At 43.2% G+C, this 52,784-nt stretch overlaps 1 protein-coding gene across 4 annotated transcripts; it reads left to right on the top strand.

Moving 5' to 3' along the window:
• Nucleotides 1-4,292: 4,292 nt before the first annotated feature.
• On the top strand, nt 4,293-52,198 carry AFAP1 (actin filament associated protein 1). 4 transcript variants are annotated; one of them, XM_081872677.1, is made up of 18 exons: nt 4,293-4,314; nt 14,961-15,089; nt 16,312-16,409; nt 19,959-20,067; nt 21,689-21,900; nt 22,344-22,523; nt 30,684-30,776; nt 33,024-33,108; nt 33,459-33,608; nt 35,542-35,753; nt 38,124-38,269; nt 40,033-40,150; nt 41,320-41,577; nt 43,476-43,590; nt 46,942-47,106; nt 47,558-47,748; nt 48,860-49,021; nt 51,407-52,198. In XM_081872677.1, the coding sequence occupies exons 2-18, from the start codon at nt 14,963-14,965 to the stop codon at nt 51,431-51,433; spliced, it is 2,448 nt and encodes an 815-aa protein (XP_081728803.1). In that variant the 5' UTR covers nt 4,293-4,314; nt 14,961-14,962; the 3' UTR covers nt 51,434-52,198. The 4 variants fall into 4 exon arrangements, with proteins under 4 accessions (XP_081728803.1, XP_081728802.1, XP_081728805.1 ...); XM_081872676.1 differs by having other exon boundaries at nt 40,033-40,168; XM_081872679.1 differs by lacking the exon at nt 41,320-41,577.
• The last annotated feature ends 586 nt before the right edge of the window (nt 52,199-52,784 follow it).

Here is a 52,784-nt window from a genome sequence, read left to right as displayed (position 1 = left end):
ATGCTGATTAAGCTTCAGGTTAAAATAAAAGTTAATATTTCGGGGCTTTCCTTCTAAGCAACTACATACCAACAATAATATTCACAGGGGTTTCCTTCAACCACGGGTGGCGAATCCCTTGGGGCCATGGATCTATGGTCAACTTTCTGGGGGCCTCATGTCCAAAAGGGTGTTGCCAAAATGGGCTTTTTAACAAGTTTAAAAGACAAACCGGGCACAAAACTAACAATAGAATCTCAGAAGGAGACTTGCAGAAGTGGTTAGTGTGTGTATCATACCCTCCAACATTCTTCAGATAAAAACAGGGACATTTCTTCCTCCCTCCCTTCCTCCCTGACCCTCCTCAGCCTCCCTGCAGAACATTTCCTACCAGAGGAAGGGTGAGTGCCACCACTTTTACACCAACGGCACACAGCACATGCCCTCCACTGTCCTGAGAAAACCCCTAATCTCGATTTTATTTTATTCTTCAGTAGATTTACGAAAAGAAAAGCACACACCAATAAATTTTAGACAGGGGCAAGATTAGACACACACACAAAACAGTTTTTAAATCAAGGCTCCTTGTGTCTTTCTGCTCTGCCTTTCTTCCCACCAATGGCGGCCCAGCCCCTCTGCCTGCCCCTCAGAGCCAGTGTGTCCCATAGGGCTGGGCCACGGCGGCAGCAGACATGCCCCCCCCCCCCCCCCGCTCTCCAGCAACCGCTACAAGCTGCCCAAGGGAGGAGGCCAGCAGCTGTGTCCATGGGTCTCACATCTGCCTGGAGTATTGTGCTCGACAAAAGAAGTGTTGGCTTGTTCTGCAAATTGAAGAACATGCAGTGTTTCCCAGCTGGAGAAGCCAAGCTACTCCTTGCTGGTTTTAAGGCAGAACTGGGTAAATTTATGAAGGGTTTTCAACTGTGTTTATTCTGGCATGTCAATTGCTAGCCCATAAGTTAATGGAAGGCACCTTCATGTCCACATCCTCATGTGGGTCACCCCCTTTCTCTGAACATGGCAGCCACAATTAGAGACAGGCAGGACGTGTGGCAATGTGACACCGCACCCCAGTGAAATGATGTTTCTGAACAACTTGTTGAGTGGGTTTAGTTTCATAAGCCTGGTGCGTTAAACCAGGGGTCCTCAAACTACGGTCCGAGGACCAGATCCAGCCTGCCAGGGTCCTGAGCCCGGCCCACCCAGGGTTGGGAGAGGAAGATGAGTTCTCGTGTCTTTGGAGGAGGCAGTTAGGGAGGGAGGGGGTTGCGGAGGAGAGACGCGCCCCTGCAAGCGCACCGCCTGGGCCTCTCCCTGCCCGTCCGCCTGCCTCCCCACCCCGCCGTGGGCAAGGAGGGGCCCGGTGCGAGGGCCTTGCTGGTGCTGCAGCACACCGTGCCCTCATGCCACCTCCCGGGGTGCTCGCCTCGCCCCCGACTGTGCCGTTGGTTCTGATGCATCTGCAGGGCTGTGACGTGGAGTTTGTGATGTGCCAGGCGACAGTGATGATTGGGCGTAGGAAGACGCACGGGCAAGTTGGTGTGTGGGGATTTGGGGTTGGCAGACAGGCGTGCAAGCTGGGGGTGGTGGGTGGGGGTTAGGGAGACACGCGGGCAAGTTGGGTTGTGAGGATGGGGCTTAAGGAGACGCAGGTGTGGGCTGGGTCATGGGGATCTGGGTTAGGGAAGCACATGCATAGGCTGGGTCGTGGGGGTTAGGGAGCTGTGTATAAGCTGGGTTGTGGGGATGGGTGTGTGCAGGCAGACACGTGTATAGGCTGGGTTGTGGGGATGGGGGCATGGAAGGCCCACATGTAGACTGGGCCATGGGGGTGAGGGAGATCCATGTGCAGGCTGGGTTGTAGGGATGAGCATTAGCGATACTGACCATCTCATTAGCCGAAAGCAGGCCCATACTAGCCATTGAAATGCTTATAAATTTATGCTGATTAAAATAAAGTGGTACCTCAGGTTACACATGCTTCAGGTTACATACACTTCAGGTTACAGACTCCGCTAACCCAGAAATAGTACCCTGGGTTAAGAACTTTGCTTCAGGATGAGAACAGAAATCGTGCTCCGGCGGCGCGACAGCAGCAGGAGGCCCCATTAGCTAAAGTGGTGCTTCAGATTAAGAACAATTTCAGGTTAAGAACGGACCTCCGCAATGAATGAAGTACTTAACCCGAGGTACCACTATAGTTCATTTTAAATATTGTATTGTTTTTCCTGTTCTTTGTGCACTACAAATAAAATATGTGCAGTGTGCATAGGAATTTGTTCACATTTTTTTCAAAATATAGTCTGGCCCCCAACAGTGTCTGAGGGACAGTGAACCGGCCCCGTTTAAAAAGTTTGAGGACCCCTGAGTTAAACTATTTTATCTGAGAGGAAAGATGGGGTGCTTGGCATAGTCCTTACCACACAAAACAATAATGCCAATCACTTTGATCACAAGTCTCTGCCCACAGATCTCGCTGCCTCTGACAAAGAAGTGAGGAAGGACAATCCTGACACAGTTCCATCTTGGTTGATTTTAGTCTTTTTTAAAAAAAAAAAGCCCTCCAAGATTAATAGCAAAGAAGGGATAAGACATCTTACTCTTTCATACTGCTGCCTTGTTCATATGAGGTATAAACAGTGTCTTCAAAAATGAGTGAACCCTGTTTGTTCTCCAGCAAAGATATACCTCTCTTGGGGGAGACTAAGGGAGCTCCCCCCCCCCATCCTGACTTACACCATCAGCACCACACTATGGACATTTTTATTATATGTCATTTTTAGAAATCCCTGTCTCCTTTCACTTCATTTTCCTCTAGTGCGAAGCAGGGAGGTGCCACCATTTCTGGCACCTGGGAATGCAACTACACTTCCAGAGCCTCAAGTGTAGAGGGGAGTGACACAGAATACGCACTCGCACCACCTTAGGCCAGGTCATAACCCCCAGTTCCGCCAGCTTTTTTATAGTCAGCTGGCAGGGTGCTTCAATCTTCACAGGGTCCCTAGCCTCCATTTTAAAGAGCAGCTTCCAGGACGCACCACCAAGACAGACCCCACCTGAAAGTACTAAAAGCATGCACTTCTGTTGGGATAAAGACACTATGGCTGTCACAGGCCTTTCAAAATACTATTGCAGCAGCTACTGCAGGGTCATGGGGAGGAAATGCTGCCATTCCTCTGTTGATGGCAGTGAGTTTCCTGCCTGTGGTGGGGATTTCAGCATTCAGTCAAGGGTTCCTAGTCCAGGCCTGCTCCCTCTGGACCATGTTCCCATCGGAGATCCACCGATCCACCAACCTAAGGCAGGAGACTGGGAAGAGATATGATAGCCATCTTCAAATGTCTAAAGGGCATTTTGCATGGGAAATGGAGCAAGCTTGTATTCTTCCATTAGCGAAGGTAGGACTCGAACCAGTGGATTCACGTTACAATAAAGATTTTGACTAAACATCGGAAAGAACTTTCTGATGGTAAAGGGCTGTTCAACAGGGGAATGGTCTCCCTCGGGAGGTTGCGGTCTCTCCTTCTTGGAGGTTTTTCAGAGGTTGGATGGCTGTCTGCCATGGATGCTTCAGTGGTGATTCCTGCTTGCAGGGGTTGCGGAGTACTGGATCACCCTGGGGAATCCCTCTCTGATTCTATTAGGATCCCTTTTATAAAAGAGGGAACTTGAATGGCACGGCCCTTATTTAGTTCGGCTTCTCCCAACGGGGCCACCAAGGATCAGAAAAGCGGAAGAAGAGACCCCCGGACCCGCCGAGGAGGGGAATCCGCCCGCCTTTCCCTCCCGAGGCTCCGCTTCGCCTTTTGCGCCGGCCAAGTTGCGCCGGGGGGGGGGGCCTCTGCGCGGCTTCAGGCGGAGCCCCAGGAGCCGCTTCCCGGCCTGGAGGGCAGGCTGCGCGCCGGACCCCGCCGCTCTCGGGGCGCCAGCCAGACCCGGCCAGCAGAGGCAGGCCTCCGGCTTCGAACCCAGCGGAACTGGGGCGTCCCGGGCGCCGCCGCGCTCCCCGCTCCCCGCTCCCCGCTCCCCGCCCCGGGCGAGGCTGTCCGGCGCAGCCCCCCCCGCCCCCCTCTCCCGGGCGCCCCCTCCCTCCTTTGTTCTCTGGGGCCCCGCCTCCCCCTCTCCCCCAGCTCGCCTATTGGCTCGCGCCGCCGCCACTCGGGTGGGGGCCCGCTTTGGCCCCGCTCCCCGGCCCGGAGGGAGAGAGAGCGAGCGAGCGCGGGAGCGCGCGGGGCTGGGCTGGGCTGGGCTGGGCGGCCGAGCGGGCGCGTCTCCTTCCGTGCGCTGCTTCGGCCGCGTCTGCAGCCAGGCGCCGCGGGACCAGGCGGGCGACAGGTAAGGCGGGGGGGCGGGCAGGAGGGGGGGCTCGCCAGCCCCGGCGAGGCGAAGGAGGGAGCCCGGCGGCGCCCCGAGCGCGGAGACAAAAGGCGGCCTCGGGGAGCCCCGGCCGCTCCCTCCCTCCCTCGCGGGCTGCCAGGCCGGAGCGCGCCCGGGGGGGGGGGGCGAGGGCGCGGCGGGCGGGCGGGCGGAGGCCAGCCCTGCCCTGCCCGGACGCTGCCAGCCGCGCGGGAGGAGCCGTCTCTCCGCCGGGCAGCGCCTCGCTCCCTGCGCCCAGGATGGCGGGGGCGCCGGGGCTGCTGGGCTAGCGGCAGATGCTGCTGCGCTTTGGAGGATTCCTGTCACCGGGAGCGAGGCAGAAGCGGAGGGGCACGACGGGGCACGTTGCCCGGCGGAGCGGGGCCGCGGCTGCCCGGCCAGTTTCGTCCCACGATCCTGGAAAGGCTCTCGAGGAGCCCGCCTGCCCGCCCGCCCGCCTTTCGCTAATGGGAACTCCTCCAAACCCGGGCAAAGTTAGTTGTGCGTGGCAACACCCCTTGGAGGCCGGGGAAGGGGACTCTGGGTCCCGACGGAGCGAAGTCACGCCGAGTGAAGCTGGGCATATCTGCCTAGATGCAAGTCTGTGTATTCAGTTGGGCTTACTCCCAGGTAAATGTGCGTAGGATTGCCCATTGTGTGTGTCTGGCTCCTGATGACTTCTGGCAAGGAGACTGAAAAGTGCAACCCCCAGGCAGTTGCCGGTGTCTCACTCAAGGATCAAATGACTTTTGCATATCTAAATAGGGACTTGCCTGGTGCTGAGGGGAGTTGCTTCCAGGTGACCAGGGATACGTTTATTATTATTAGTTTGCATTTTCTTCTTCCTAAATTAGCCTGTCAGTATGCTACAAATTGCTAACATACATATTTGTAAGCAGGTTAGTAAAAATCTTTGAGGTAGCAACTTTTGTGGACTTTTGTAGCAGCGGGATGCCACCAAACACATTGTTACGAAAGCCTGATAAAAATCTGACCACCTGTCTAAAGGAATAGTTAAGCTACACTGCAGAATGTGTCAGGTTAGTTCCAATTAATAAATTTGTGAGGATTAAGGAAAGCATATAATTGAATAATCGATATGAAAATAATTGCCATCCTTAAAAATATATTAGAGTAAGAAATGCAGAGCAATTGTCATTCTTACAATTTATTTTTCATTCTTTGAGAAATTGTTTTAATTTCTACTCTCAAGTTTTCCATTTAAAAATACAAAATTATAGCTACAGAAAAATCTGTAGAAAAATATGCTTCAAACTGAGAGAAGGGACATGATGAAGTAGAATGTCCCGAGATACATTTCACCCATATTTTATATTTCTAAAAGTTCAAACACTGGTTCCACTTTCCACAGAATACGCCTGGTTTCTTTCTTCACTTTAAATATTGGCATGTAAGTGCCACTGTCAGCAGAGTATTCCATACTTAGATATTTTTCATATGCTTCCTTCTTAGATGCCATCTCCCTGTAATTAACAGATTAGTTAATGAGTTCCTTCATCATACAGTTAAAAATATATTCCAGCAAACTGTCATGAGGACATAATGATCTCTAGCTACATTTATTTTTTATTGCATACAGTATTTCCAGAAGAAGGAAAAGAAACATTTTTTTGTGGACGGCACCAAAAAAAATGCCATGCTTGAGCTTCATTTTTTATTTATTTGGCTCTGGGTTTCCTCCTTCACATTGGAAAATTAATTTTAGTTCTCCCATGTTAATTCAATAATTTTGTTCTCCATATAAGTATAAAAAATGACAGAAAAAGCATAACACATACTCTAATTCTGTTGAACCAGTTGTTAAGATTCAAAACTTTACATACTGTGACTCTGGTTCCCTAACTCCTTAATCCAACAACATATTTTAATTCTGATGATTTCCAGGAATGTGAGCCTGAGTACTGGGTAGCTCTAATGTTTGGCTTTAGCATCTTAAAAGGAAGTCAGTGTCTTAGCAGTCATACGGAACTGTAGAAAAATGGAGACTGATTTTCAGGTTCAGCTCTGGTCCAGTCCAGGCCAAGACATATTTAAAAACAATTATGCTAAATTTGGGACCCATAGACTCATAGGATTTGCAAGAAAGTTATTCTTCCATTGAAGTGAAGTCCACTTAAGGACTAATTTGCTGAGATATTTTAGTAGCGAACCAGAGTACCCAAATGGGATTGATATCCTGTTCACTCAACTCCCTGAGCTCTTGTAACCATAAGTGAAATCTGAAAGTTAATTGTAAGATTGTCCAGCAGAAAGATGCCAGAAGAAGACACATTGCCACACAAACTTAAAATGATGGCCATCAGTCCTTGTTATTAACAATACAGGTCAAGTCCTCAAAGGTTTGACCCGTATCTGCAAATGTGCTCGCTATTGGCAATCATACTTTTTGAATCTGGCAAGTGCTCCCAATCTGCTATGGAACCTAGAGGAGGGCAGGGTTCCTTCCCATCCTCTCACTGAACCCTAAAAACACTTGGAAAACAATGGGGCATCTTTGTGCTTTCCAAGCGTCTCTGAACTCAGCACAAGCTCAAAGAGAAACTGCACCCTTATTTGGGCTCCAAAGAAAGGCAGAGGCTCTCCCTGACTCCCAGTGGCCCTCTTTTCTTCTGCAGGGTCCTGCGCTAAAATGGAAAATATCATGGCCTGTAGGCCAAACAAGCCAATTGTGCAACATTTAGCAGAGTTAATTTCAGGTATAACTTGGCCTGGATTTAACCAGAGCAGAAAATCTGCTCAGAGCTGGGAAGAAGTTCCACTGGTTCTCAAAGGGTTTGGAATGCTCCCAAATGGGCTGTTACCGATTTATTAGACCACATGTGAGCAACTGTCAGTCCAGGGGCTGCATTCTTCCCCTGATCTCTTTTGATGCCTCCTGGTTGCCGTGTTCTTCCATCTCATCAGAGTCCCTTCCTACCAGTTCCCTGCTCCTTTTTCTGGTCTTTTAAAAATGTGTTTCCCTTCTTTCTGTGTGGTTGGAGATTAAAATATAATTTATGCTTGGTTTTATTTTGTTTATTTTTGGTTGTATGGTTTAGGGGAAAGCTGTGTTTTCCCCAGGTGACTGAGAACAAATTGGTAGCCTTCTGTGATTTGTGCATCTGTATAGAAATTACTTTCATGTACTTTGTTAGAACCATAGCTATATTTGTCTGCTATAAAATATATATTAAAAAATCCTCTGTATACTTAATTTGAGACCAATCCTATTATATTTGGCAGGGCTTGCTTTTGAGAAGAAATGAAAATTTTAATTTGAGGTAGTCTTTCTGAAAATTTTAGGGTGGTTTTTATACCAAATTAAATAATTCCATCATTAATCTGCTCTGCATCTCCTCCTGTATGATGCACTGCCTCAAGAATGACCAATTGTCATTTTTATTCCAGATTCAAGTTCAGTTCTCCACGTTCCCATATCAGTTTGCAACTTAAAAAATCATTGTGAAAGTTTTCCAACATTTTATTGCCAGTCTCCTAATATTTGCATGTAATTTTGTTTGATTTACACATTTTTGCAAATATCATGCATTTTGATATGCCATTTTAACTAATATATGTGTATCCTTATGCACATTTTTATATGCATCATTTGGATGGAGAACAGCATCACAAAATTTGGAGAAGTGCGGATTTAGAAGGCTAGCTGTCTTTGGGTTTACATATTAGGCAGGTTCGCATAAAGATCCGAACTGAATTTCTCAATAAGTTAGTTGGGTATGACCCATTATTATCTTTTCCTTTAGGCAAAGGATTGAATCATAGAATCCTAGAGTTGGAAGAGACCACAAGGGCCATCGAGTCCAACCCCCTGCCAAGCAGGAAACACCATCAGAGCACTCCTGACATATGGTTGTCAAGCCTCTGCTTAAAGACCTCCAAAGAAGGAGACTCCACCACACTCCTTGGCAGCAAATTCCACTGTCGAACAGCTCTTACTGTCAGGAAGTTCTTCCTAATGTTTAGGCGGAATCTTCTTTCTTGTAGTTTAGAACCATTGCTCCGTGTCCGCTTCTCTGGAGCAGCAGAAAACAACCTTTCTCCCTCCTCTAGGTGACATTGAGCAGAGGACCAGCAACTAAGAGCTGCAGAACAGGAGGATCAAAGAAGAAAAGCATTTTAGTTCAGCAATTTCCTCTAAATGGGAGATGACTAATATTCTTGGAGTGGGGGCCAGATTTGTCCTTGGCCAACTCTCCAGGGACCTTATGCTAGTGGTGGGGCTTTGCAAAAGTGGGTGTGGCCATAAGCTCACATATGCGCTTTAGGGTGTGCAAGCATGGGCAGACAAGCACAAAGGGCTCCCACCCACCTCTCTAATCGATCTCATGAGCAGAGCGGAGGCAATTTACATCCCTATCTGTGTGCTGGGCTCTATCTCTGCTCACCCCAATATCTATTTTAGTTCTTCATTTCTTTATTTTGCCTGTGCCACCAAAATCTGTAGGGTCTGAGGGGCAGGAAAGAAATATTGGGGAGTTCAGATCAGGACCCCAAACTGGGGTTACCCTCCCCTTCTCTAAATTATTTAATTCCCTAACCTGCAGGTAAAACTCGATAACTTCTCTGTTTGACTTTGATTTGACCTGGCTGTTTTGGTAAGCAAAATTTGACTTTGATGTAAACTGTAACTTGCTAATATCTGGAAAAGGCTGTAGTTATATATGACCATCGTATTGATAACATTGCTACCACCAGGGGAATTTAGGAATACAACCTTATCTGTCTATTCAAATTAATGTCATTAACTCTTATGTCCACAATATATTTTGAAGACGCATTTGGAAGCAACAAGATTCCAAGGTCTGAAAACAATAAACGGGTTAATGACAAATATGCTAAATATTGCTTAATCTAAGGGAAGTAATATATTTTCCTGCTTTTAAATAACTTTACATGGACTATTGCCTTTCAAAGGCGTTTTGGGACTGAAGTATGGAGCACAGTGGACCCAAAATTTGTTTTTTTGAGGTCTTCTACAGTTAGGTCTTCGTACATAGGAAGTGGTGTTGAGGACTGAAGTAGGCTTTTGGACAATGACCTCCTGAGTGTGTAGCACATTTGCTTCAATATTGGTTGTAGTTGCATTTCATAAGGTCGCGGTTGTTTGTTACCAAGTATTTCTCTTTGAAGCTACTTGCGAAACCCACAGGCAACAGTTGGATCTTAGAGATTTGAGGGTTGATGATGATAATAGAGCTAGGAAATGAATGAAGCACAGATTAAAAGGAGGATGTGGAATGAATTATAACCTGCACTTTTTTTTGCTGGTCTTGCCTTTTAAAATCAACTCTTATTTTAGAATCTTGAATGTATGATTTACATCTAGTTCCTTGACAGATGCTTGCACAGCCGTTAACTTCCAGACTATGTGAATCGCCCTGGGACCTCTGAGTATAGAGCAGAATAATAAGAATAAAAATATGTCAGTGACCTCTTTGGAAGGAATGCACAAGGTGGTACAGGTTGGCAATCATTCAAATTGTGATATGGTTGGCCGGTTTACTCACTGTGAAAGAATGGTCATGGCCTTGACAAAAAGAATCATAGAACAGTAGGGACCCTGAGGATCATCTAGTCCAACCCTCTGCAATGCAGCTGTTCCATATGGGGATAGAACCTGCAACTCTGGTATTATTACCACCATGCTCTAAACCAACTGAGCTATGCAATTTTCTTAGTGTCCCCTTTCTCTGGAATGGACAATTCATCTGCATGAATAGGGGCTTGGACCTGTGCACCACAAGGATGTGTGTGCGGATTTTGGGGGATGAATGGGTAGAAGAACATAAGAGCAGCCTGCTGGATCAGGGCAGTGGCCCACCTGGTCCAGCATCTTCTTCTCACAGTGGCCAGCCAGATGCCTCTGGGAAACCCGCAAGCAGGATTTGAGCACCAGAACACTCTCCCTTCCTGTGGTTTCCAGCAACTGGGGTTCAGAAGCAGGCAGAGAGAGACAGTTTAGTAGGGGTTAGCTGAACCTGAGTGCCACTTTAGAGCAGTGTTTCACAACCTTGGGTTTCTAGCTGGTTTTGGACTACAACTCCCATCATCCCTAGCCAGCAAGACCAGTGGTCAGGGATGATGGGAACTGTAGTCTGAAAACAGGTGGGGACCCAAGGTTGGGAAGCACTGCTTTAGAGCAGCCTGCCATAGCTGCTCTCTAGGAGTTGGATTGATTCTCTCTGCTTATAGGACCACTTTGCTTATACAGTATATTTGTAAATTAAAGAAATGTTGTAAGAATGCCCTAAATCCCCAGCATAGGTGCTGACTCCTAGGGGCCAAAGCAGTTTCGGCCCCCATAATATTTTTGGGGGGGAGTGGGCCCCTCAGTATTCAAAGGATGTGTCTGGCGCTTCTGATCATCTGGATGAACTGGTGTGCCTGGTCTTCAGTGCTTTCTCATTCAAAGGAATTTTAACCTTGTTGTGCTGTCTTGGAACACCTCACCACTTGGAAATATGTGTGCGATGTACTAATATGATGGCTGACAACAAGCAGGTGAGGATAATGGTGCACTATTTTGTTCATGGTGTGCTCTCTGTAGGGAAAGATTTGTCAGCGACTCTTGCCAGAATCATTCTTACCTTGAGAAGGTGTTACTTTGATAAGTTCGGAACAGGTAAAGAGGAATTGATTGCAATTGTTGCCCATAAAATCAGACTAAAATTTGCTGATGTGTTTCCTACCAAGGTGAGCCTTTGGTTGGTTGGTTTGGTCTGCCATGCTTTCCCCTGGATTCTGTGGTTATAAAAAAGGAAATGAAACTGGAGTCATGCCAAGGGGGAGCCTAGCAGGCTGGTGCTGAGTAACTGCATCTCCTTGAAAAAGCTGCCACCTTGGTCTGGGGACCAGTTCACACTTAAATGTAAGCAGTTGTGCCCTTCCCCAAACAGGCATGTTTTGGGAAACACTGGGATCTTCCCTCTTAAGGTGGTAGACCTGTCAATTGACTGGTGAAATGCTGACAGATGACTTTGTTATTTGGCTGTTGTCCACTGTGTACATGACAGCTTAACTTTTTATTTATTGTGAATAGCACTAGAAAGAACGATATTTGCACATTTTTGTTGTGGTGAAGATGGGGTGTGTATGCTCGTTTTGATCACTTCTGGCAAACTGATGCCTGATGTAATGTTTCTTTTAGAGACTTGTAGTCTCTCTAAGCTACGCCCCTCTGCATTTGGCATATAGCTGCTCAACTTTCTCCAATTAGGTGTGGTTCTCGTGTTTTGGAGTGTTAAGTCAAAGAAACTCCTGGCATCTGAACTTCATTTGTGGAGAAGTAGTGCAGAAAAGGAACAAAGAGGTATAATGGTATATGGCATTTCAAACAATTTGCAGAATTGTAAACATTTCGCCTGTGTTCTGCTGGATTACTTGGCTAACAAGATCCAACATACTGTCTTTTGAAAACTTGGAACGTTTTGCTATGGTATCGAAAGACACCTAAAAAAGTGATGTGAACAGAATTATGTTTTACTCTGGTTACTGTGTCAACTTCAAACTTACGTATGTTGTTTACAATTAAAAGATTGAAAGCATAAGATAAAAGAATACAACATGGAAGTTGAATCACAACAGAATAAAACCAGCAACAGTGTAATGTGAATTATCTCTGAGCATTGATATACCACACTGAAATTGATTTATGACATAGCTCTCTCTTGGAAGTTCAAATACCTAATCCATACCCTCCCTCGTGTTAATGGAGGATGGGGTGGGGAGAGGATTATGAAATACATTGTAATGTGATATCTGAAGCAAGACCTCTGTAAGATTTGCCTCTACCAGTCATTTGTGTGTGTCACAGCTGTTTTCTACAGACAGTTGGCAGCTGCACACTCAGACAGACAGGCCATGCCAAGTCCCATAGTGACCATTTTCAGCCATATGTTGATGAAGGCTTGATAACGTTGATGGTAATGGGGAGACTTAATGAAGGATTTTCCTTTTTCCTCCTTTGCCAAGAAACATGCCCCCCCCAGCAAAAAAAAAAAACCAAAACACCTTTCAGTTACACTTCTAAATATTTAAGAGGGAACTCAAATGTGTAATTCTTTGTGGAGGGCTAAGGATAAAATCAAATGAAAAGTGCTACCAGGAATTTCAGGTTGACAAAATGAAATGGCAAATAAAGTCTTCTGGCTCTTTATTCGCAAAGGGTTCTGTTGGTGCAGAAGTAATTGAAATCACATAAAAGTTAGAAATGTGTGTTTGTTTGCAGTGTTTAATAATTCAGTGTGGTGGTGTTTTAAGGAAGACAGATGGCAGCAATAGCTTCTTAATTCTGATATGAGCCTTATTAATTTTCAAGTGAGCAACAGAAGCAGCTGGCAAGATGAGAAAATCCATCCCCGTTGTAGTGTGGTTAGTGGTTGTCATTGCCTGAGCCAGAGGACTCAGCTGGGTGCAGCCCTGATGGCCAACTAATGAGAGTCTCAGTGTAGGACAAACATTCCTCCTGCCTTTGAGATGGTATGGGGATAGGCATATCAGCATATTTATCCATATTTTGTTTACACTTAACATTTAATATGCAGCAGATATGTAGAGCTGCTCATAATGTGTGTCTCATAATTGGAAATGCATGCTCCATCTTCTCTTAACGCAAGAATTGTCTTGGTGGAAGAGACCAGAGCTCTTCCTCACTTAGCGTTCTGCTTCCAAGACAGACAGACAGGAGGTTGTGGGAGCTCACAACCAGGGACTGGCTACTTCTCCATGAACATTGGGAGGGAGGTTATTGGTTTGTTTTGTTTATTCTGTATTTTTATGCTGTGAACCACCCTAAGATACTCAGATGATGGGCATAAAAAAATGAAATATAAACATTTCTAATTCCTTTAAAAGCAATCTAGGCTTGTGACCATGATTAATAGTTATCCAGGTGTTTGTACACTTACATCTAAGTGTTCATATACAAAATTTTGTTTCTGAGAACATCTGAACCAGCCAGCCGAATTAATCTTTACATTCATTTTTTTATAGTCTTGTTGAAAGTTAGGCTTGTTCATTATGGGAGGGCTGCCCCATTTGTGTCTCTGCCCTCATTGTGTCCTTTTTTTTTTACTTTTCATAGAAGAAATGTGCTGCCAGATCAAGGGTGAGGATGAATATATACCACCTGGGAATTGACCTTCCCCTGTGATCTCTCAGTTGTGCTGCTTTCCCCTAGGCAATATAACAACATCTTCAATAACTGTATCTAATTAAACCTTGCTTCTCAGAAAGTTACCTGGTTATCTTTATGGATAGCCTTAAATAAAGGGTGATGTAGTTTGATAAATAAATCTAGCAGTTGATTTTTCCATGGCATCAGAAATTTTATGGTCAATAAATCTGTTTTGCGTTCTCCTAGAGAACAGACAATATTAACTCTGTGCTATACTGTCAGTACATGAAAGATTTGTTCTAATCTATTAAGGCTCCCTGCATTCCATCGCCTGGATCATCTTAGCTGCTCTGCTTCTTTTTTTCTGTGCCTTTGCATATGAAGGGCAGGTTCAAATGTTACTAGAAAGCTCAAAGCTCTTTCTCATGGTTCCTCAGACATCTAAAAGCTGTTTACATCACACATTTACCCAAATATGTGCAGTGTCCTGTTTCACCATCATCATCATCTGGCAGTGTAGGGCACTTTATACCCATCCCACTCCTTGGCTTCCACATGTTAATGTTTGTAGATGAGCATCAATAAAGGGAAGAATGTGCTCTAGTCTAATGAAGGAGGCAGGTAATTCTTGAACTGGCTTTGCTGCAAACTGTTTATCCCTCTGTCCAAGAGATGAGCACTTTCTGAATCCTCAAAGATCACTCATTTTCCTGACAGTAGTCTAGAGGCCAGAAGTAAGGTAAAGGTAAAGGGACCCCTGACCATTAGGTCCAGTCATGACCGACTCTGGGGTTGTGGCGCTCATCTCGCTTTATTGGCCGAGGGAGCCGGTGTTTGTCCACAGACAGCTTCCGGGTCATGTGGCCAGCATGACTAAGCCACTTCTGGCGAACCAGAGCAGCGCACGGAAACACCGTTTACCTTCCCGCCGGAGCGGTACCTATTTATCTACTTGCACTTTGACGTGCTTTAGAACTGCTAGGTTGACAAGAGCAGGGACCGAGCAATGGGAGCTCACCCTGTCGCGGGGATTCGAACTGCCGACCTTCTGATTGGCAAGTCCTAGGCCCTGTGGTTTAACCCACAGCACCACCCGCGTCTCATAGAGGCCAGAAGTATGTTGTGCCAAATAAACAGACTGTCAGTGAAGGTGGACTATAAATGCAGAAATGTGAAAAATGGCATCAAGCGAAGGGTTAGATGAAATTGGTTTGGGTGGTGGATTTACCAGTTGGCCATCTTACCCCTATCCATAGAAGTGTGCTTTCCCTTCAGTTGCTTGTCACTGGATTGCCTTGGTATAAATACCATTCCTACCTAAGGGGGAACTGTGGTTCAAATGGTCTCAAACAACAATAGACAGGAAGCTGCTATGTACAATTTAAACCACTACCAGCAGCTTCCTTTTACAGTTCTGCTAGGCTGCCTGTTCTAAATGTCATTTTTATGCTTATTTTCATTATATGAAATTGTTTTTATTTTGTTTCAGCCATGGAAGAATTAATAGTTGAACTACAGCTGTTTCTTCAGCTTCTGGACCATGAATACTTAACAACCACAGTCAGGGAGAAAAAGGCAGCTTTGAGTAACATTCTTCTGAGGATACAATCATCAAAAGGTTAATGCCAGGTTTATGTTATTAGCATATGGTATGGGGTGAGGCAAGACTGTGTTTAACCCAGAGCACTAGGAAAACAAAACCTCACCCAGTTCCCCCCTCCTCATTTTGTTGCAGTCTGGCTTACATGTTCTGCACCCGAGTAGAACAGCATTTCCAAGTGGCCAATCTTGCAGGGGTGAACCTTCTGGTGGTTCCCTCGCTGCGAGAAGTGAGGTTACAGGGAACCAGGCAGAGGGCCTTCTCGGTAGTGGCGCCTGCCCTGTGGAATGCCCTCCCAGCAGATGTCAAGGCAATAAACAACTATCTTACTTTTAAAAGACATCTACAGGCGGCCCTGTTTAGGGAAGTTTTTAATGCTTGATGCTGTATTGTGTTTTTAATATTCGGATGGAAGCCGCCCAGAGTGGCTGGGAAACCCAGCCAGATGGGCAGGGTATAAATAATATTATAATATTATTATTATTATTATTATTATTATTATTATTATTATTTGTTTGTTTGTTTGTTTGTTTGTTTGTTTGTTTGTTTGTTAGTGCTGAGGGCAGGGATTATGGTCAAACTGGGCACAAACAGTTCATGCCTCTAACAGGGAATGGGTGTTTTATGGAGGAAGGAGGAGGGTTAACTCTTCTCTGCACAGCAATTAGGCTTGAAAGCAGCTTCTCATTCAGCCCAATGAAAGGCTGTTTTCAAGTCTCATTTCCCTGTGTGTGAGGGACTTCTTTTTTAAGGGGTGGTGGTGTCACAGGGCATGGAGAGTGGAGGGTTGACCACTTACTTTCTGACCCTTCTAAAACTGCCACCCCATGGCATTTTGTCTTGAAAACAGCCAATGGTTTCAGTTAAAGGCTGTTTCAAGGGAGGAGGGGGTCTTTGCACTGGATAGGCCACAACTCTCACTGGTGCCCCATTCCCAGAGGAAAGATTTGCATCATTCTCTTCATGCCTCAAGTGGGGGCAAGAGTGCCTTCCCATTCTTTTCTTTGCAGCTTCAAGGATGTTCCCTCATGATAAACTTTAGTGGCTTCTTAAAGTAAGGATTCTTAACTCCCCTCTTGTTTTTATTTTCATTTAGCAAGTCACTGCCCTTGTAATGTGTTATTCCTTCTCTCCCACCCCATGTCCTATGTGTAAGCTTTGAGTTGATGCCATGGTAAGCATCACCAACTCCGTTAATTAATATCAATTTTACATAGTCTTTTCCCCATCCTCACATTAGATTTTGAAATAAAAGAAAATGCACAGAAACAAGAGGTTACCAGTAACTTACCTGCTCCTCCACAGATGCCTCTGCCAGAGATTCCTCAGCAATGGCTGGTGAGTATATTCTAAGTGTTTGCTAATGAAGAGATCTTTCTCAATTTTTTTTAAATAGTACAGCTTTGGAATTCGTTTACCTATTTGTTTGTTTGAGTGTATATCCTGTTCCCTCATATCTATTTAAAGTGTGAAAGCAGCGTACCCAGTAGGATGATTTGCCATACCTTTCTTGCCATGCCTTCTACTTGTAGAGCAATTTGACTTTCACTTTGAGCTAATACTTAACATATTATCCACCAGGTCTTCCTGTCCATACTTAAATATCATTGAAACAAATTTGCTTATTGACTATTCCCAGTGTTTCATTTTCAATGAAGATACTACACCAAATTTTCACCCAATTTTAATTGATTTCCGTATTTGATGCCTGCCAATTAATATTTTGCGATACTGGATAGCTGACATGTTAATCAGTCTCAGTTGTTTTCATACTTCTATCTTCAGGGAGTGAGTGCTCTACTGACATATGCCAAGGAATTTATCTGTGTTCTCCACAGAATCCCTGAACATTGTACAAGATGCTGCAGTGTGTTCTTGGGTCTTGTACTCACTTGGGTCTTGTAACACCAGACATTCCTGTGGTTGCACATTGCAGACCAAGGGCAGAAGCTGTCTTTAATCTACTCCTCCAAAGAACTCAGGGTGCCCTGGGACATAGTGTGAAAATCCCTGTTACTGTACAATGTAAATGACTATATTTCATGGCTTGAATGCAATAGACGTTAATATTAGACAGTATTTGACAGCTAGTGTATAATTGTATTTAACGTAAGTATTTGATAGACTATATTTGTTAATATTTAGTTGTTATTTGATAACGTAAGTTGATAATTAGTATTTTGACTGTTGATAATTTATTTATTTAGGAGAATTAAAAACAAATACAAAAATACAACTAATTTCCCATTTTGACACAATGAACAACTAAATAGTGCATCTTCTTAGCACATTATGCATAAAAATCAGCTTCACAAATGGAAATAAAATTCTACATTGTAAAACATAGCAAACTGCCAAACAAAAAATCCTTTAAGGACTAGAAAATAGATTATTACAGATGAAAAGTGTAATTTCCACATTTTAAACAACAGGATCAACAATGGGGCAAAAGAAAAATCAAGTCCACATATGCAAAAGCAGTCACAATCCAATTGCATTCCCAGCCCCCTATACAACAAAAACATAATTACTGCTAAAAATACATCACATTCTGTTCCACCCAAGCACATTCTATACATGAACAACACATTCACACTAATGAAACTCAAAAACACCCTAAACTAATATGCTCATAATTACTATTCTAGGACACTGTCAGATCACACTCTTGACACTATTCCCACAGTTCGGCTTCCCATCCTCAAACAACAACATACTCGCATGCCTACTCTGTGAGACCCAGACAAACCTGGACAAATACTGACATACAAGAAGTAATCCATAAACATCCCATGAACAAAGCATTCATACCAGGCACTTGCCCTCTCCACCTCTCACTCTGCAGGGGCAGGTGGGCAGAATCTCCAGTAGTTCTGAAGGTTATAGAAGATACTTCCTCCAACTTTCTCACAACCGTGCAGTGACGCTTCACACTACACCAAGAAAAATAATTCTGTAAACATGATGCCTCATCTAAATACCCCTCCCTTCACCTCTCACCTAAGGGACCAAAGCTATCCTAATATCAGGCTGTCTGCATTCTCCACCTTAAAGAAAAACACATTCTAGCTCACTAATAATGTTTATATGCTGCCAGAGAAATATCTGTTCAATCCTATAACTAATAGTGAAATTCTTCCAGGTATGGCTGCTTGGAGTCCTGAAGAGAATTAATCCACACCACATATTGTTTCAGGTCCCACTTGCTTTCTTCCAATTCCCAGCACGAGTAATTTTTACTTGTATTTGTTCATTCTACCACAGCTGTTAAAATAGCAACATGATAATGTTTAGGGATCTCCATCCCTCCTTCTAATGACTTTCTCAACTCAGTGATTTTATTATTCCCAATCAGTCTCTTCAACTTGGTTGAACCTGCATTTTTATGGAAAGCATCTGACTCATCTAGGCACATTTTGCTGTGGACCATCTTTGTAAATGCTGCCACATCTTAGCCCTAGGCCCATGTGATATTTTAACTGTTGGGCAAGTACTTTGATAACTTTATTCTTGAATATTTAACATCTCTGTCTTTCCATTTAGAATTACAAACATTTGTGTTATTGTTTTAAACGACTACCCGTTGCTTGGTTTTGCTTGATTTACGTTGCAACCAGCAGATTTGCTGAATTTGTCAGGCCATGCCATCCTTTGGCCCTGGGAGTGCGTTGTGTGGGACTAAGTCCTTTCTGGTAGGTCCCCAAACCAGGGGATGAATGATGCCAGCCCTGGAGGTGGCATAGTCTGGTCCCTTTTATTTCCCTTCCATTGCTTTCAATAGAAGGCAAATAGTTAAAGTGGGGGAAAGGAAAAGGGTGGAGGGACACAAGACCACTCCTCCACCCTGTTGACAAGACCAGCAGGTCATTCAAGTATATTTGGTTCTCTTTCCTTCCTTAAGATTACAGCCTTGCAGTAGCCAATAAATTCTCCATCGATACAGAGTCCATCATAATCACTTTCTCTACTTTGTTACACATCGTCTTGATGTGGAAGACTTTTGGGCGCAGTCCTGTGCTACTAAGTAATTGGTAGAACACTCAGATCACATTTCACTACCTTAGAAGAAAAGGCAGCTTAGCTGAGTGGTCTGCTGTGATTATACAAAAGCTGCATTTGGACGTTTAAATTTCCATGCAGGATTCCTAAGTTGCAAGATCTGAACATAATGTAAAACAACAACCACAACACTTTGATGTTTTCTTTTGGCCATTCAATGTGCTTCACTTTTGTGGAGCTGCCCTTGGGTCTGGTTCAGAAGCTCCAGATGGTGCAGGATGCCGCGGCCAGATTGATGATGGGAGATTCTGGTTGAGAACATGTGACAGTGTTGTTAAAACAGCTGCATTAGCTGTCCCATCTGCTAATGAGCCATATTTAAGGTTCTTGCATTGATTTACAAAGCCCTGAACAACTTGGGGCCAGGATACCTCAGGGACCGCCTGGACCCTTATATTCCAGCTCAGCCGCAGAGATCATCTGCAAGAGAGTTTTTGGTCATTCCCAAAGCTGGCGAGGCTTGTTTGACAACAATGAGAAATTGAGCTTTAAGTGTCATCGGCCCAGTCCTGAGAAACACCCTGCCAACAGAGAGTCAGGGGGTGCCTTCTGTGCCAACTTCTAAATGCCTGCTGAAAAGTTTTCTGTTGTGCCAGGCCTATGTAGGCATTTGGGAGTACACCCCCCACAATGGTCTATTGATGCTTGGTTTTTGTTTTTTTGCTTTAACTTGCTTTTAACTTTTTATTATTTTATTGCCTGCTTTTATGTTTTTATATTGTTGTAAACCGCTGCGATAATAGTTTTTTGATACAGTGGTATATTAATATAATATAATATAAATATTAAATAAATAATAACTAAAATAAACTTTCCTCCCCCATTTAGCCACCAGATAATGGTCCACCACCGTTACCTTCCTCATCCCTTCCTGAAGGTTACTATGAGGAAGCAGTACCACTCAGTCCAGGAAAGGCTCCAGAATACATCACATCCAGTGAGTAAAGGATACACAACTGAGTAAAGTCATCTGCAAACAGGGAAAAAATGCAGACAATATATATTATATCTGCACAGAACTGATAAACTTGTTTTAGCTAAGCTAGATTCCCTTTCATTTGTTGGTAGGATTGAGCCTGTGTTGAGCCTGTGACACTTGATCAGTATTCTAGGTTACCTACCAAGAATTACTTTTGCTCACTGTATGCTACTCAAGCATTCAAGACTGTCTTGCACTTTTCAAATAATGATCCGCTTGACCTTTTTACCAAGCAATTCTAACTATAGGAAGCCAGCAGATTCTACTCTGGGTAATTTAAACCGGCATAAATGAAGCTGGCATAAGTTACCCTTATTTCCAAACTCCATTGAGGAACAAGGCTACTGCCAGCTGAGCTGGCCTGAGTCTGGCAGAGGGAAAACAAGCCTTTAAAATAGAGTTTGACTTACACCACCTTTTCTGACGGTGTAGGTTCCATAGGATTCTAGAGTTGGAAGGGATCCTGAGGGTCACCTAGTCCAATCCCTTGCCAGAATGTTAGGTCACATGACCAAGCTGAAGGGGGTTTGGAATAGGTTCAAGTCACCCATGTGTTATCCCACCCAGCCACACTCCTTATTACACTGGCCTCAGTTCAGCCTGAGCTGGGATAGGAGACTTTCCCTGCTGTGCCTCTGGCTAAGCAAGGATAAGGGCTCGGCGAGAAAACTTACTTATCATCCTGGTGGATCTTGGGTTTGAATTGTGCTGCCACTATATCTGTGGCTTCAGTGTTAGAAACAGAATGCCTTTGAGCACCAATTTCTGGGGATTCTGAGGGAGAGAGGGCTTCCCATAGACATCTGGTTGGCTCACTTAAGAATGTCGCATTGAAGTCATTGTGGGACTGCACAAACTGATTAAACATTTGCTCTTTCATGGGCATATAAAACTTATTTTATGTACAAGGAGGCAGGCCTGGGATTTGGGTGTCTATGAGATCAGCATTTTCCTTCTCACAGTATGAGGAGATGTGGTTAATGAGAGAGGGCTGGACAACAAGGCCTTTAAACATTTGAACCAACTTCCCAAACAAACAGGTTTAGGATTCTGCGTTTCTTCCTTTGTTTTATAGTTATTGTGGATTTGGTTATCATTTGTAAGCTAACTTTGTTAGTGAAAATGTAAATGTGATATAGTCATACCTCATGTTATGTCCGCTTCATGTTACGTTCTTTCAGGTTACGTCCCGTGGCGACTCAGAAGTACCAGAAAGGGTTACTTCTGGGTTTCGCCACTCGCGCATGCGCAGAAGCGCAAAATGATGTCACACGCATGCACAGAGTGGCGAATCACAACCTGCACGTGCGCAGATGCGCCGCTGCGGATTGCACTCTTTTCATGTTGCAAACGGGCCTCTGGAACGGATCCCGTTCGCAACCAGAGGTACCACTGTACTTCTATAAAAACTCAGTAGAGTTACATCTATTGATCTTGTACTCTACTGATACCACTTAAGAAAATGTTTTAATAGACATGAGATCATTCTGAGCAGACTGTTTTGTTCCAAATGTTGCTTTGTTGGAATGTGCTGTTTGGTTAAGTTTATTTTAATAGAACTCCCCACTTCTTTCCTAAGATTACGATTCTGATGCTATGAGCAGCTCTTATGAGTCTTATGATGAAGAGGATGAGGATGGGAAAGGGAAGAAAATGAGACACCAGTGGCCTTCTGAAGAAGCATCGATGGACCTTGTTAAGGATGCTAAAATCTGTGCCTTCCTTTTAAGAAAGAAGCGATTCGGGCAGTGGACTAAACTGCTTTGTGTGATCAAAGAAAACAAACTACTGGTGACTAAAATTTATGGTTTTTGTGATAATGCCAGTTATAATGTATTGAAGCCTGGGAAAACTATCCATGAGGCTGTGAGCCACCTGCCTGAGTGTGCTGGCTGACTTGCTGCTGCCATTAGCCTGGTGAGAACATAACCAGCAGGACAACCCACTTATCACAAAATCCCACAGCAGCAAAATTTATTGCCATAGTGCAAAAGCTTTGTGGATCAGAGTACTAGAATTCAGCTGGGGCTTCTGCTTCATTACTAGTTTTTCTGACAACAAATTTTATTGCTATTTTAGAAACCATGACATGGTCTCAATATAGCTGTGCTAATGTTGATGCTGTTTATCTTTGATTAGTGGAAAGATGAAGCAAATTTTTTTTAGCTTTAGATTGGAGCTGCTTTTTGCGCACCATGAAGCTTTGTCCTAATATCATTCTTAACTGTGTTTAGTGCTATAAGAGTTCCAAGGACCAACAGCCTCAGATGGAACTTTTGTTGAGTGGCTGCAGTATTACGTACATTCCCAAAGATAGTAAAAAGAAGAAGCATGAGCTGAAAATCACACACCAGGGGCAAGATGCTTTAGTGCTTGCTGTACAGAGCAAGGAGCAGGCAGATCAATGGCTGAAGGTATGTACTGCAATTTTAACCAGTCCCATTTCCTATAGTGATCTTGGTGCCATAAAAGTGTGTTTAAGAATGTGAGTAAACTTGAAGATATGTTTGAAGTGTGAAGTGTCGGCACTATTCCATTACTCGTGGCGTTGGGGCATGCAGCAGCGTTGGCCTATGGTGTGGTGCAGGTGGGTCTACATTGCTCTCCCAGCTTCCCAACGCCATGTTTTGGCTGCTGCTTACTGAGAGGGTGAGGTGCAGGCAGTGCAGCATGGTCCCCCACACTGTGGCAGGAGAGTCAAATTGGCTCTGCCGCTGCGCATCACACTGAGCATCACACTGAGCTGTTCATGCCACACCCCTTGGTAAGTAGCAGCCACACATGGTGTTGGGGAGTTGGGAGAGCAATGCAGCTCCACCCCTAGCATTCTGCCAGCTGCTACTGGAGGCATGATAATTCAGCCCACTAGTATCCTTAAGCCATACATAAACATTGTATGACATGGCTCAGTGTGGTGTTGTTGCTGTTGTCCTCCTCTGAGGATTCAATCAACTGGTGATGTGACCTAGTACTCATTCATCTTTTAATCTGCTCCTGCCTTATCAAATTTTCACTCCCAGCTTCTACTTTTTGTTGTTTTACTTTTTTCTGTTCATATGTTTGGTTATTTAAAAAAGTATAATTATTCAGGTTTCACTAACGATCCGAAGTAGTTGAAATGTAAATGGCCCTACTTTTGGCTAAAGTTAGTCCTGATTCAGTTCACTTAAAAGTCACCAGATTTCACTTCTCTTGTTCCATTGGGACTTTGTTCCAAACAATTGCAGCTTGGCTGATGACTGCACATTATAGAATGTTAGGGCCATCTTTTTGCAGGCAAAAAGTATTGTTTCTCTAAAAAGCTAAGGCAAAAAGTGTTACATTTGTATTTATGATTCTGTAGTAGCCACTTAAAATTTCCCTGCCTTAGGGGGGCTCTGAAGTGTCCATATTTTGAAATCCAACTGCATGCTGACAAAGTACAATAGAAAGGCAGGTGATTAATTTTGGCAGAAAGTTGTCCTTGACCTCAGAAACGGAATGAGCTCAATGCTTCTACTCTTATCAAGGCACTTTTGCCACATAGTAAGCAGTTGCCTGTAATTGCTATAGTTCAGTTTTTCATGTACTTCCACCTCCTTTGCAGTGTTGAAGCCTAAATTAATTTCAGAAGGACTCTCAGGCAAAGTACCGTATTTTTCGCTCTATAGGACGCACTGGAAAATAGGATGCACCTTGTTTTAGAGGGGGGAAAACAAGAAAAAAAATTATCCCCCTCTCTGCCCAGCACCCCTTCAGTGAAGCGGCAGGAGGCGCTGCGCAGAGAGGGGGAGAATTGTCCCCCTCTTGTTTTCCCCCTCTAAAACAAGGTGCCGTTCAGTCGCCTTCAGGCGGCTACCTTGGAAGCCTAGAGAGCGAGAGGGGTCGGTGCGCACCGACCCCTCTCGCTCTCCAGGCTTCAGGTTCCTTTCGACCTGCTCTTTGGGGCTGGCAGGGGGAAGCCCACCACCAGCCCCAAAGAGCAGGTCGGGGAGCAGGGAAAGGCGAGCAGCGGAGAGGCTCCTGCCATAGTCGCGCGTCACCTCTCCAGCTGGGAGAGGGTCGCAGAGGGCTGCTTTAGCCGTGCGTGCGCTCTCCCGGCTGGAGAGGTGATGTGTGGCTATAGAGGCTCCTGCCATAGCCGTGCGTCACCTCTCCAGCTGGGAGAGGGGCTCGGGGGGCTGCTTTAGCCCCCCACGCACTCTCCCGGCTGGAGAGGTGACGAGCGGCTAAAGAGGCTCCTGCCATAGTCGCGCGTCACCTCTCCAGCCGGGAGAGGGTCGCGGGGCTATGGCTTCTTCGCTCCATAGGACAAACACACATTTCCCCTTCATTTTTGAAGGGGAAAAAGTGCGTCCTATAGAGCGAAAAATACGGTAACTTTTCTCCAGTGGCTCTTGAAATTTATTAAAGTAGTTTATGAATAATTCTTTCCCATTTGCCTTTACATGCTGTTTCGTTTGCAAATTGGCATTCTGATTCATGCCCGTTTGCACAAGGAAGCAGCTACCTTGTAAGGACTGAAGGGCTATTTTCACACTGCCTGTTCTGCTTCAGAGACAAGATGCACTGGCTAGAGTGGAAGCCTGTCTCACATGCAGCCTTCTCTCATTCTAATTCCACTCCTTCCTTGCAAATGAGCTATTTTGCAATACAGGAACCTTCCCAGAATCGGACATCTTCATTAAATGCTTTATAAAATGTTGTGGTTTAGTCAACAGTGTGCCGCTTGGTGGCAAATGGCAGTGTGAATACAGTCACATCTTTCCCCTGCTTGCCCTATCGTAGAGTGTACTGTATATCTCCTTTAAAGTTTTGTGTTTGAAGCAGCAGGTTTCCCACTAACTCTCCACACAGCTGGCTGGTGCAGCCCCTTGTTCTTTGCCTCAGGTCTGTCATGTCTTGTGCCGTCTTGTCCTGTCTGGAATCCTCCTTTGATGGGATCTCCTCCTATGTGTCCATGCTCCTTTCCAAGTTGGGAGTCCTCTTTTGAATAAGTGTGTTTTGGAGCTGTCCTGGTAGCGGTAAGCTTCAGAGACCCTTTGATCTATTCTGGAGCCTTCCTACTATGTCTGCCCTCTGTTCTGCCTTGTAGCCTGAGCTCAGCTCCTGCTCCTGACTTCCTGCCCTGCCTGCATGACGGCACCTTTTCGGTTCTAACTGTATATGCTTCTTTGTGTGAGCCTAGGTCCTGTGCCTACTTGTTTGTGCTGGATTCTTGCATAACACCTTTCCCAGATCTGTAAAAAACCTTCCCCTTGCATGTTACTTGAACTCTGATTTTCATCAGGTTATAAAGTCTACTTCCTTGGTCTAAACCAGAAAAGGGTTGGAGGAAAGTCTCTTTCACAACATTGATTTGTAGTATTTGTCCCTTGCCTTTTGATCTCAAAAACGGAATTGTTAGTTAAAATTTCTGATACAGGTTTCCCTCCCTCTTTTGTCTCTCTGTGCCCAATTACCTGATAAGAACTTAGCCTAAGTGCTGATATTGGTCTCTGAGCTCTATTTGGGTTTCTGAACTATATTGCCTGACTTCCTCTGGTTGCTTAAACTATTGGTAACAGGTTCTTGACACAGAGTGTGCCTCAGTATGGAAAGCTACTACTGTACCATAAACATCAGTATCCCTACCTACCTTCCTGCTTTTTTTCCTGTGTCTTTCAATTCTGGTTTGATGGGCTATATATATTCATTCTCTGGAGCACTAGGAAGGTTCAGATGGATCAGGCAGGTTTGTTTGCATTCCCTACTCTATGCCCTGCTTATTTGTGGGGAATTTAAGATAATCTTTTAAAAAATATATTATTTCATTTGCTTTGCCTTTCTCCTTTAATCCTTTCTCTTTTAATCGTTTAAAAAGGTAGGTCTTCCTAAGTATAAGTAGGTGAGGCACATGGTGTTGTTTCATTCCAATACTTGAGGATGGATTATGTAGCCAAGAATCCCAAAAACTGTTGCAGATTTCTAATAGTTGTCTTTCAAAGCACTTTTAAGTGACTTCATTCTAAGTGTTTTTTGCACATTGTTCAGTAGTAATCAGGGGAAATGTTTAATCCTATGTAACTTGAAATAAAATAAACCTTGTTCTTCAGTTTTTACTTTTGGATAAAATTGGTCAAGTCTTGTTATTTAACATGCCCACTGCATAATATACACCAAAATTCTTCTTTAGTCATCTGCTGCATATTGTGAAATAATCAACCATATATCTATTCTGATAAAATTCCTAGGGAAAACTTTGCACCTTTTACTTTTCAGTAGCTGTTCTGAATATTTTTGTGTGTGTAGCTGGGGGAATAATTTATCATCATGGTTTTCCAATGGTTCCATCAGTGAAAGCGTTTCAGCTTGCCCAACAGAATGATCTCCCCTCTCCCCCTGCACAGGCTGTTCAGGGAGGGTCTCCAGACCCTCCAGAGGTCATTGGGGGGAGAGGAATATACATGGGGGAGGAGAGGAATGTCTCAATCTGCTAGCATTGTGCATCTGCTTAGTTGAATCTGGTCCAAAGTGCTTTAAAATAATTTGTTTAGACATAATGATAATCCCATGTGTGTTCATAAGTAAACAGTTTATGTTGATTTTTTAAAAAAACAACAACAACCCAACATTGGAGAAACAGCATATGAGAAGTTAGTATATTCAGAAATAGCAAGCAGAAGCCATTTTGGTTATAGTGTAAAATCTCAACATTTTATTTAACTTCCAACAAAAGACAGGGAAAGAGAGCGGGAAAGAGAGAAATATGACTCTCTGTGTATTGTGATCACAATACTTCAGTACTGTAAATCTCAAAGCCATCAAATTACAAACATTTTGCAACAACCATGGCCACAACAATGGCATTCCAGCTGTTACCTTTCCTGAAGTACCACTCTTGTCAGAAATGTGTCGAGTTCAATTATTTGCCACAATGGACATCTCATTCAGCAGCTTGTTTCAGGTTCTGAAAAGGTTCTTCCAGGTTTTGTAAACAATTCTAGGTATGATGTAACAAGATGGAGTTTTGGAAGAAATCCTGTCTGGACCATGTGTCACATATCACACAAATTGTGTAATGCTCGGGTTATTTTTCAAGGGATTGGTCCCCCCTCCTTCCCAGTCTTCATTCTCTTAAAGCACCACCTGCTTTCACCTACGTACTACCCTTTGCAAATATTCACAAGGTGTTAGGGTCAACTAGAGGCTCTTAAGTACAGAATTAAACTAGCACCATCCCATAATTGGGCTGGAATAAATACATTTTTATAGTTATCAATGACAGTTTAGGCCATTTTTGATTTTTCTTGATAGGCAAACATTATGAAAGCCCTAATCCTTACTTGGACAGAAATGATGCAGCTACACCCATTAGTCCTCTGGCTGTTGCAAAGGGCTACCATGGCCTCCCCCTCACGGTGTAGTTACAGGCAAGCTTCCAGGTGGAGCTGGTGGTGGAGAGCAACCTTCTAGTCTCTGGCCAGTGACTGGGGCCAGTCTGGTCTTTCCCTTTCCCTGATGTTCTTCCTGGTAGGGTGGGGTGCCATTGGTCCTTAGTCCTGTGGATGGGGCTGGCAGGGCCAGAGTGCCCTTGCTTCCCTTCTGGAGGTACAGGACAGCTCTATATACCATGCTGACGTCGCCTGAACTTTGTACCACCTCAGCAGAAAAAGTACAGAAACCTATGTTTTCTCCCTGGTCAACCTTCAGGCACCATGTCTTAAATCTGAGAGGCAGGAGGGAGACAACATTTCCAGGGCCTGTCTTTCTTCAGATAACACATCTTCCCTATGTGATTGCACAGAGTTGACAAAAGCAAGATTGCATTTACCCATAGCTGCTTATGTACATACATGGGCGACCTTCTCTTGCAGTAGTATCTTGTATGAATTATCATGGAGATCTTGCAGTAGTTTCAACAGTGCATACCTGCAGTATCAAAAGATACCTTAAAAGGGAAGGATAATGCCCTGAACAAGCCTAGCCTCTTGCTGTGTCACTAAAATATATGGCTTTGCATTTTATTTATTACTTGGATTTCTAGCTTGCACCAACCCATTCCTTCAAACAGGATAGAAATACCCACCAAAGCACAAATAACACAGTGCAAGGATGACTATTACTCTACATCTGTTTTATTTGAACAATTAAAATCAGCCCAAGTAAAAATCCCTTACAATTTATCTAGAAACTATTCTGGCTTTGACACGTCTTCAGTTCCATGACATGCCTCTTTTTGCTACCTTGGTGTGTAAAGTTGGCCTGCAGATAGTGTAGTCAAAATGGTGATCCAGGTTGATCTCAAGGATCATAATGCAGCAGAGTGGAGAAGGTGACCTCAGGAGTTCTGCGCGGTCCTTTAGGCCTTCACAGGTCAAAACCATGATTTTCAGTTCCATTCAGAAGCTGATCGGATGCTGGTGCTGCAGGATCTCTTCTGCCATTTTATAATTTTCAGTTTATTGATGATTTCATTGTATTTAATTTGTTGATTTGTGCTTGAAGAGCATGGTTAAATCAAATAAAATTGCCACTGCAGTGGGATTGAGGGTGTGCAGGTCTCTACCCACAACCCACCAAAGCTTCCTTTGTAGCGATCTCTTTTGGATGGAAACAGCTGTCTTGATGACTGTGAGGACCCTGGATCCCTTCCTGCTGTAGTGGTGAAATAAGGCTTTTGAGAAAATGCATGACTGCACAGATACAGCTCCATGATCACTGCCAAGTTATTTCTTGTGTCCTCTCTTTGACTTCCATTATTGTGTGTGGCCAAAACTAATTGACTCTGTGGGATGAGCAGATGCTGAAAATATGAGCAATTTTGTCAGGGTCATGAAAGAGGCAGCAGCAGAAATGCAGCTTTCTTTGTACAGTACATTTGCAGTAAATGGAAGTACACCCACCCATTTGAATTTTTTTTGAATACTTCCAAACCTGTTTTAGAATTCACATTTTTAGATAAAAATGCTTAGCATTTTGTCCAACAAATCAGCCTTATTACTCCATCTTTCCTACCAATTTTTTAAACGCTTTGAAAAGAATTATTAACTAGTCTGGTGGGGGTGCCTGTGATACAGAAGAAAAGTAAAAGTTGTTAAGTATAGTGGTGTTGCTGAAAAATCCCTCGAGATATATTCCAGAGTGGCAGAACAGAAAATCCGTATCCCATCTGGCTGTATTGCCAAAATAAGTAGGAAGATCTGGCTGGCACTAGGGGGGGAAAAGAACTCATTCTGTTGTGATGTTGAGAAGGAGGTTTCATGCAAGGACATGTCTCCATTCCAGCCCCGTCTTCTGTTGCTGTCAGGAATGACTGGTGAAAACAGAAGTGGGAGTGGAAATTTCCCATGTATGCTTGTTCGTCTCACACCCAGAACTGAAATCAATCAAGTGAATACTATCTGTATTTACTGTTGCTGCTGTTTTCATTCCACAAATGATATGTGATGGATTGCCGCCCCCCCCAACATTGTGTTTCTTTGCATTGAAGTAAATGGCGTGGAACATGGGTAGGCAAACTAAGGCCCAGGGGCCGGATCCGGCCCAATCACCTTCTAAATCCGGCCCGCACATGGTCCGGGAATCAGCATCTTTTTACATGAGTAGAATGTGTCCTTTTATTTAAAATGCATCTCTGGGTTATTTGTGGGGCCTGCCTGGTGTTTTTGCATAAGTATAATGTGTGCTTTTATTTTAAATGCATCTCTGGGTTATTTGTGGGGCATAGGAATTTGTTCATTTTTTTCTTTCCAAAATATAGTCCGGCCCCCCACAAGGTCTGAGGGACAGTGGACCGGCCCCCTGCTGAAAAAAGTTGCTGACCCCTGGCGTGGAATAATGCAATGACAACATAACTTACATAATTTACACTTGCTATAAAATTGTTTCGATATGGTACATGATGCTTGAAAAAATAATAGCATCAATGGAAATTTTAAAAATTATGAAGGGTCAGACAACTGTTGTAAGCTATTTTTATAAATGGTGGTTGTGCAACAAGGCTAAGAAGCGAGATGGGTCAAGCAATCCTAAGCCCTGGTCCTGAGCAGCAAGACTGAGCAGAGTTAAAGGTCGACCCCATATCTGAAGTCTTGTTGGCTTGTTCCAGCCAGGGCAAAAGTGGCATTTGTGTGTGCATTTCAACATTTTTTCATGCACCTCTCAGGGGAATGGACTATATTGGGATCCATGGCTGTCCCCACTGCTGCATTGCTGTTTCGAGGTTCCTACATTGGATAACTCGTACTTAATGTGTCTGACACAGTATTATTTGCCTCAGGGCTCAGTCCTGTTATGTTGGTTTGCAGGGCCCTTTTATGCAAGCCTTTCTCTGGCTCAGATTTGGGTTTAGCTATTATGGAAGTTGAAACCTTCCATCTCTTTACCTTGTGGCTCCTCCAAGACATGCATAAAGAAGCTGACTAAACATAATGGGAAGTATAAAAAGATGGCATCCTTGAGAAGTATCGGAATTCATATTTTTATGATATTTATGATATTTTCAAGATAGCAGCTAACTACAATCCCAATCTCTTATATGTTCTCCTCCCCTCCAGTACAATATCTTCAGTTTCAAGAAAAAATGGCTCTTTTCTTTTTGCATTTCTTTGAAGGTAATTAAGGAAGTTTGCAGCAACTATATTGGAGCTACAGATTCAGATGGACCTTCATCTAATTCTCCTGTGCACAAGACTGAACTGGAAAAGGTAATTGTACAATAAGACTACTGGAAAATGCAGTGTATGAGTGTTGCACCATGAAATATGGGTAGTTAACCTTTTCTAAGAATAATGGTTTGGTTGAGAGTCTCTTCATATATGTCACTATCTCAAATAAGGGTTTCTACATTTTTAAGTAATACATTTTAACTAGTTGTGTGCTGATCATTTCAGGCACACAGACTTGCAAAACAAGCCCCCTTCCCCATGTCTGTTTTGAAAAATTTGGAAGATCGCTGTCCTTTTCGTTTTCTTGTTAATGACCTTTCATTTTTGGTTTCCTGATCTGCCTGATCTTTAAAGTCAAACATGGTAGACAAATGATACCCTCCTGTTTCAGGGCATGAAGCCCAGGGAACCATTGGAGACATACCATACTTTTCCGTGGATAAGATGAGGTTTTCCCCCTTAAAAACCATGCTAAAAAGTGGGCATCGTCTTATACATGGATAGTGCATAGGGTGTGCGTTTGATTGGTTGCTGTCAGCGGCTACTGTGCGTGTTACTGATTGCTGCATCAATGGGTGGTGTTGATTGTCCAACGCTGCAGCAATTGGGCAGGCAATTGGCAGCTTCTGCTGGCGAGGGGACAGACAGGAGGTGGATTTTGAGAGGCGTGTGCAGGTGAGCAGTTTTTGGCATTCCGCCCCCCCCAAAAGCTCAACAGCTCTGGGCAGTCCTCCGCAAAAAAAGCTTTGCCATCTCCCCTCATTTTCTGAAATTTCAGTCCCCCAAAATAGGGGGCATCTTATACATGGGGGCGTCTTATAGATGAAAAAGCACGGTAATTTTCCTCTGGGCTGCTTTGCTTAGTCCTCTGGGTGTTCTGCCCTGATGTGCTAGTGCTGCCCAGGGCATTAGGGTGATGGAGGAGAGAAAGGAAAACTTAGTTTCCATTCACTGCACACCCCTGCTGCCACTGTTCCTGCTGCTGCTGCCTGCAAGTTAACAGAACAAATGAGGAGGAGATGTGTACTTTGGGTACATCAGCCTGTGTGCAGGAAAACAAATTACAAAAAAGTAATTTTCTGTTACTGCAAAAAGGAAATGGGAAAAATGCTTTCCCTCAAAACAACTACTACACACTCATACAGGAATAAGAGCAATCTTCTTCTGCAACTGCTGTGAATGCTGTTTTTGGCACAGTGTTTGCCAAAGAGAGCTCTGACTGTTTGTGAGCACAGAAGTTATAAGGACAGGCAGGATTCCAGCACCATTATTCAGATATTTTCAGGAACATCAGCACAATGAAGGAATGCTTAAATTTTGGAGCATAGTGAGATCAAGGACTAAATATATGCATAAAGAAAATGAATATAGAAATCCCTGGGAGGTGGAATGAAGAGAAAGAGGGTAAAAGGTGTACTGTGAAAAGATTTAACAGCTCTTTTCAGATGTACATGTGGATAGGCTAATTTTCTTCCTGTTATCTTTTCGTAGCACCACAAATATAAAAAGCATTGTGCAGTAAGGCTGCTATCAGTTGGGACCTCTGCATGACTGGGAGTTCTGAGTTGATGGAAGTCTACCCAGAAGCAGTAGCAGCAGCAGCTGTTCATGGCTAGGCTCCTTTCCTGCAGGCATCTTCTCTGACACATGACTGTCCAGGGGCAGGCCAGTCACAAGTAAAAGGGTCATAGTTGTGGCTGGGTGGGAATTTAGAGGTGAAGCCAAACGTTGCTAAAAAAGTGGTTTTAAGGAGGCATTTAATCGCAATGCAAGTGATCTGGTGTCAGATAAAGGCTAGAATGAACTCCCTCTTCTGTTAGGAGAATAGCAAGAACACTGAGGAGAATGATCCAAGGGCGGTCAAGTAAAGGCCATGGGCAGAAATGTAATGGGAAATAAGGGCAGAGGTATAGTCTCTATTAGGAAATGCAATACTTTCCATTTTGTTACTGAGCTCCACATGACTCCCCCGGGTCATTTATAAATAACTACACAAGGAAAGTAAATCTGGACTGTGGTTTATATAGAGAGAATCAAAGCACTTTGATCATTTTTTACAAAAGTATTGTACAGATAATTCCACAGTGGAGGAATAATGTAATATTGAGTGGGTTTGACAAATATTATGTATTTAATGCTTCTGTGAAAAGGTTAATTTTTGAAAATAAATTATTGACTGTCTCAAATTTGTCCCATGGCCAGATAAATAGTTGGCACGTTCTGATTCATAATACATCAGTTCCAATGTGACCCCATTACTAATGACCTAGTTCTTTTCTCCTGCAGAAACTATCTTCAGAAAGACCAAGTTCTGATGGTGAGGGGATTGTAGAAAATGGAATAGCTGCCATCTGTAATGGAAAAGAGCAAGGTAATATGCTACTGACAGTGTTTGAGTCACACCATAAAATGTTCACAGTATTTTAAGTGCTGGAAAGGTGAAAAAAAATATAGAATTTTCATATACATTCACTCTGAGGAAAGGTTCATTCTGCCAGCTTGATTCATAACGATGTCCAGTTGTATCGCAACGTAGCTGAAAACCTGTTCCTTAAGCTCAGGAACCACCCCACAAAATTTGCTTACAATACCTTAAGAGGTCTCCAAATGCATAGACAACAACTTTCCAAAGTATATAGTAGATGCCGGGCTGCTGTTAAAGATGCAGGTGTGAAATTTTGAAATCTTGCAAGACTGACACATGCATGCTTTTCTTAATAGTAAAGAGGAAAAAGAGCTCCAAGACAGATTCCAAGGGCACTGTGTCTAAAGTAACAGGGAAGAAGATAACAAAGATAATTGGCCTAGGAAAGAAGAAGCCCTCCACAGATGAACAAACCTCATCAGCTGAAGAAGATATCCCAACTTGTGGTGAGTAACTTCCCATGTTGTTACCTGCAATTAAACTTGAAAGGGCAACAGGTAGAAAAAGCTCCACCAAACTTCAGTATTTAGTGGTGTTTCAATCTCCTAGGTTTGCTGTTACGTTCCTCTTTCACCCACTGAATTTGGGCTCTGATGATTTAATAGTAGCTTTAAAGATTATGGCATCTCCACTCTCATCTGTGTCCCAACTTCAAATGTGGTTGAGAGGACTTAAGCAGTGCTTAGGTTCACTTTCCACAAGACCTGGCTTGCTTTGCATGGACCACAGATCATAATTTGGAACAAATTCTGGTCTGTTTTTAAACAACCCAGCTTCAAAGTATAGGTTATGAAGCTTACTGTTCGTTTTAACCAGAATCTTTGATTTGCAGGTATTGACAAGCCAGGTTTTGTGGAAAGTGCAACTAAACTCTGCTGAATTCCTCCTGGTTGCTGTATAGGAGTTGTTGAGAGAGAGAGAGAGGGAGAGGGAGGGGGAGAGAGAGAGAGAGAGAGAGAGAGAGAGAGAGAGCCATGTGCTTGTGGCTGTGTCTTCCTGCGCAAGTACATAGTGCTAAAACATGGTTTACTATTACATGCAGCCCCTTTTTATTGCTCTCTAGTACTTTTTCCATCTCTACAGTGTTAAGAAGTGTGGTGCAGCGGTTAAAGTGTCAGCCTAGGACCTGGGAGACCAGGATTCAAATCTCCACTTGGCCATGAAGCTCACTGGGCGCCCTTAGACCAGCCACTTCCTCTCAGCCTAGCCTACCTCACAGGGGGGTTGTGGGGGTTAAATGAGGAGGGGAAGAACCACACACACCACCTTGGAGAAAAAGGTGGGATATAAACACAACAAACAAACAAACACACCAGAAGTGGGTCCTCATCCACTTTCAAGCAAGAGTAATAGAGAAAAATGCCCCAAGGTAAAGAGTTTTCTTTAAAGTTTCCATGGCATTCTACAGAGGCAGCCGACCTTGATGCAGTAGCAATCATCAGAGATGCTTGGCTGTGTCCCTGGTTCTCCCTTAGGTCTCTGAAAAAAAGACAATATGCTAATGCAGACTTGTGTTGATTTTGATTAAGCAACTCGTGGTGGGGGCAGTCCTGCTACCCCACCCTCAGTGTCCCTGAATGTGCTGGCCTGCCTACTCCAGCCCCCAGCTTCCAGCCCTGAGTGGGTCTGAAGGAGGCTTCTAAGTGCAGTTGAATCAATCCACTTGGAAGCCTCCTTCCTGTTCTCAGTTTTCTGTTGTGGGGAAGATTCTAAGCACACCTGGAAACCGCCTTCAGACATTTCCATTGAGAGCTCTACTTTAACAGAAAGATGGAAGCTGCTGCTTCTGCTTCTTGGGGGAGAGAGCACATGTCTTGTGTGTGCGTTGGACAGTCATGCAGCTGCATGGTAATTACTTGCGCTGTCTCCACCACCCCAGCTGGAGAGTGCCCAAAGAGTCTTTTCTATGGCTCAGTAAAGCTTTAGTTAAATGCACCCCCTGTTTCAGCTCAGCTGTAGTATTTATTTTTCAGTTTCACATCCTTAATTTTGATGAGCACCAGAGTTGACTTGATTTTTTTAAAAAATGATTTTGTTGTCACCCCCCCCCCGATAAACACAATTATGATACAGCTGAGATGAACAACAACCCTAATAAGCATTGGTGTGTCAAATCATTTACATATTCATATGGCTCTGTCCTGAGGTTTATACACCTTACACAGGCTGACCAGTAATACAGCCTTGTGGGCATATATCATTTCAAAGGAGCCCATGGTGTTGTGGTGACACAACCACAGGCACTCCTTTGCCACTGCAGAGAGAGAAGGGCATTTGTACGACCACAAGTTTGCCATTGATTTTGGGGTCTTTGTGGTGGGTCCAGTTGAATGAACTTTTTTTTTTTTAGTGGAAAGTGCCTGTCTTTGTGTTTTGCAGGATATCTTAATGTGCTATCAAATAACCGGTGGCGTGAGCGCTGGTGCAGAGTGAAAGATAATAAGCTCATTTTCCACAAAGACAGAACAGATCTAAAGACCCATATTGTCTCTATTCCTCTCCGTGGCTGTGAAGTTATTCCAGGATTGGACTCCAAACACCCCTTGACATTCCGCCTGCTTCGAAATGCACAAGAGGTTGCCGTATTAGAGGTTAAGTTGTTTAGTGTGCTTATCCTTTGCCAATAATGACATAAGCAAAATCCCATTCTCTGACCAAACAATGTATGCCATACCTAGGAAAGTCTCCAATTATATGTTGGAAGCAGGATTTCCTTTGTTCCCACTCTTGTCCCACACTTTTCATGGTTGGATCAATTTACAGCTTTTGAAACTTCTTTATTATAGTGCTTCCATTATTTAAAGTGTCTAATAATTGCTTCTATTTTGGGGGAAATTGATCTCTCTTCCAAATCTTATCTGTAGGGCACATCAGTCTCAAGATTACCCTAATTTGCAAGGCAGTGTACTATACTATTGAACTATAATATCAGGCCAGAAAGTGGCTTAGATGGATTTTCTCTTCAGTTCTTAGTTTCAACTTCTCACTAAGTCCCTGAGGAGAAGATAATCGGAAAACAAAATAATATTTACATTTGAATGTGTGCTTCTCTCATTAACCTCTCTGTATGATTGTATAATGGCAATACTGCCATTATTGCCTATGCTATACTATAACATAGAATCATAGACTTGTAGAGTTAAACCCAAGGGTCATCTAGTCCAACCCCCTGCAATGCAGGAATATGCAGGTCGCCTGTGTGGGAATCTAACCTGCGACCTTGGCGTTATCAACACCATGCTCTAACCCAGTGTTTCCCAGCCTTTTTCAGACCACGGCCCCCTTACGACCTTGTTTCCTTCCTGTGCCCCTCCCCAGACATAGCCAAGGGGGGTGGGGCAGCTGCCCCCCAAAATAAGTAAAAATCAATACAAATAGGATATTCTCCCACCCTAACGAAAGTCTGCCCCCCCCCGCAAAAATACTGGCTACGCCCATCCCCCCCTCCTACAGGTAGAAAGGTAGCTATTTAAATGTTTTGTTTGTAAATAGAACATTTTTTATTTTTGCAATTTTTATACAAAATATAATTGCATAAAATGATAGGAACATAATGAAATATTGTTGAAGCAGAAAAAAACATAAAATCATGGAGCTGGAAGAGACCCCAAGGGTTCTTTCTAGTGAAACTCACTTGCAATGTAGGAATCTCAGCTAAAGCATCCAGGACAGACGGCCACCCAAGCTCTGCTTAGAAACCTCCAAGGAAGGAGAGTCCAGAACCTCCCGAGGGAGATCCACCTCCCATGTGTTACAAAAAGTAAACAACACTTATTTGACCCAAGTTAATTGACACCGAGGTGTACAGGGAGTTCTGTATATGTGGGAGAATTTTTAAAAGCAAGTGATCCTCACTGACCTGATGCAAAAAGATATTGTTATCCGGAGGAGTCCTGGCCACCTAGATAAAACTCACACACCCTTACCTGGGAGTTAGGTGCACTGAACTCAGTCCTGCTTTCTTCTGGGTAGACACTTTGGGGTGGATTTAACCCCCCACCTTGCAGAGCCAGACTGACTCTGCCGATGGGCCCTGCACCCCTTGACAACATCCAGTGGCCCTGATCCACTAGGCACTGGGGTGGATTGCACCCTGCGCCTTGTGGAGTCAGGCCTATGATGCCACGGGTCCAGCCCTGCCGGCAGCAACAAGCAGCTCAGTCTCGCCCAGCCCTGCCCATTGCCACCCCACCACCGCACTTACCTGACCTGGGGGTCTGGATCACGGACTCTACTGGGCAAAATGGGAGCCTGAGCAATCACCCTCTTCTGCCAGAAACAAATCAGGACTGCTCCAGGAAAATGCAGTTGGCAGAAAGGAGCCAAGCGAATAATAATTCAATAATAATTAGCCAATCAGGATTAGAAAAATAAAAATCACTTCTCTTCTCACTTCCCTCTGTGGCCCCCTAGCCTCATGTTGTGCGTGCCCCCCCCCCATTTACATGATTTTCACCTTGCCCCCCATGGAATATCCTGAGCAGCCCCAGGGGGGCATATGGCCCCCAATTGGGAAACACAGTTCTAACCAATAGAGCTAGCTAACTGGCGGCTTCCCACCTCTCATGTCACCTGGGGGGGGCGGGTTGCCATTCATCCGATGTGAGGGAGGGGGCAACTGGAGAGAGACCTCTGTTTTGTGGTGTCCCATTTACGAAATGCTCTTCTCTACAGAGGTGCCTCTGTTGCCAATTACACTTTCTTTAGGCTTTTAATTTTGTGTAATTGTATTCATTGCTCCTTTGATCCTGCTTACTTCTTGTTTTTGTACATTCTTCTTCTTGTTTTTAGCTTGATTTTGGTGAGCTGTCCTGAAAATGTTTTTCTGTTGAAGAGTGAGGCATGAGTTCACTCGAATGCATTGTTTTTGATAAAGAAAAAAAAGTACACTTGAATGAAAAACGATGCCTTTCAAGTGACCAGAGTGCATGTTTGCCTGAAATTTCCCCATCTTTGTGTAGGCGTCATCTTCAGAAGACATGGGCAGGTGGATTGGTATTTTGCTGGCTGAAAGTGGCTCCTCTGCAGATCCTGGCACTCTGCACTATGACTACATAGATGTGGATGTGACGGCAAGTGTCATTCAAGCCGCAAAACAGACCTTCTGGTAGGAGGAGCTAAACCAGTTAAGAACATTTTCAGGAACTCTAGGTTCTTCATTGTTTTGACTCTATGCTCAAAAAGATGTAAGGAGCAATCCTATAGGAAGATCCTCCTGGATGCGTGGGTTAGGGTTCGGTGGATCTCCGACTGGCTCCTTAGCCCCCTCCCCAGTCATGTAACCTGGCAACCAACTGGCAAAAAGAATGGTTAAAGGCTTGTTTTCCCTCTGCTAGGATTAGGCTGCTCAGCCAGCCATAGTCTGGCTTAATTTAGACCAGTGGTACCAGATTTGTCTGTGATAGCTTGAAGTTGTGAGTAGAAGCTGAAGGTATCCATTTCTAATCCATCAAACAACTTAAGCTACAGTCCGAAACACATCTGCCAAAAAGTAAATTCAATTGAAGCCAGTGAGATTTACTTCTGAATGAAGTATCAGAGCATTGTGAAGTTATTGTTAAACACTCAAAATGCTTCATAAAAAACTTGCTGTGAATTAGGGCAGCAGCCCAATCAAATAAATTCTAATTGATTAATAATGTTGAATAACCAGTAAATTTGCATAAGGTTAAAAGCAGTATTTCTGAAGCAAGAAGCAAAGGAGGAAGTTTTTTTTTTAGATGGTGCTTGCCATCTGCAGTTTTATAAGCACTGTTAATAAATGTATGTGTATTACTTTTAAAATATTCTGCATGATTCTTTAACATCGTTTAAAGTAAATTAAAAGTGTTGAAATAGATTAATCAATTAATTACATGTTGAAGACCTGCTGTCAACTCAAACCCCCTTTAAATTTCAAATGAAGTACTTCTTCCCTGTTGGCTAACATACCTATAATTATAGATGATAGCAGCCCCCCCATGGCAGTTTTCAAGTGTTATCAGTATTACCATGTGGAGGACCAACCTGCAAAAACAGAGAAAGCTTTGGAAATCTTGAACCACTGCCAGATACTTGAAAGAGAAAATACATGGTTTGGGGAGGAAGGACCCACCCTGCATTTCTCTTAGGACCAAGTTTTTATTAGTAATTCATAATTGGCATTTTTCTAATGATGTCTCAAGTTACCAATTTAATCAAAGCAGCTTGTATATGCAGTATATCCATTAGGCCCCAGACTTGCCCAAAACAGCATTGGGATGCAGCAATCATCATCTGGCTACAGACAGGCCCTAGGGAAAAAGCCACCTTTGTATAATCAAGAGCATGTTTATAATGATTCTTTCTAGTGAGGTGTGAAGTCCATCTCTTCCCATTATTTGTCATTTTGGAGCTATAAGTTGTGATGAAAAAAGCTGAAGCCATTTGCTGACACCACTTGCAACAACATGCTTTCATTTCCAGAAAATACGTTCTCCTTCCTGAGAAACTTCCTACCACTAGGAAAATTTAAGAGTATCATTTCATTTCTTAAAACTTCAGCCTTGTTCCTAAAATCTTGTAGTCATCTTTGGCCCTTTTCTTCAGAATCCTTCTTTCCATTGCTATGGGGAGTACATAGCTATATTTCCTTAAAGTCAATTAATGTGTACAGGAACTGCTCTCCCACCGCCACCCACACAGTGCATTGCTAAATGATAGATTCCTGGCTTACACTTCAGCCTGTGATACCATACTGGGTGTGTTTGTAATGAAAAAACTTTGGTAGGCAGGGAGAAATGCAAGGAAGAATTTGAGGGGGGGGGGGAGATGAAGGGTGAATCATGCTTACTCCCTGTGTGTGCTTTCAGCATAAACTCTGTTCTGTTTTTGTTTTTGCTTTTGTTTTAGTTTTATGAACAGACGAGTTCTGTCTACTAATCCTTATCGAGGAAATGCTGCCAATGGCTACGCGTGTCCCAGCGGGATGGCCCTTCATTATGACGATGTTCCTTGCATAAATGGATCAGTAAGAATTGATTTTTGTGTAGGTCAAATCATTTACGTGTGTTGAGCCTCCAAAGTCACTTGTCAGAATTTCACTGGGCATGATTCCAACATACTGCTAGGTCTCAAGTACAGATTCTTTGAAAGTAGGGCATATAGTTTTAATTCTGCATGCCCATGTTAGTTAGCATAAATATATCCAGTTCAATATGGCCAAAGCATTAATGCAACTCCCAGAGAAAAGTTTAAAGTTAAGATTTGATCAGATCTGAACCTCACAAACTAAGAATGAAATGAGAATGATGCTGCTGATGCTGTCTCCTTCATCCCCTTTCTCTTCTCCTGGCTGCAAAGGAGACTTCTTGACTTGTTAAACCATTTCCACATTATATTCAAACTAGGAAACTGTGGTTTAAGCTCTGTGTTCAAACCAGGATGTGAGTCTGGTTTCTGGGAAGCTCTTAAACTGCTTTGGACATCATGGAAACTGGTTTGAGGTTGTCTCTGCCAAAACAAACTGGTTTCTTAAGCATCTTCTCTACATATGAACCAGGCCACATCCTAGTATGGTACAGCCAGATGCTTGCTATCTCATTTTCCTTGTGGTTTTGACCCACCAGCCAACTTCTGTATCTTTATTATGTCACTGGCACTTGTGTTGTAAGGTTCAATAAGGACAGATAGCATAAATGCTGCATCTGGAATCACAGGGCTGAATTGAACTAAATAGTTGTGATGGCAGGAGCAAGCGCAATGAGTCCCATTAGCACAGCAGAACGTTTTCTCTCCCCGCCCCCCAAATTGGCTCTGGGGGGGGGTCAGGAGAATCCCCCAGAACAGTTCACGGGGGAGAAGAGGGGAGATCATTCCACCTGGCAAGCAAAAATACTTGTGCTGACTGAACAATCCTAGCAGCATGATGCTGAATTCCTCCCATATTATGGCCGTGTGGGGAATAGACCCAAGATGGCAACCCCATGATATCCCTTTCAGTAGAGCCTTGATGAACCTTACTACAGCCTCCAAAAGTAACTCAAGAACTGAGAGAATTATGGTAATTAAAATTAGAGCAGATCCTTATGGAGGCAATGCATGCTGAGAAGGAGATCTCAGAGATAACTCTCTAATGGTTTCATGTTTTCCCCCCAATGCATGATGTTTGTGTTAATTTACTAAGTATGTGTGTTTCAGTGGGAACCGGAAGATGGCTTTCCTGCTTCTCGTGGCAGAAACATGAGAGAAGATGGGCTTTATGATAATATGGGCCTGTACGATAACTTGCCGTCTCCGAAAATCTTTGCACGCTACCCACCAGCAGACCGAAAAACCAATAGGTTATCTACTGACAAACTCTCCTCTAACCACTATAAATATCCTGTCTCATCCAATCTGTCTTCTGCTCAATCTGTCACTAATACCTCTGCTGTGGGGAGGGGATCTGTGTCACAGGTACTGCGCTGCTTATTTCTCTTAATCCAACTTTCTTTTGTGTATCTCTGAGATAATGCACTGGCACCAAACGCTTGAAATTTAAACAAGGCGGCATGCTGCATTGCCCATTGTGTTGTTAATAGTCACAGAAATGCGTAATATTTTTTGGAGGGTGGAAGCATCAGTGAAATAAAACCCAAGCCCACCAACCCATGCTATGCTCCCAGGGGATTCTCTTCATTAGGTTAGTCTAGGTCAGAGCTACCAACCACTGACCCTCCAGATGTCCTTGTTCTACAAGTCTCACTAACCACGCTGGCATGGGGTGATGGGAATTTGGAATCTAAGAAGATCTGAAGGGCCATAGGTTGTTCACGCCTGGGCTAGATTTTAAAAGTAGAGCATGCACATGCACACACACATTCACACACAGGTGTGGCAGTACTGTACTGACAGTTAAGAGTGCAGAAACCACATGTAATTCATACTGTCTGAGCCTTTCCACTCTGTTGTATAGGAGGCATCCTTCAGTTCCACAAGAAAACATCCACTAATCTTGAATACAAAAGTTACATTTTGAATCTGTATGTGTGCTCAATTCTATGCCCTATTCTCTTTTCAAATTCGTTCTGGGGTGTTATTCTTTCAGAAGCTCAAAACAGTCTGTGAACCCCGTGCATGGTGGGCATTTTCAGATTAAAAAATGAGCTGGTGAAAACCTTCACAAGCAGTTGGGCAGGATGTTGTTGTTGGCAAGGTAGTAACAACCTAGTGGCAAGGTCACCACTTTATCTTGGAATATATTTGAACTGTGGAGCATCTTTCTTTTTTTTAAATGCTTTGATAGCTTATCAACTAAGCTGCTCATATGAATCCCCCCCCCCAGGTGTTTCCTGAGCTACTTCAATTGCCTTTGTTTTTGACCCCTGGGTATAGGGTGGTATATAAATTCAAATAATAATAATAATAATAATAATAATAATAATAATAATAATAATAATAAATGCTCATTGCAAACAGCTGAAAGCCTGTAAATTTTGATAGTAAACCTGATTTGCAATAGGGGTTGAATAATTTTGATTGCAACTGTACATGTTCCCCAAGTTTGAAATTGTTATCTGTAAAACAGCTTTGAGGTAGAAAAGTCAAAATCTGGCAGTATAGTTACTTTTGAAGTCAGTGTTGAAATTCTGCTTTTTGTATGCAAATTTGAAATTGACTTCCTTTTGGGGGGGGGTAAAGTTTCACACTCACCTGATTCATGCTTCACTTCAAACCATAGCAAAAGGGGGCAAGCAATTCTGCTCAAGCGTACCCCCCCCCCAACTTCCCTCCCCTGACTTCTTTCTCCAATGTGCTGGGGAGTAAACCAGCACTCATTGTTTTGTTTCTCTTCCAACAAACCATGATGGTAAGCCAAAGTTTGTTTCTGGCTTACCTTGGTAATTTGTTAGGCGAGAAGTGAACCACAAATGCTGCTTTATACAAAACAGTAAGCCAGCACTTGTGGTTTGTTTCCTTCCCAGGTTCCTGAAGAGAGGGACAAAATGTGGTCTGTTGAGCAGCATGCACGGCGATTAATTAGCAACAGAGATCCTTGCAAAACCATGTGGCACATTCTGAATGGTTCCTCAAAATTTTGAATAGTCACCTGTAGCCTCTGACTTAAGAAATGTGCAGTCTCACTGTCCTGTGCTGCTCAGTAAGAAACTGCAGGTGCTTTTTGTTTTATCTTTGCTGCTTTAGAAGAAGCATCCTTCCCAGCTGACCTAGTTTTTTAAACTTGTAACCTGCCTTTCAATTGGGCAGCTTGGGACAGTTTTGAAGCTTTGATCTAGGAAAAGTGTAAACCCTGTCATTGAATAATTACTGCTAAATATATATTTAATTACTAAACACATATTTTTTTCTATCAGTTTAAAGGAAAGAAGGCTTCTGCTGCTACAAATGGAATAATGGGGAAAGGAAGAACATTAAACAACCCACAAAAGAAATCAGAATCTGCTTCAAATGTAAAACGCAGCAATTCTAGTGAGTGTTTCCTGTTTAAGGAAAGAAAAATCCACTTTTTCAGTCAGTTAAAATATTTTTAATCAGTTAACTGATTAATCAGCTACATAGAATTGTAGAATCTTAAGAGTTGGAAGGGATATCAAGGGTCATCTAGTCCCCCCCCTGCCAATGCAGGAATCTCAGCTCAAGCATCCGTGACAGATGGCCATCCAGCCTCTGCTTAAAAACCTCCAAGGAAGGAGAGTCCACCACCTCTCGTGGGAGTCTGTTCCACTGCCAAACAGCTCTTACTCTTATTCCCGAATGTTTAGTCGGAATCTCCTGTCTTGCAACTTGAAGCCATTGGTTCACGTCCTACCCTCCAGAGCAGAAGAAAACAAGCATGCTCCCTCCTCCATGTGACAGCCCTTCAGATATTTGAAGATGACTATCATATCTCCTCTCAGTCTCCCCTTTTCCAGACTAAACATACTCAGCTCCTTCAACCATTCCTCATAAGGCTTACTTTCCAGACCCTGGATCATCTTGGCTGCCCTCCTCTGCACACCTTCCAGCTTGTCAACATCCTGCTTAAATTGTGGTGCCCAGAATTGGACACAGTATTCCAGGTGTGGTCTGAGTAAGGCAGAATGGCGTGGGACTATTACTTCCCTTGATCTGGACACTAGACTTCTCTTGATGCAGCCTAGAACAGCATTCACTTTTTTTGCTGCTGCATCATTCTGTTGACTCATGTTAAGCTTGTGGTCTACCAAGACCCCTAGATCATAGAATCATAGAATCATAGAGTTGGAAGAGACCACAAGGGCCATCGAGTCCAACCCCCTGCCAAGCAGATCCTTTTCACGTGTACTGCTAGTAAACCAGATGTCCCCCAGCTTATATTTATGCATCTGCCTAAGTGCAGAACCTTACATTTGTCCCTATTGAAATTCATTTTGTTAGCTTGTGCCCAGTTCTCCAATCTGATAGGGTCATGTTGAATTCTGATTCTGTCTTCTGCGACATTAGCTACCCCTCCCAGTTTGGTGTCATCTGCAAATTTGATGAGCATCCCATCAATTCTTTCATCCAAGTCGTTTATGAAGACGTTGAGGAACAATGGGCTCAGGACAGAACCCTCTGCCACCCTACTTGTCACTTTTTTTCCAGGATGATGAGGAACCATTAATGAGTACTCTTTGGGTTTGGTCTGTCGACCAGCTACAAATCCATCTGACAGCTGCCTTGTTCAATCCACATTTTACCAGTTTCATCGCAAGAATATCATGGGGGACTTTGTCACAAGCCTTACTGAAATCATGATACACTATGTCCACAGCATTTCCCTAATCTACCAAGTTTGTAATTTGATCAAAAAAAGAAATCAGATTGGTCTGGCATGACATACTTTGAGAATCCCGTGCTGGGTCTTAGTAATCACAGCTTTCTTTTCTAAATGCTCACAGACAGAGGCTTGAATCTTCTGTTCTAGGACCTTCCCTGATATCAATGTTAAGCTCAGCGGTTGGTAGTTACCTGGGTCTTCCTTTTCCCCCTTTTTGAAGATGGGGACATCAAATCAAATATCTTTAATACGGTCAATGACCAGAAAGGAAGATGGGGACATTATCCTGCCTCCAGTCTGTGGGGACCTCATCTGTTCTCCAAGAATTCTAAAATATAATCGACAAAGGCTCTGAAATTACATCCGCAAGCTCCTTTAGTACCCTTGGATGTCGCTCATCAGGCCCTGGAGATCTGAATTCATTTAAAGTAGCCTGGTGTTCCCTTCTCTTTTCCTAACTTGGGCTGCAGCTCCTTCCTTACATCATTTATTCTGTTATCACAATGTTGAGCATCACTTTCCTTTTGGTGAAGACAGAGGCAAAGTAGGTGTTGAGTAGTTCTTCTTCCCCACACATAGGACCTACCACTTGCTTGTTTTTCCTCTTACTTTGGACATTGCCAAAGAAACCTTTTTTATCTTTTTTACCCTCTCTTGGGAGCCCGATCTCATTCTGAGCTTTAGCCAGCCTGACTTTCCCGCTGCAACTGTTGGCTACTCCTCCTTTGTGATTTCCTTTCTTCCATTTCTTACACATGCCTTTCTTAACTCTCAGGTCATCTGAAAGTTACAGTCCTACCAGTTAGCATTTGGTAATTAATTTGGTGATTTCCAATTACTAGTTAATCACTGAACAACTAGGGAACTTAATTAAACTCTCATCTTCTTTTCTCAGTCTTCCTGTTCATTACTTAAGAATTTGGGAACCATTCTGGATTTCCTTTACATGTAACTTCGCTGGCATGTTTGCCACAGCCTTCCTGACTGCTCTTGCTTTGGTCCAAGTATTTAAACCCACATGGGTTTGATTCCTGGTGTGTTTTACAAACCACACAAGTGACAGACATCCCAAGGCTACAGGTGTCATGTGTGGTTCATAAACATGCTGGGAAGCTAAAACAAATGTGCTGAAAGGTTTCCACCCCTGGATCACAGTTGGCGTGGGTACAGCAACCACACTGGGAAAGAGATGTCACAAGCAGAAATCTTGGAATACGGTTCAGAGATTTGGTGGTTACATTTGAGAAAGGATTTGTATGCCTTGGCAAACAGCCACATCTGCTGGATGGCTGTTAGAATGTCTGTGTTGGGACTTAGCTTTTTGATTAATAAGAACCTGGGGAGTTGCCTTATGCTGACCCTTCTTTTTTTATATATAATAATTTTTTATTAGGATTTTTTAAAAGGTTACAAGAAAAAAAATATAAGTAACAGTCAAAAAAGAAAAAGAAAGAACAATACATATAAAACAAACATCATCCAAAAACAGAAAAGAAAAGAAAAAAAGGAAAAGAAAAACAAATCAAACCTTTACATCACTTGCTTTCATTCACTTACTTCCTTGACCTCCTCACACCTCCCATTTTTGTATTCTAGTTCATTTAGATATTTCAGCAAATCCTTTCCATCTTTGTTTTTATCTTAATAATTTACCTTAACTTACTATGATTTTGCATTCTCTTCTTTCACAATTCATTTTTACTTAATCCTTGAGTCAAGACCCTTCATCCATTTAGCTCAGTGCCCTCGTGGCAGTGGCTCTCGAGGGCAATGTTTCCCGAACTTGGGCCTTCAGCTGTTGTTGGACGGCAACTCTTGCCATCCCTGCCCAGCAGTAGCAGTTGTCAGGATTGATGGGCGTTGTAGTTCAACAGCAGCTGAAGACCCCAAGTTTGAGAAACCCAGCATAAGCTGGAGGTGCCAGGGAGTGACCCTTAGCTCTCCCACATGCAAAGCAGATACTTAACCACTGAGCCATATAAGAAGGTAAGATTAATAGCATTCCTGCTCCCAGATGTCTAATAGTTAACCTTTATGTGTAGGTGCTGAACAGTACAAATATGGAAAGAACCGTGTTGAAGCAGATGCAAAGAGGTTACAGACCAAAGAGGAGGAGCTGTTGAGGAGAAGAGAAACTCTGAGGAATCGCCTGGCTCAGCTTCGAAAGGAAAGAAAAGACCTTAGGGCAGCCCTGGAAGCAAATGCTGGTATGCTGGGTGTTTGATCTTCTTAGATCATTGTATGACCAGAATCTCAGGAAAGATACTTCCAGTAGCAGGAGAAGGTATATGACTAGTTAGTTAGTTAGTTAGTTAGTCTTTTCCCACAACAGAATGCCCCAAAGCAATATGCAGAAATAATAGGGGGAAAATGCATAAAATACATTAAACATAATCAGAAATATTATCATTGGTTCTTCCTATTACTACTACTAAATAATCATTAAAGGAGTCATAGGGGTAATGGCACCAGGACAGAGATGTAAACTCAACCAAATATTCAAAGGAGGAAGAAACCAAGATTGTACCTGGTCAAATTGCAGTAAGTCTTATGCCTCCGTCTTGAAGTTGCTTGCAGGGTTGTGGCCTCATTGAGTAACTAGGAATGTACAAATCTCCCCCTGCCTCAGATATCACTTACCTTGCCTCTGAATTTCAGGTAGGAAAACACTAATTATCCTTGAAGATAAACTAAAGAAGTTGGAAGAGGAGTGCAAGTTGAAAGAGTCTGAACGTGTTACTCTGGAACTAGAGCTGACAGAGGTGAAAGAGAACCTGAAGAAAGCTTTGGCTGGTGGCATCACATTGGGACTGGCGATTGAGCCTAAATCAGGAACCTCAACTGCACAGGTACTTCCATTAAAGCAGTTGTTCCCAGTTAGGGATCCGGGGACCCCTGGGGGTCAGTGGAACACACCCAGGATGTCCGTGGCCCCATCCCTTGCCTCCTCCAAGTGATTGTTTTGTCATTTTTGCATGGTAATAGCACAAATTTTATGGTCTGTTCTAGCACTGTGCAATTTTTCAATGTATTGGCCCAAACCTGTTTTGAAATCACACCGCAATAACAATTTTGACCCGGCAATACACAGCAATATAACGCTGCTCATGTGAGAGAGAGCAGAGCAGCCAATTTCAAGCTGTCGTCAATATCACATGATGATCTCAGCCGATAACACTGCTGATCTGAGCTGCCTTCCCTCACGCGGATGGAGAACAGGGCAGCTGATCGCCCTCACTTCAAGGCACTGTGGCACTACCTTCCCCTGGCACTGAGGCAGAGCGGCTTTTCTCAGTCAGCAGGAAAGCAGCAGCAGCCACAGTGGACGTGCATCTTCCCTGGCTGCCCCGCTGATCGTGACTTGATGCACCCCCCATCCCTATCTCCTCCCACTCAAACCATGCAGTGGAAGTGACTCCCCTTCCTCACCTCCCACCTCCATCTGATCTCCATGGCTGCTCCTTCGCTCATCCCCACGCCTGATCTCCAATTTCAGACGTCATTATATATTGGAATATTGTGATGTTTAGCTGCTGATGTATCACGATGTTGAAAACCAGATATCGCTTAGACCTAGTCTTGTTTTTTAGCATACCTAAAATTGTTTGCTTATTAGGGGCTAGACAACATTTTGTTCAAAAAATTGCTTTGCAGTATCAAAAAATTGGAAAGTAGGGGGTCAGTGCTTGACTTTTGAAAAATAGGGGCCCCTCAGTAATTAGCTAATTGAGAACCACTGCATTAAAGTACTGATCTTGTTACCAGATAAAGGCAATTAGTAAACCATCTCAGATCAGTCACACTCTGTAGTCCCATCTATACGTTTTGGAAAGTCATTTCCTCATGGTCCACTTGCACACCTCTGAAGCTATTGCATCCTAAATTTGCACGATGGTTCCTGAGACCAAGGAGCAGGTTTTGATAGCTGTCATGATTTCAAATGGTTTTGTATTCTTACAGTCTCCAGTTCTAAAGCATCAGACTCTGGAGAATTCACCTATCTCCAGCTGTGATACAAGTGATACTGAATGTTCTGTGCCTGTGAACAGCGCTGTAGTCCTGAAAAGACACTCCTCCTCAAGCACCTCTCCCTGCAGAGGCCATGTGCTTCAGAAGGCAAAGGTGAGGTCTGCCTCAGTTACTCTGCCAATATTTACAGGCTTGGCTTATTTGCTTTTTGCCCACACTAGAGGAACCAGTTTTCTGCCTCACTTTGGTTCTGAAAGGGTTGCCACAATTCAGAAAAGAAAAAGTTAATGGCTATCTTGTCTTACAAGGCTGTGATTGCTCTTTTAGTTCACACTGAAAGGAAGAATAGTTGAACATTTTCAGTGACTCCTCAGTTTCCTATTATACACTCCTTGTATTTTGCTTTAAGAGCTGAAACTTTGTAAAATTATTGTATTTCCCACGGCTTACAAGAATGAGGACTCATCCAGACTTGCTCTTGCTCTGCCCCTTTCCCCAGGGAGACCTGATCTTTGCTACTGAATTGGAGCAAATTTCATTTTGGTTTTCTACAGATTGGTGTCTGTTCCTATATATTGCTACAGAGTGGGTTTTTCTGGTGAAAGCAGCGGGGCAAGGGCAGAACCACTCAGCCCTGCGCTTAGGAGGTGTGGGACAAGCAGAAATCCACACAAACCCATGCTTTCTAGGCTTGGGCCAAGCAGAAGGGCTGATGAGCCCGAAGTTTTTGAAATACTTACTCATACATGCTTTGTTGTTCTCAGTCACTGATTGCATACATTTCCCTGTTTATTCTAAGATATTTTTCATTTTCTTGATGATGTGAAAAAAGTACTTTCTAAATTTTATCTATCTGTGGTGTGACCTCACTATTTTAATGTTGATATACATGAGGTCAAATTACTCAACTGAAACAAAACTGAAAATTGGCTCTACTTTGGTTTTATACAATTGGGATTAGCATTTGTTTCTGTCAAAGGTCTGCATTTTTCCTACTGGACTCTTGTGCTTGGTATTGTATAGAATTCACTTCCCGAGCCAGGGGTTTATGTTTTTTAAAAAAGGAATTTACACTGGCAAGGAAATAACTTAAAAAGGGCACTTTTAACCATGCAAAAACTTCCATTAAACTTCCATTAAAAAAAATCAAATTACATAATAAATATGTTAAATGTATTTTCACTTTAAACATGATTTAAAGAAATTTAGCACTTAAAATTAGCAGCAATCATCTCTACCAACTCTTGTACCACTAGCAAGTGGAACAGTCCCATTCTCAGAGTTCTGTTTTTGCTTCCTCTGTCTGTATTCTTGCCACTATTCACAGGAGGCAAACACACTTTCCCTCATTTTTAACAGCCTCGGATAATTTCAGTTGTAGGTTTCCCCCCCAGAAACAAACTTCACATCAAGACTTGTGCTTGGATAACAACCGACTGCCTCATTTTTCATTGGTTGCCTGTTTTGTACTGCACTGCAGTCCAGTTTCCAGTATATCTTTTTTCTGATGCTGTGATTCACATTTTTGTTACAAAGAAATGCTTTGCCCAGTAGCTGGTGGTGGGTGCAGGAGACACAAGCGGGCATTATCTCAGTCGCAGAGATGATGCAGTCTTCTTAGGACAGTTTCTTGTGGGGAGTTGCTGGTTTAAAAGCCTGAGGACTTTGTCCCACATGCTGTCTCAGAGGGAAGGCCTTTTTCTGTGGTTTTATCAGGGTGTGTAGTTTTCACTTCAGGGTGTTTTCAAGCAAGCAGATCTTCATGTAGAAGGCATGGCATGCTGTCATGTGAGAAATGGACGTCTTGGACCAAGCCTAGTATATGGGATAAAATCCATACACAGTTTTGATTTAAAAGGGGGGAATTTTGCTTACACCTTAGGCTGCACCCTTCCTTAAGGAGACGGGGCAGGCTTTAGCAGTCTCATTTGTGATCTGGTCCTATCCAGTCCAGTTACTTCCATTCTTCTGGTTGGAAGCCAAGCTTTGAAAGGTCCCGAGCCCCAGTCTCCTACTCCAGAGGTAGGAAGGGAACTGGGCTGGATTCCACCACTACAATCCTGCTCTATCAAGTTCACACATACTCCTCCAACAGGCCCTTAGTTGCAGTAACTTCTTGAAATTGTATAGCCACATTACTACAGTGGAAAGCCTTTGGGGCCTTATTCCAGCAGTGAGCAGGGGCGGATATACAAAGAATCACAGGATGTTAAATAGTACAATTATTTTTTCAAGTCAGTAAGAATTTTAGGTTCTAGAATTTCTTTCTGGACTTGCCTGATTTCTTCCCTTCCAGTAAGCTGCAGATAATGGAATGGCAGCATGTTTCTCTTGTGTATTAACCTCATGTTCTAGTTCATGTGAAGTAAATACAGATTTGACAAAGATTATTTTAACTTGCATAAATTGCAATTCGGCCCCTTTTCTGCATAGGTTGTGGCAGCCTGGAATACAGTAAAGTCCACTGAACAGCTCTTGCATTTTAGATGTACTTGAGTCAAGTATTACATGACTTTGATATAATGTCTCCCCCTCTAGGAATGGGAGATGAAAAATGGAACATAAAGAAGTAAGATCGTCACTAGTGCCCTGTTTGGTATGGCTCAGGATGGACTGAAGAAGATTTACCTGCACCATGATGTAAAGGGTTTGTCAATCCTGTTAAGTTAGTGGTCAATATAGGTTTAATACAGCCAAGAGGAGGGCCATCTTGAATGTGTCATTTTTGTTACTGTGACACTTCTTCCGGAAATAACATAATATAAAAGGAACATTTAAAATGGTTACGTAGATGGATCAGGTTAAACTAGCAATTGTGTTGGATGGAATTTGAGATTGGCATGTTTCAGTACTCATTTGAAATAGTTTTAGATAGCTTTAATCATTTGGTACAAAATCAGATGTTGGCTCTCTGTAGAAGTTGCTGGATAAATGTGGGGATTCTCAACTCTGTGGCATTCATTCAGTTCTTACAAGGTTTTTAAAGTAGAAGACTGAAAAGCTGTAGCCGCTGTGGAAGTCCCGCACCTGCTGTTTTCCATGGTGATGAGAGACCAAGAAGGATAACACAACTGAAATATTACCTTGGTACTAATGTAGAACTGCTTCTCCCAGCTGTACTAGAAAGAGCTTCCATCGTTTTTAAATGTTATTTTTGAAGATGTTTTTATTTTCTTCAAATGTTTTAGATGGATTCCCCACTCCCACAAAAAGCCAATAGAAATGGATGCTACTTCACACAAAGTAAACAGGATCAATAACTCTCTACTTCAAATTCCCCTCCAGAGTTAAAGTTGTTTTGAGGAGGATCGATAGGAAGAAAATAAGGAACAGTCTAAAGAACAATTAATGTATCATTGCATTCAGAAACATTCCAAGAAAAAAAAATCTGATTTTTAAAAAATGTAACACCCCCCTTTTTAAAATAATGCCACTTTTCTCTCAATGCTAAAAGGTAAAATTCTTTCAACCTCCAATGAATGTTTAGAATAAACCAATTTTTAATTGTTATCCTTAAGCACCTCTTCTCTTCAGTGATCTCTGCTTAGAAGATGGTATGTGTCCCTGTATTTTTTAAAGAAAACAATTTAATGTTTATTTTTCAAAGTTTATATGACGTTTCTTTTTCCTGCTAAAAGCATGAGTTGTAAGCCAAGAGGTTTGCAGCTGAAAACCCACTTCGGCTGTGAACTTCCTAGGTGGCCAAGGGCTTTGCCTCACCACCCAATCTGCAATATGGGGATAGTAGTAATAATAATAATCATCATCATTAATGATAATGATACTGGCCTATCTTGCAGGGTTGTGGCAAATAATGTATGTGAAATGCTTCAAACGCTTGAAAAGTGGAATATAAATGATCATTTATTATTCTGCACCTCCCAAAGAAATGTCTCATAAGTGTAACAAAAATTTT

Source organism: Podarcis erhardii (assembly GCF_964252035.2).
Source record: "Podarcis erhardii genome assembly, chromosome: 8".
NCBI lineage: Eukaryota > Metazoa > Chordata > Lepidosauria > Squamata > Lacertidae > Podarcis > Podarcis erhardii.
The sequence above is the reverse complement of the archived record's forward strand: the minus strand, read 5'-3'. Positions and strand labels throughout refer to the sequence as shown.

Excerpts from the sequence above, each read along its gene's own strand:
- AFAP1 (XM_081872676.1), top strand. The coding sequence starts at position 14,963 with ATGGAAGAATTAATAGTTGAACTACAGCTGTTTCTTCAGCTTCTGGAC. Across the intron at positions 16,410-19,958 it reads AGATTCCTCAGCAATGGCTG|CCACCAGATAATGGTCCACC; the intron begins GTGAGTATATTC and ends TCCCCCATTTAG. Across the intron at positions 47,107-47,557 it reads AGCCCTGGAAGCAAATGCTG|GTAGGAAAACACTAATTATC; the intron begins GTATGCTGGGTG and ends TCTGAATTTCAG.